At 44.8% G+C, this 72,089-nt stretch overlaps 1 protein-coding gene across 1 annotated transcript; it reads left to right on the forward strand.

Moving 5' to 3' along the window:
* Window positions 1–20,010: 20,010 nt before the first annotated feature.
* LOC309549077 (sodium-dependent glucose transporter 1-like) lies at window positions 20,011–50,552 on the forward strand. The gene is made up of 4 exons (XM_082249079.1): window positions 20,011–20,447; window positions 32,868–33,036; window positions 43,922–44,038; window positions 49,366–50,552. The coding sequence occupies exons 1-4, from the start codon at window positions 20,199–20,201 to the stop codon at window positions 50,538–50,540; spliced, it is 1,710 nt and encodes a 569-aa protein (XP_082105205.1). The 5' UTR covers window positions 20,011–20,198; the 3' UTR covers window positions 50,541–50,552.
* The last annotated feature ends 21,537 nt before the right edge of the window (window positions 50,553–72,089 follow it).

A 72,089-nucleotide genomic window follows, 5' to 3' on the forward strand; every position in this document is an offset into this window, starting at 1 on the left:
CAGAGCCGATCAGCCGCCGGGGACACAGAAGAATGTAATCAGGGCAATGATCACCAGTGCCCTGATTACAACAGATTTACAATTTTATTTTTGTTAAACCCCCTTTGTTGCTATTAAAATTTAATTATGATACCACATTGTATCAAATTTGTCTTGCTATATAACATGAATATCCGTTTTAAAACCAGGTGGGCATGGATGGTGAGTTGATTCGGTGGTTCAACGGGCCACTTGACTGGACTTGCCCCCCAGGCTTAAGGCTGCCAGCCCTCCCCTGCCCCCTTTCAATGTGGAGTGCCCAGAGCGTGCCCCCTTTCAATGCGGAGTGCCCAGAGCGTGCCCCCTTTCAATGCGGAGTGCCCAGAGCGTGCCCCCCTTTCAATGCGGAGTGACCACAGCGTGCCCCCTTTCAATGCGGAGTGCCCACAGCGCGCCCCCTTTCAATGCGGAGTGCCCAGAGCGTGCCCCCTTTCAATGCGGAGTGCCCAGAGCGTGCCCCCTTACAATGCGGAGTGCCCAGAGCGTGCCCCCTTTCAATGTAGACTGACCACAGCGTGCCCCCCTTTCAATGCGGAGTGACCACAGCGTGCCCCCTTTCAATGCGGAGTGTCCAGAGCGTGCCCCCTTTCAATGCGGAGTGCCCAGAGCGTGCCCCCCTTTCAATGCGGAGTGACCACAGCGTGCCCCCTTTCAATGCGGAGTGACCACAGCGTGCCCCCTTTCAATGCGGAGTGCCCAGAGCGCTCCCCCCTTTCAATGCGGAGTGCCCAGAGCGCGCCCCCCTTTCAATGCGGAGTGCCCAGAGCGTGCCCCCCCTTTCAATGCGCAGTGCCCAGAGCGTGCCCCCCTTTCAATGCGCAGTGCCCAGAGCGTGCCCCCCTTTCAATGCGCAGTGCCCAGAGCGTGCACGCTTTCAATGCGCAGTGCCCAGAGCGTGCCCCCCTTTCAATGCGCAGTGCCCAGAGCGTGCCCCCCTTTCAATGCGGAGTGCCCAGAGCGTGCCCCCCTTTCAATGCGGAGTGACTGAAAACAATGCAGAGTGAACAGCGTGCCAAGCCCCAGTGTACTTGACTTACCTGTTCTAGCGGCGGGCGGCTTCCTCTCTTCGAGTCCTCCCGCGTCCTGCCTCCCGCCTCGGCCAATGAAATTGGCCGAGGAGGAGGCGGATCTGTGAGACAGTAGCGAATTTTCATTCGCTATTGTCACACAAATGGGCGGGCTCGAGGCGCACTGCTCTGCGCTTCGGGTCCAGCCTTTTCGGAGAATTCAGTGTCAGAACGGAGCCACCGGCTCCTTCTGACACAGCGGCACGGCGGGCCGGACAGAAGGATCGTGCGGGCCGCATGAGGTTCCCACCCCTGAATTACAACATCATGGTTGCGTAGAAGAAGGATACAGGTACTGAAATGGCCAGCCTGCAGTCCAGATCTTTCACTCATAGAAAACATTTGGCGTATCATAAAGAGGAAGATGTGACAACGAAGACCTAAGACAGTTGAGCAACTAGAAGCCTGTATTAGACAAGAATGGGACAACATTCCTATTCCTAAACTTGAGCAACTTGTCTCCTCAGTCCCCAGACTGTTATAAAAAGAAGAGGGGATGCCACACAGTGGTAAACATGGCCTTGTCCCAAATTTTTGAGATATGTTGATGCCATGAAATTTAAAATCAACTTATTTTTCCCTTAAAATTATACATTTTCTCAGTTTAAACATTTGATATGTCATCTATGTTGTATTCTGAATAAAATATTGAGATTTGAAACTTCCACATCATTGCACACGTTTTTTATTCACAATTTGTACAGTGTCCAAACTTTTTTGGAATCAGGCTTGTAAATCTCTCCCAATGTAAGTATACCCTCTCTCTCCAAAAAGTGTGTATCAATAGGTTGATGAAGATGGGAGAACATTGGGCTATGCCAGAGTGGTAGGTCAGTATTAGTGTCCCCATAATCAGTAATCCTCTTAACCTCCCTCCAAACTGTACGGGCCAAGATCAATAGCAGTATAGGGCAACCCCTTAACCACTTGCCGACTTGCAAGTATATGTACTTGCGGCGGTCAGCCCCTCACAGGCAAAGTGACGTATGGGTACGTCATTAGCCTGTGAGGCCCTGGGGAGCAAGTGCGCCGCCGGAGGCACGCTCGCGCTCGGTCACGGACCCCCCCGCGCGTGTGCGGTCCGCCGGGCACTCACGATCGTCCGTTAGAGCGGGAGAAAGGCAGGCAGCTGATGTAAACTGTAAAGCCGCCTGTCGTTCTCCCCTGTTTAAGAACAGTGATCATACGGTTCTACTATGTAGGACCGTTGATCACTGTTCCTACACCTCAAGCCACAGCCAATCACAGTTAGAATCACGCCTCTAGGGACACACACAACCCCTCCCTCTCAAAAAAAAGTTAACCCCTTCACTGCCAGTGTCATTTTACAGTAACAGTGCATATGTATAGCACTGATTACTGTAGTAATGTCACTGGTAACCCCAAAAGTGTCAAAAATGTCAGTCAAGGGTCCGATCTGTCCGCCGCAATGTCGCAGTCCCGCAAAAAAATCGCAGATCGCCGCCATTACGTGTTAAAAAAAACAACATTTTTAAACATTTTTTAAAAAAAAAACATTTTTATACCAAAAATATATAGCATAAAACAAATTGGCCTAAAATGTTAAAAAATTTTGATTTTTACATTTTTTTTGGGGGGGGGGAATTTCATACAAAAAAAATTGAAAAATATTGTCATTTTTGCAAAATTTACGCTATTTTTTTGTTTATAGCGCATGATCAAAAATTCGCACAGGTGATTAAATACCACCAAAAGAAAGCTCTGTTTGTGGGAAAAAAAGGACGTCAAATTCGTTTAGGTACAGCGTCGCACGACCGCGCAATTGTCCGTTAAAGTCACGCAGTGCCGAATCGCAAAATAGGCCCTGGTCAGGAAGGGGGTAAAATCTTCCGGGGCTTAAGTGGTTAATACATTCGCAGGTGCTTCCAAAGCCACCAATAGATGCTTGAGTTTAAGTACATACGCAAGGTATGACTGGACCACTGCTGGGTGCACAGATGCCAGCCAATCAGTCAAATAACATAGTTGTTCAGCTAGGTAATAGTAATATAAATTAGGTAGTATATAAATAAAAGATGGTGTCGCGCTAATCAGGATACAAGACTGCAATAAACAACATATGTCCCATGTGCAAAAAAGAGAGTCCACAAATGTCCAAAAAAGGAAGGGTGCAAGTAGAAGAATCCACCACAGAATAGAGTCACTAAATGACCTTACCAGCTCCTTAGACCCCACAGGGTCATAAAGCGTCCAAAGCTCTGGTATATCTATGGCAGGCAAGATCCAATGGCATCCAAACCCCTCCTTCCATTACGAACCAGAATAGACTCCAAAAGACTCCTTATTGCACTCAAGAGACATAAAACATATACCTCTCATGGTGTAGTATATTCACTGGTTTATTAAGTAAATGAAAGAAAGCAGCTTACATTTGGTAATTCGATCAGCAGCATTCAGTGTAAATTGAAGCAGCGTGTTGGTTTCCCCACCAACAAGATGGCTGCCGCGTCCCTCGTCTGCGCTCCTAAGGAGCTGGTAAGGTCATTTAGTGACTCTATTCGGTGGTGGATTCTTCTACTTGCACCCTTCCTTTTTTGGACATTTGTGGACTCTCTTTTTTGCACATGGGACATATGTTGTTTATTGCAGTCTTGTATCCTGGTTAGCGCGACACCATCTTTTATATTTCCATTTGAAGATACCGTTTTCTTGTCTCTTTGTGTCAGCAGCTTTTCTTGTATGAGGTTTATACTCTTTTATTATAGTTTTTTATTTAAAAAACTTTTTCAGCTATTGTGATTTAAGCACAGCAATTTTACCTTATATATAAATTAGGTAGTGCCATACCTGCCTCAGCTTTCGTGGGGTTGTAGTGTGGAGAGTCTAAGTTTACGCCTGTTGTTAGCCCAGATAAAGAAGACCAATAGTGTTTTAAAGAATGACTTAGGCACTGTAACAGGCATGTGGGAAGTCACATAAATGCATTTGGGTACTAGAATAATTTTTAAAAGATTCATTCTGCCTGCAACTGACAAACGGACTTTGGCCCATATATTAAGTTTAAAGCCCCGTACACACATACTGATCGTTGGCCGAACGATCGGCCGTCTTTTGTCCAGGGCTGTCCTGTCCGCTGAAAAGTGCAAAAGACTGCACATGAATTTTGTCGGCCAACAACAGCCGACTGCAGAAGTGATGTCATGTGATGGTTAACTTTCCGTGTCTTTTTTCTTCTCTGAGCATGCCCAGTCTTGCAAATCTGCTGATTGTCGGCCGAATTCTGTACTGACTGGAGAACAATCGGCCGTTCTGGTGTTGGCCAACAAAAATTTTAATGCCTGCACGACAGATTCTGTTCGGCCGAAAATGCGCTGTCGGCTGTCGGAAGCATCATACTAACAAGCCTACAATCGGCCGATCGGTCGTCGGCCGAATATTTACGGCCGACGATCGGTACGTGTGTACGGGGCTTAAGTTTAATCGTCTGCAGAAGTGGGTCTAAGTTTGCTTTAATGGCCAGGGGAGACAATGTGATAATAACCCCTAAGTATTTGAATGAGGATACTATTCAAAGTGGACTTAGTGAGTTATCAAGGGGTTGAGGCTGTACTGGGAAAAGCATCAGTGCTGACTTTTGCCAATTAATTTTAAGGCCTAAGAAAGTGCCAAACCTATCTGTTATTTGCATTGCTGCCCGTAACGAAGCAGTGGTATCCCGAAAATATAAAATGAGATCGTTCGCATATAAGCCTATGGTGTCAGATCTGTCCCCCATAGAAATCCCCTATAGGAGAGGAGACTGACGAAATCTCAGTGCCAAAGTCTCAATAGCCACAGCGAACAACAAGGGGGACAGAGGACACCCCTGTCTGGTGCCCCTATGGAGTTGTATGGACGGGGAGAGAACGCCATTGACTAAAATATGAGAGGTGGGATCTTTATAAAGTATGGCTATTCAGGATTGAAATTTAGTCCCAAAACCAAATGAATGCAAGGCGGCCATAAGGAATGACCATTCTATTGAATCAAAGGCCTTGGCAGTGTCCAGCGACGACAATGCACATCAGTCAGGGAAAAAGTCCTTAAGTTGTGCTATCAATTGTGTTCTACATATATTAATGGATGTGGATTTCCCTGGCATGAAGCCAGTTTGGTCTGGATGAATAATAGTAAGAATTACCCCCTTAAGTCATTTAGCTAAAATTTTTGCAAGAATTTTATACTCTAAATTTAGTAAGGAGATTGGGCGGTGAGATGCTCAATCAGTTGGGTCATATCGGGCTTGGGCACGAGAATCACAGTGGCAGAGTACATGGATGGCAGCAATCTCCCCTCCCCGAAAGCCACAGTGTAAATTTGTGTTAAAAACAGGAGCTAGAATGTTCGGGTATCTACAGTAGATATCCAGTGGCAGACCATCTGGGCCAGGTACTTTCTCTTTGCTCAAAGATGTCACCGCCTCCCTGACCTCATCCTCAGTAATGTCTGCGTCTAATGCCTCCCTGTGTTCCTGGGACAATGTATCCCTGTGTTCCTGGGACAATGTAGGAAATACCAGATGTGAGAGGTACTGATCAATATCCTGGTCAGTGTATGCGAGAGTTGAGCTATACATATTTGTGTAAAAATCATGAAAGCAGGCAAGTATGTCTCCAGCCAGACAGGCCTTAGTGCCATCCTAACACACTATTTTAGTAACCACTGTACTATTCACCTGTTGTCTTGCTATATGGGCCATTAGCTGACTAGACTGGTTGCCGAATTCAAAGTATCTCTGCTGGGCATAAAAAGACTGCTTCTTAGCATTGGCAGACTCCTGGTTAGCATACATACGGGACATGAACTCCCAGTGTGCCCGGTTGGAGCCAGAGGGCGAGTCCAAGTACTGAGCTTCATCTGATGTTTCCTTTCCAGTTCCTCCTCATCTAAGCGGGAGGTGTGTTTAATATAAGAAATAGTTGATTTGAGAGCCTCCCTCAGGTATGCCTTCAGGGTGTCCCAAAACAGAAAATTCAGCATTACGGGCTTCCAGAAACACAGATAGCTTGTCTGGAATCCGGTCATTGAGGCCTATCTGGGAAAGCCAAAAGGGTTGTACTCTACGTATGCCCCTAGTGTCAGTATCAATTGAGAGAGATAGTGGTGAGTGATCAGACACCCTTCTAGGAAGATATGAAATAGAGATTAGTTTAGTAAGGATTCTGTCATTACCCAGCGCTAAGTTAATTCTAGACAGATAACCGCTACTGGGGATAGACCAGGAATATGCCCTGGTGCGTGGGTTGTTAACCTGCCACAGGTCATTCCAGCCAAACTCGGCAAGCAGGGAGCTAAATGTGGACGGGGCCTGAGGGCAGGGGGCCAAGGGGTCCCCATGCCTATCCATGCCTGGGTCACTGAGGAGATTAAAGTCTCTCAAACACAGAACATAGGCCTCAGGAAACATAGCTGCAAAACTCATTACCTCTTTAATTATGTGCAAATTAGCAGGTGGGGGATTATAGATACCTAATACAACAAATGGCAGCGCATGCAACTGGGCACAGACAAAGACAAATCTGCCCTGGGGATCCATTTTAATTTGCGCACACACTCCCAGGGAACCGACCGGTGCACCATAATGAGTACCCCCCTGGAATATGAGGAGTGGCCCTCTGTTTCTGTAGCTCGATCTAATAATCAGGGAAAATTGAGATCTGGGCATTTTCAAATTGAATCTTCCCTTTTTGGCGGGCTTTACGTAGAATTAAATCCTGATCCTTGCAATTCAACATTCTGGCAAGCATGGGTCTGGGGGCTGCTCCAGGAATAGGAGGTTTTGCTGGGACCCTGTGAGCCCTCTCAACCACAAAGGCAGTTAAAAACTTAGCATCAGGGAAGGTGGTTTTAATCCAGGTTTCAATAAAGTCACCAGGGTTCTGTCCCTCAGCTTTTTCAGGGAGGCCCACTATTCTGATGTTATTATGCCTAAGGCGATTTTCCAGGTCATCTGCTTTCTGAAACCAAAAGGAGACTTGCTTCTCTGCAGCAGTTATCCAGGCAAGGAAGGGGGAAAAATCATCTTATAGTGGATCAATTAGTCTCGGCCACCCTTTCCCTAACCCTCTGCATGTCATGTCTTATGAGGCCTATGTCGACCTTAACCTCTTCCATTTTGCCTGTAAGTGATGTACTGCAGGCTGTGATCGCCTCCAGGAGCTGGGCATTGACTTGTTCAAGGGTTAGCTTACCCGATTTCTCCCCTGCAGATGTGCCAGGTTTCGGATGGTCTCCAGCAGCCGCCAAGCTGCTTCTTGTCAGAGGAGGGCCGCAGCCGCCATCCTGCCTCTCCATGCGGGCAAAGTCTTTCAGGCGCTCCGCCAGAGTAGATGAACGATCTTCACTCATCAGGGCTTTAGGGTGTCTATACACAGCAGGGGGTCACTTCGGAGAGCGAGAACAGCTAGGTAGATGCAGGATTACAGCGGATTCTAGTGATGGCTCGCAGAGCCCTATTCAGACACATCCGGCCATGTTGACGGTAGCCACGCCCCCAGCTACCTTACATTGTTGACAGGTGAAGGATCCTGTCACTACTTCTTGTCCCAGAGATTTAGTAAAACTAGAGCACTTAGAATCTGGGGGAGGTTTACTAAAACTGGAGCACTCAGAATCTGGTGCAACTGTGCATGGTAGCCAATCAGCTTCTTCAATTAGGCTTTGAAAATAAAACTTGGAAGCTGATTGATCTCAATGCAGAGCTGCACCAAATTTCGCACGCCCCAGTTTAAGTAGATAAACCCACAGGTTCTTCTGGGTCTTGAGGTGTTCCTCTGCAGCTAGCCGAAGACTCCTGCTTATGGGCACCCAGTTCTAATAGAGTAATGTGGTGAGAGCTTAAAATGGGTCAGGCTATTATAACTGTCTCTGTAAATATTTACTGTATTTTTCCTAATGACCATTATATCTGGTATTGAAAGGGAATTCAACAATAAGAGTTGTTGCCAGAACAGATGAGGGGACATTTATTCCAGTGACTACTGTCTAAGAGGGGATTTTCAATAAGAGGACAGGAAATGAAAGGGAAATACCCCCAATGGGTAACAGATACCAAAAAAAACTAAGGAAAAGTGGCTTTCGTGGTTAGCACTTGTAACCTGCACCTTTTACATGTGTATAGTGCAAATTTACTCTATTGAAGTACAAGAGCCCCAGCAACAGAGGACGGCAGACAGCAATGGCCAACTGCATCTTAGCAATGGAAGATGCAAGGCAGCAATGGCCAGTTGCGTCTTAGCAACAGAAGATGCTAGGCACCAATGGCCAGCTACATCCTAGAAATGGAAGATGATGGGCAGTAATGGCCAGCTGCGTTAAAGCAACAGAAGATGCTAGGCAGCCATGGCCAGCTGCGTCCTAGCAATGGAGGATAGGCAGCAATTTCCAGCTACATCCCAGAAATAGAGGATGTTAGGCAGCAAAGGCAAGCTGCATCCTAGCAATGCAGGATGCTAGGGAGCAATGGCCAGCTACGTCTTAGCAACAGAGAATGCTAGGCAGCAATGGCCACCTGCGTGCTAGCAATGGAGGATGCTAGGCAGCAATGGCTAGCTGCATCCCAACAATAGAGGATGCTAGGCAGCAATGGCCAGCTACGACTTAGCAACAGGGGATGCTAGGCAGCAATGGCCACCTGCGTGCTATTAAAGTGGTTGTAAACTCTACTATAGTATTTTCTACGTTCAAAGCATACTGGATTAACCTACATACAGCTCTGTTTTCGTTTGCTACAGCGCCTTTCTGCTCCGATTCATGGCACACTCAGTGGGCTGTCAAACCCTGCACAAAGGAGCCGTGCCGACATCACCAGCACTTGGCAGCATCCGTTTTAATCCCACGAGAGCCCTGGCACTTGTAGGCCGTGCAAACACCGGGTCTGGCCAGCAAGATAAGAAGCACATGCGCTGGATTAGGGAAGGAAGAGTGGAAATATACTCCGCTCTGAAATAGAATACCAGGAGCTGACATGGCGCAGGCTGCTGCCGGGAGACAGAGTAAGGAAAATTTACAGTATATACTCAAGTATAAGCCGACTTTTTCAGCATGTTTTTTTATGCTGAAAAAGTCCCCCTCGGCTTATACTTGGGTCAGGGTCCCCACTTGCTTTTCTCCGGTGCAGTGCGCATGCGCCGCCGCCGCTCGCGAAAGCCCGTACACGTTCGGCTATTCCCGGGCAGACGGCACATGCGCGGTGACGTGTTGACGCCAGGCGGCACCATTTTTAAATGTAAGGCGCCTCACCGAAAGATAAGCAAGACTCCACCGCAGTCCCTCAGGAGATGCAGTGCTGCGGGCATGGTACAGGAGATTTTCCTGTACTATGCCCGCAGCACTGCATCTCCTGTACTATGCCCGCAACCCTGCATCTCCTGTACCATGCTTGTACCATCTCCTGTACCATACCTATACCATCTCCTGTACCATGCCCACAGCCCTGCATCCCCTGTATCATCTCCTGTACCATGCTCACAGCCCTACATCTCCTGTACCATGTCTGCAGCCCCTGCACCATGCCCGCAACCCCTGTTTTGGGTCTTGTGATTGTCCAGTTGTGTCCAGTAGCTGCTGAATTTCCCACCCTAGGCTTATACTCGAGTCAATAAGTTTTCCCAGTTTTTTTGTGGTAAAATTAGGTGCCTCGGCTTATATTCGGATCGGCTTATACTCGAGAATATGCGGTACATAAAAGCTGACATGAATGGGAGAATTGACATGACAATGTACTTTGTAATGTTTGCAAGCATTGATTCAATGTTAAATGTGGATTCTGTGAGTTGAGTTTACTTCCTCTTCAATGGTTGTGCAGAAGGCTGTACAACATCAGTTTCAGGCCTATTTCTATTCCCAGGAGACAAAGCTGCAGTGTATAGCTTTCTACAGTAATGAATATCTACACTTGTGTAACACGCCTTGCTTGTGTAAACAAGTTATGTCCAGCGACTTACATCTGCGTTTACACAAGTATGGCGCCTACCTGCGTACAGCAATCATTACTATTAGCTACTGCAGAAATACACCTACAATTTTTGTGGTATGGCCTCATGTGCCCCAGGCCTAAACCTTGCTCAAACGTTCTATGTGTACAGAGCACTTTTTATGCAGGATCTTACTGACAGCAAGATTTTCAGAATCAGCTGCAGCATTTTAATACAGTCATGTGCATGTACTGTAAATTGTCAGCGCTATATAAATGCTTGTAAGGGCTCGTTCATACGGGCAGTCTGAAAAGCAATTTCTGAGGCCCATTGACACATGACGACATGAGCTTTTTACAAGCGTTTTCTGCAGCTCTACACCTCTAATTTTCTCCCCCTAGTGCTTTCTATTGGCTAAACAAAAACACCTGAAGCTTTAAAACGCTTCTAAAAACGCTTTAAAAACTCTCAAATAAAAACACCTTAGGGTCACTCTGCTCAGATGTGAACGGAGCCCGATGAATTATTTATCAGAGAGCGAGTGGCAGGTGGCAATATATAATTTCCTTATGCCTGGTACACACGATGAGGTTATTGTGGGTTTTTTGCATGCTAATCTCATATCAAAAATAAAAAGTTTACTAGAGTTTCTGAAAATTCTGGTACGACAGAATAAAAATTTGGAAATTAAGTGATGTCATGTAGCATATTTGTATTGTATTTTCGAACGACAACTGTACTGATTAAACGAAAATCATCTGATCTGGTATAATACGAGAACAATTTTCAAAAGCTGTGTACGATCTATCAGATTATCGTACGATTGCGTCGAAAGCGGTATTTTTTGTACGATTTTCTGATCGTGTGTAAGAGCTATTGGTACCTGTTTTATCCCTGTTTTTATCCCTCTATCTTTAAAGTAGAAAACCACTCTAACACTAAAATCTGTAAATCTACAAGCATCCACGATCTAAGACTAACCTATCTAACCCTGTAAAGAAGAAATCGCTGTACATATCTTTTTTGAAGCTGCTCCGGTCTGGTCCCACACTGAGCTGTCAGCGGAGGCTTTACTATGGAGGTAGGTGCAAAAAAGGCAGCCGATAACAGAAGCCCCATAGTAACTCATACTGATCACTGCCCCACATTGCCCAAATGCATACTGCCCCACTGCATACTACATATTGCACACAGCCCAACTACATACTGTTCATTGCCCCACTGTATACTGCTCCCTGCCCCCATTACATACTGCTCACTGCCCTACTACATACTGCCCCACAACATATTGCTCACTGCCCCACTGCATACTTCTTATTGCCCCCACTACATACTGCTCACTGCCCCACTGCATACTCCTCACTGCCCTACTACATACTGCACCACTTTTTACTGCTCACTGCTCCACTGCATACTACTTCACTATATGCTGCTCACTGCCCCCTCTACATACTGCTCACTGCCCTACTACACACTGAAGGGGGCACACTGACTGCTATACTCCTGGAGGTTAATTATTATTCAGTGTTGGGGTTAATTATTGTGTAGTTCTGGAGGTTAAAATTGCGCAATCCTGGGGGTTTATTGCTGTGCTGGGAGTTACTGTGCCATGCTGGGGTTTATTATTGTGCCTTGCTGGGAGTTAATTGTTGTGCCATGCTAAGGAGTTAATTATTGTGCATTGTTGGAGGTAAAGTGGTAGTAAAGTCCGCTTTGTGATTTTTGGATACAGGTAAGCCTCTAATAAGGCTTACCTGTAGGTAAAATGAATATCTCCTAAATGGGCACTGTTTAGAAGATATTCACACTTGATGCAGCCGGTGACATCACCGGTGCTCTGAAGGTCCGGCATTTTGTGACGGACCTTCAGAGCACTGTGCCCGAACTGAGGGCTCCCGCACACATGTGCAGGAGTAACATTATCGTGGCTCCAGCCACTCACCAAGCCCAGAAGACCGGGGGTAGACAGAAGCCCTGTCGGCGTTGACAATGTGCCGCTGAAGGGCTTCACTCTAAGGTAAGTATTTCATAACATGCTAGTATGCGATGTATACAAGCAGTTTATGCAATTGTCTTACTGGGAAAGTTTTTTTAATTTTTGCTGGGGATATATTTTGCCTTGTTGATGGTTAAAGCGGTTGTAAACTTCTGTTTTTTTTATTTTTTACACCCTGCAAGGTAAAGGCATAATGTGCTAGTATGCATTGCATACTAGCACATTATGTTACACTTACCTTAAAATGAAGCCCTCCTGTGCCGAGATCTCAGGGCTACAGCGGGCTCCCATCTTCACCTGTCTTGCTTCCAGGTTCGTGGACTCCGGCTCTGTGACTGGTCAGAGCTGTGATGTGCTGGGGGTTAATTTTTGTTCTGTGCTTGGGGCTTATTATTGTGCCAGGCTGAGTGTTTATGTTTGCTCCATGCTGGGGTTAATTATCATGCTGTAGCGCTGCCCCCGTATGGGTCGCTGAGTATAGATCTATCTTGGGTCTCCCTCTGAATATCCTGTTGCCAGTTACGGGGCATTTTCACACACTGCCAGGTGCACACACACTCTTTAGCTCATTGTCTCCAATGACCAGTCTAGGGGATTAGAGGGATACTCCAAATTCAACTTTGTACAGGTGAGGACAACTCTCACTTGGCTTCACTTAGTGAAACTAAATTGCAGATCTTCTGCTGAACCATACAGCACTTGCATCGGAAGAATAAGTCCTTTGCTTGTGTTAGCATCAGAGTCAATGAACTCTGTATCTTCAGGTCACTATCAAGTATCCCCTTTAGCTTACACTGAGCATGCTGACTTTCTAGGACCAAGAGGATTTTAACAGCAACATTCTCTAGAATCCCTTGAGGGAAGTCTGTACTCACATGGCCCTGGTCGCAGGTCACCTTTCTCCGTGATACCAGATCTATGGACTTCCCCCCTTGGTCAGCTCTCAAAAAAATCTTTTGAGAGCTGACCAAGGGGGGATGTCCATGGATCTGATAACACAAAGGAATCCCTGGGTTTCAGCATCTGTTTCTGGCCCTCAGGTCGACCACCTGAGGTCGCATGGCTGCCTTTGCTGGGGAGAGGCAGCAGCCCCCTCCCAACCTGGATTCCACTCTACAGCTGAAGACAAGGAGCCCCATGATATAGGTACAGTCACCCAGCATCCACTGGGGCACCTCCCATGCCTATTGGTCAGGGCTGTACAGATATCCCCTTGCTCTCATCTGCATAGTTTTCTCCCACTATCCAATACACTTTATCACTATTAGATAAGTGGGAAACATCAACCCGGTATGAGCAGAATCAGAGCACACTGGGCAGGTCCTATCAAACAATTACTGCTCTCTGTTAAGTATACAGCTCCTAGATTTACCTGGCTTTCTCCCTGTTAAGCAGAGAAACCAAAAACGATATACACCTACACTAGCACCTCTTAAGCCTTTACATTTGCTGGGGTTATCGCTGACCCTGACACTTGCTGGAGGGGGTATCATTGCTGGTCCTATTTGGGCTTATTTCACTCCAACAATCTTTTCAGTGTGCCCAACACCCTATTTTGTTTATGCAATGGGATAAAAATCAAAATAACAACAGTGCTGCGCCAAATAGCAAAATGAACAAAGAATAAACTGATAGGATGATAAATAATGTGAACCGTGCTGTGACATCAAAAGGTCAAAAAATAGTAAATAATCAAAAAAGCATAAAACAGTGCCATGAAACTAATGAATGAACATTGAATAATAAAACTAAAAACAAAAATAGCATATGCTGATTAATGCAGGGTGCAAAGTGCAAATAAAGCAATTGTGCAAAAGTGCAATGTAAGAATTATAGTCCAATATAACAATAAATTTCATAAAATAAACTGTACAATGTTTCAAAAGTCCATATGTGCAAACTCAGCAAAGTGAAATTAGCTATTTGGCTGCCTTTGGTTCCCGGGATATTGGATTGCTGCCATCCCCCTTTAGGAATATGCTAGTTCTGACCCGCAGGTAAAACAGGGGTCGGAATGGAAGGCCATTTCTTTCGGTGGAGGATTTGCACAAGCACTTTTGGGCCAGCACTGATTAGCACTTTACTTTAGTACTCTTTGCACCATTTGTTTATCGCTGCACTTCATTGACCCCCTTTTTTTGGAGTTTCCATGTATGAATTTGTATAGCTAATTTCATTTTGCTGAGTTTGCACATATGGACTTTTGCAACATTGCACAGTTTATTTTATGAAATGTATTGTTATATTGGGCTTTAAGTTTTACATTGCACTTTTGCACAATTGCTTTATTTGCACTTTGCACCAATCAGCATATGCTATTTTTGTTTTTAGTTTTATTATTCAATGTTCATTCATTAGTTTTATGGCACTGTTTTATGCTTTTTTGATTATTTACTGTTTTTTGACCTTTTGATGTTACAGCATGGTTCACTTTATTTAGCATCCTAGCAGTTTATTTTGTTAATTTTGCTATTTGGCGCAGCACTGTTGTTATTTTAATTTTTATCCACTTTATGCAGTGTTAGTATAATTAGTGTTTGCAGCCTTTAGATAAATCAGATCCTATAACCAGTTTAGGCGTTAGTTGTGCTGATCTTTTTAGCCTTTATTCTTATACAATGGGATAGACCATGAAAAACACCCACTTTTTGGCCACATCCACAGGAGCATAGCAGGTGGTGTGCCGCATTAGCTCCCCCACTTATACTTTCAGCACCATCACAGCACCCCCCAAATAAATTGTCTGGAGCCGCCTCTAAAATGTTGGGTTTAGTTCCAAATTAAAGCTAAGGCCTCATGTACTGATAAACAAACGTTTAGGAGCAGTTGGGCTTTTTTTTCTCCTCTATGTTATCTTATTTGTCTATGTACACTGAGTCCTATAGTCATTAGAGGTAGTTAGGTTTAGTGTCATTTTTTTAAAGCAAACAATATGCGCTCAGACGGAAGTTTATTGGCATTTGAAATGCCAAATGCTTGTAACAGCGTGCAAACGCAAATAAGCGCTTCATTTATAGGTGTTTTTAATGGGGATACATTTCTGACCATTTTCCATTGTAAAAACGCTTCTAAACGCGGCATAACAAACATTTTTAACCATCGGTTACTAGCGATCAAGTTCCAGCATTCAGGAGAGGTTTTTCAAATATCTCGTGTCCATGAAGCCTTAAAAGGACACACCACACAGTGGTAGCATGGCCCCTTTCTCTTGAATGGGTCGCGTTCGGCAGCGGTACTGAATAAATAAAACAAAATCCCTACTCTTTCCGCTCAAAACAAAAACCACCAGCTGTAGATACTGCATAGCTCCCAACTGTCCCTGATTTCGAGGGACTGTCCCTGATTTGGAACAAAGTCCCTCTGTTCCTCTTTCCTCCTAATTTGTCCCTCATTTTGGTCTGATCTATATACTTGTACATAAAATGCACTTTTTATATAAAAGTGTTTCCTGGTGCTAAACCTTTCATCCAATTTCTAAATTGCTGCATTTGTAAATGTAAAAAGCCAATATAAAGGAATAGAAGTGGTAAAAAAAAAACAAAAGCACATAACCACTTGCCGACCGCCCCATGCAGATTTACTGAGGCAGGGCAGCTCGGCTGTGCATAATCACGTAGAGCTACGTGATTATGAGCATGCGGTCTTGGCGGCGCGCACGTGATTAAACATAACCGGAAACAGACTGTGGGAGGAGCGGGCTCGATCGCCGCCGGCCTCCCGCCATTTTTGGCAATACTGACAGGAGAGCCGTCTGGTATGTAAACAATGTAAGACGGCTCTCCTGTCAGAGAGGCAGGCAAAGATCATGTGATTCAGCTAAGCTGAATCACAGATCTCTCTCTCTGCCTCCGTTCAATCCATCCCCCCCCCACAGTTAGTAAGCACATCTAGGGAACACATTTAACCCCTGGATAACCCCCAGTGTTAACCCTTTCCCTGCCAGTGTCATTTATACAGTAGCAGTGCATATTATTTAGCACTGATCACTGTATTAATGTCACTAGTCCCCAAAAATTGTCACAAGTGTCAGATTTGTCCGCCGCAAAGTCGCAGTCCCGATAAAAATTGCTGATCGCCGCCATTACTATTAAAAAAAAAAAAGTCCATAAATCTATCCCGTAGTTTGTAAACGCTATAATTTTTGCACAAATCAATTATTATACGCTTTTTTTGATTTTTTTTTTTTTTAACCAAAAATATGTAGCAGAATACAAATTGGCCTAAAATGATAAAAATAAATTCGATTTAAATTTTTTTTATTGGGAATGTTTTATAGCAGAAAGTAGAAAATATTGGTGTTTTTTTTTTTTCAAAATTGATGCTCTTTTTTTGTTTATAGAGCAAAAATGAAAAACCACAGAGGTGATCAAATACCACCAAAAGAAAGCTCTATTTGTGAGAAAAAAAGGACATCAATTGTATTTGGGTACGGCATTGCACGACCGTGCAATTGTCAGTTAAAGCAATGCAGTGCCGAATCGCAAAAAATGGCCTGGTCATTAAGGGGGTAAAACCTTCTGGGGCTGAAGTAGTTATTGGGGATACATTTCTGACTATTTTACAATGTAAAAACGCTTCTAAACGCGGTATAACGGATGTTTTTAACCATCGGTTACTAGCGATTAAGTTCCAGCATTCAGGCGAGGTTTTCAAACATCCCTTGTGTATAAAGCTTTAAAAGGACACACCATGCAGTGGCAGCATGGTCCCTTTCACTTGAATGGGTCAAGTTCGGCATAAAACTAAATCTCTACTCTTTCCTCTCAAAACATGCTGTAGATACTGCATAGCTCCCAACTGTCCTTGATTTCGAGGGACTGTCCCTGATTTAGAACAAAGTCCTTCTGTCCCTCATTTTGGTCTGATTTATATAGTTGTATATACAATTTTTATCTTAAAAGTGTTTCACAGACATCCCTTGTCTCCCGCGACTTGTGGGAGTAACCCGCCTTTGGCCAGCGTCTCACAGACACCCGCAAGTGTCGTGTGATCTCCCGGGTGCTACGAGAGACTTCGGATGTCTGCAGTCAGGGACAAGTAGTGCTTTCTGTATAGTTCCGGCTCTGTCACAGGTGGAGTGATATGAAATGCACTCCGCCTGTGACAGGAGCCATACAGGAAGCACGGCTCTGCTCTCTACTGCAGCCGCTTCTTCCACACATCACTCACCTGACAGGCAATTATAAGGATTCTTCTGTCACAGGGTGCACTTCCTTTAGTTTATTTTAAAGGTGACAAGGTTATTTTAAAATGTGTTTATGTTTCAGTGAAGAATTGATTTGCCAGCTACAATGTTTATCACATTTCTGCTCTTATATTTTTATTTTTCAACCCTGTCCCCTCACCCACATAAATTAACATCTTCTGACAAGTTCCTTGTGCCAAGGGTGATACGTAACACCTTTTTAAATTTGCAGCTAAGTAATCCTCAGACATCCAAAGTCTCCCGCGACTTGCAGGTGTCTCCCGCTTTTGGACACCCGCAAGTGCCGTGCGATCTCCTGACTGCCGCGAGAGACTAAAGGCCCGTACACACGATAAGAAAATCTGTAGGGAAAATTCGTCCAACAACCGATCTGCCGATTTTCGGATTGTTAGTATGGTGCTTTCGACAGCCAACTCCGACTTTTCGGTTGACAAAATCCTGATGTGCAGGCTATATAATTTTTGTCGTCCGGAATACAACGTCTGATTTTCGTCTCAGTACAGATTTAGACGGAAAAAAATCTAAGAGCAAGACTAGGCATGCTCAGAGACGAAAGAAAACATACAAAGCAATCCAACACATGACTATACAGGAAGCAGCGGCTCTGTCACAGGTGGAGTGATATGAAATTAAGATCGACCGATTATCGGCAAAGCCGATATATCGAGGGCCGATATGCACTTTCCCCGATATATCAGAATTGGCCACGGAGGTTACCGATATTGCGGGAAAGTGCTTGTACCGGAGTGATGACTGCAGCTAGAGGCATCACCCCGGTACCGGCGTCCATAGCCGATGGTTGGCTGTCTTGTAATGACAACCGGTGCATCTGAGAAGCCGCCTGGCTGTCACTACAAGGAGCGGGAGAGGACGTCCCCCACTCCTGCTGCCTTCCGCGGCTCGCCTGGGTCTCCCCTCCCACCGGGAGACCCAGGCAACCAGCCTGCACGGCCTCCGAAGACCCGATCAAAGCCACATTTGGCTCCGATTGAGTCTCCATGCAAAAACCCATGAGTGACATCACTTCCGGGTACTGTCTGGCGCCAGATTAAAAAAAATGACAGCATTCAAAACAGCCAAACTTGTCGTTTTGAATGCTTTTAAGTGCAGAAGAGGGTTTGGGGTCTTTTAGACCCCCAGATCCCTCCACAAGAGTACCTGTAGAGTAAAAAAAAAAAAAGAAAAACGTACAAAAATATCAGCCCATATCAGCCGATACCAATATGCATTGGCCATAATGCATAACGGTATAACGGTGTGAGCACGCATTTAAATAAGCTGGCGCCCGGAAGTGACACAACAGGAAGTGTTGTGTCACTTCCGGGCGCCAGCTTATTTAAATGCGTGCTCACACCGTTATACCACGCCTCTGAAGATGTCATAGATGTTTGACGATACGCGGAAGGCGGACGTATCGGAGCTGAGCACGCTACATACCGCGGTTTTATCCATTGATGCTGTTATATGATGTCTACTATGTAAGTGCATTACTTTTTAATAAATTTATGTGCCTCAATGTACTTCACGATTGGTTGCCCCTCTGTCTTTTTTCTGAGCCTGCATGTGAAAGACACTTCTGTGGGGTCCTGTGAAGACATTGTACATCTTTGAATTGTGAAGTTCTCTCTCCCTGCTAAGGAATGTGACTAGGAACCATCATTTACATCGAGCGCTGTTTGCTCTTATGCCTGTTTGACCACTCTGTGACAGGAGGGTCAAAAGTTCCCGTAAGAGGCTACGGGTGTCAGCACAGGGTGTAACTCATCTCTCTCACTATTCACTGGTGATTGGCTGATTGGATCAGGTCCTTTCTTTCTACCTGCAGTTCTACTCCATTAGATTGTTCATGGACTGTATTACTGTGATAGATTGTTTAATATATGTCTGGCGCAGCTCCTAATAAACATCTACTACTTTATATGGACTGTGCTCTTCCCAGAGGCGTAACTAGAACCTTCAGGGCCCTGATGCAAGAAACCATGAAGGGCCCCCCAGACCCCTGGCCGGGGCCCTTACCTTCAAGCCCAGGGCTCTTCCCACTAATCCTGGGGCTCTTTACACTCGTTGCATGGCCTTTTATTACGGTCCCGCAGCAGGATTCTTTCACAGGTTCTGCAGTGGGCCCCCTTCCTGCAATCTTGTGGGCCCCCTTCCTGCAATCTTGGGCCCTCCCCAGAGTGGTGCAATGCCAGGGTCCGGTCGCAAGTGTGACCTTTGCGATCCTGGAAGTTCACCCACTGGTTTGCTACCGGGCCCCCTGGAGCATGGGGCCCGGTAGCGATTGCAACCCCTGTAGTTACGCCCCTGGCTCTTCCTATTGAGCTAGCAGCCTTGTGTACATATATTTTATATTGTCTTAGTATTTTTATGTCTTAGGTGCAAATATCATTCCCTTTTTTATTTGTACCTCCCTGAAATACATTTTTGCAGGTTGGGATACCTGGTTTCACAGTGCTAAACCTTTCATCCAATTTCTAAAATTGCTGCATTTGTAAATGTAAAAAGCCGATATAAAGGACTATTAGTAGTAGCAAAAAAAAAAAGGACTTGTGGGCCTAACTATTTTTTTTTGTATAATTCAATAGGGCGTGACAGGGTGTGTCCTATGCCTATACTTTCATAGGTGTCCCTCATTCCCATCACAAAAAGTTGGGTGGTATGGATACTGTAGTGTATAGAATTTTCCGTGTCACACAAAAGTGGCGGCAACTCTGTGAGAGAAGGGTCAGTGCCTTGCTATAGCTGTGTGAGGAACCGCCAGGTGTACAGGCAGAGGCCGCCAGCCGAGGACAGACGAAAACCGGGAAGAAGAAGAAGATAGGGCCGCCTCTCCCCGCTCCTCCTCCCTCCCTCCCAGGTGCACCCGGCCTGTCACTGCTCGGCTGCTACATCCGGGTTGTTCCCGGAGAAAGAAGGCCGGAGCCGGATCCTGGGCTAGACATGAGGCCGCAGCAGTGATCTGCACGATAGGGGACATGACGGGGAACGGCAAGAAGAAGAAACAGGTGCGCTTTGCACGGGCGGGTGGTGACGAGGCCGTGGACGAGGAGGAAGAGGACACGCTGTTCGAGAAGCGTCCGTCCAGGCTGAGAACCGAGGAGCTGGAGGATGAGGGGGGACGGAGCAGAGCCGAGGATGAAGTGCGCCTGGTGTCCGGAGGGCAGCAATGCCGGGGAATGCGCTGCTGTATCACCACCGTCATGTGCGCAGCCTTCCTGGGGCTGGTAAGAGGAAGTCTGTCATGTGCTGCACTCTCTCCTTCATTCTAGGGGCGGCTGGCAGGATTTCTATACCTGTTGGCTCTCTCCTCCAGCCTATTCACGAGTGCCATGTCTAACAACCTGCCAGTGAACCCAGTCACACCTAGCAGAAGCAGGATCATTCCTGTTTGGCCCTGTGGACTTTTAGGCTGTGTTCACACCTGAGCGACTTGGAAACGCTGCGCTTGCGGCACTGTTATTTCTTAATCGCGGTCAAGCAACAAACTTGCCAGGTGCGGTCAGCTCAGTGCCGAAAAAATGGAACTTGAGCTTCCTTGGTGGAACTTGAGCTTCCTTGGCATGCAACAGGCAGCCCATTCGAGTCAATGGCCTGTCCTGCGAAAAAAGAAATACCACAAAGCACATGAGAAAAAAACGCATCATTGGGGCCAAAAACACCAAATTCTGCCTGGAGGAAAAAATCGAATGTACTTTTTATGGGTGTCACACAACAGGCAACAAGTGACGCAACGCTCAGATGGGAACTTGGAGAATATGATTCTTCAGCATTGTGTGAATTGGGGGTTAAATAGTATAAAAAAAGAAAACTCAACATGCATCGATGCTCCAAAAATACCTTTCTTTGTGTTTTATCAGATTTGTTTACCCCCCCCCCCCCCTTGCCAACTGCACGTACATTTACTGCGGGCTCCTCTGCGCAGAGTCCCGTAATGGTACGTTGTTCTATACTTCCAGGGCTGGGGGCGCGCACGTGCGCTGCTGGCGACCCGCTCCCACTGTGATTGGACACAGCGATAGACAATTAGCGGTTCCGGGGGACATTGGGTTCACACCGATTGTTCCTAAGCGAGGTAGAACGGCGGTCTGTCTATGTAAGCGAGGCAGAACGGCGGTCTGTCTATGTAAGCGAGGCAGAACGGCGGTCTGTCTATGTAAGCGAGGCAGAACGGCGGTCTGTCTATGTAAGCGAGGCAGAACGGCGGTCTGCCTATGCAAGCGAGGCAGAACGGCGGTCTGCCTATGCAAGCGGGGCAGAACGGCGGTCTGCCTATGCAAGCGGGGCAGAACGGCGGTCTGCCTATGCAAGCGGGGCAGAACGGCGGTCTGCCTATGCAAGCGGGGCAGAACGGCGGTCTGCCTATGCAAGCGGGGCAGAACAGCATTCTGTGACAAGGGAAGATGGAGAGCTTGTGTTTCTGCTAAGCAGGAACTCGGATCTCTATCTCCCCACAGTTAAAGCACCCTCCACACAGTTAGAAAGCACTCCCTAGGAACACGTTTAACAGTTGATCGCCCTTGATGTTAACCCCTTCTTTGCCAGTGTCATTAGTACAGTTAGGGCCCTTTCACACTTGGAGTCCGTCAGGCAGACTCCGTTTTTCTCAGCGGGAGATTGATCCCCTGCTGAGCAGGAGTATGACAGCTGTGTGCGCAGACAGAGCTGTCAGGGCCCCATGCATCTCTATGGGGGAATCAGATGGGAACGGACCGTCTGTCCGTTCTCATCCAATCCGCTGGATGGATGGAAAATAGGGTTTCCATCCGTCCAGATTTATCGGATCGGATGTCAGCGGACATGTCTCCACTGACATCCGATGCCCCATAGAGATGCATGGGGTGACCATTCAGATCCGCCAAAAAAACTGACAGGCGGATCTGAACGGTCCGCCTGTGTGAAAGGGGCCTAACGGTGCATATTTTATTTATTTTTTTTTTTAAGCACTGATCACTATTGAGGTCACTGATCCCCAAAAAAGTGTCACTTAGTGTCCGATTTCCCCACCGCAATGTCGCAGTCCCGATATAGGTCGCTGATCGCCGCCATTACTAGTAAAATTTAAAAAAAAAAAAATCCATAAAAATATCCCATAGTTTGTAGACGCTATAATTTTTGTGCAAACCAATCAATATACGCATATTGGGATTTTTTTAAAATAAAATATGTAGCAGAATACATTTTGGCCTAAATTGATGTAGAAATTTAAAGTTTAATTGTGTTTTTTTTTTTTTTTTTTATAATTGGTTCTGTTTTATAGCAGAAAGTAAAATATATTGTGCTTTTATTTTTCTTTGTTTTTTTTTTTTTTTTTACGCAAAAAATAAAAACGGCAGAGGTGAACAAGTACCACCAAAAGAGAGCTCTATTTGTGAGGGGAAAAAAAGAACAATTATTTTGGTACATGGTTGCACGACCGCGCAATTGTCAGTTTAAAAAAAAAAAAAATGCAGTGCTGTATCGCAAAAAATGGCCTGGTCATGAAGTAAAGCTTCCATAGCTGAAGTGGTTAAAGAAGAAGCCTGGGCAAAAATGTTTTTTTCTCCCATGCATGTGCCCGCACTGCATGGGTTAACTGCTCATTTTTGTCTAGGATTTCAGAATGGAGATATACTTTCCTGATCCACCAATCTCCCGAGTGCAAGTTCCTGCACGCTAGCAGTCTTGTGAAGCAGACTGTTCCCGACTAGGGCTGAAGATAGGGTTATCCGCGGTTTGCCGATACAACAAAAAGGTGGCGGTAATGGTGGATGAAAAACACGCATGATTTTCCAGTGCATTTTTCATAGGTTATGTGACTCAAAAACCGCATAAAAAAAGCAACACGGTTGCATTTTTTGCACGTTTTCAATGCATTTCAATCGGAAGGGAGGTGCATTTTTTAACTGACCAAATGTGCACCAAAAATGCGGCAAGCAGGATTTTTAATACAGCAACAGGCCAGTGTGAAGACCTAAATAGAATTTAAAGGGATGCATTTTTCTTGCGCTTTTCCTCTACTTTTTCTTTTAACACAAAAGCGCTTTAAAAACTGCTTGGTGTGAAAGCAGCCTGTTGATTGAAAAGGTGGCTATAATGGCCCGAAAAAAAAATTCATATTCATTTAAATTCATGATAATTAAAAAGTCAAATATAATACCAATATAAATAAAAAATATATACTGTATATTTAAAAATACAAAGCAGTCCGTTTTGATTTCAGTTTCTGTTTTCAGCAAAGTGCATCCTGGACGTGGGGGAGTACAGTTTTCCAGAGGATTGGGTAACTATAGCCTCTCAGTGTGCCCCTAGTCAAAACGAACATTTAACCCATGCAGTGCAGACACAGCCCCACTACATGGGAGCAATCATTTTTTTTCATGGAGTTATTTTTTAACCGCTTGAAAATCGGCATTTAAACCCGCTACTTGTCCAGGCCATTTTTCAGCACTATGGTACTTTGAATGACAATGACTCAATTGTGCAACACTCTGCTCAAATGAGTTTTTTTTAAGGCTACGTTCACATGTAAACGTAGCGATCGCGGGCAGAATCGCCACGATTCTGCCCGCGATCCGGAAATCATTGCAAATCGCGGGACGCATGTGCGTTGCCCGTGACTTGCAATAGCACCCCAAACGCTGTGCGATTTTGCCGCGATTTCCACCTGCCGAATCGCGGTAACATCACGCAAACAACGCATGACGCCCCAAAGAAGCTCTTGTACCTTTTTTGGGCGTCATGTGTTTGCGCGATGTTACCGCGATTCGGCAGGCGGAAATCGCGGCAACATCGCACAGCTATTGGGGTGCCATTGCAAATCACGGGCAACGCACAGGCGTCCCGTGATTTGCAATGATTTACGGATTTCCGGATCGATTTTTCACAGGTGCAGGCAACCCAAAAATGCATCAGGAACGCACAGGAAATGCCTCTGAAATTGCAGGAAACAAGCATATGCAAGGGCTCTAAATATTTGTATTTTTTTTTTTTTTTTTTTTTTTTCAGACAAATAGTTTCTTTTGGTGGTATTCAATCATTACAGGGGGTTTTTTTTTTTTTTTTTTATATAATAAACTAAAGATTGAAAATTAAGAAAAAAACAATTATAATCTCTGTTATAAAACATACCTAATAAAAAGATCAAAAAATCATGTTTCTTCATGAATTTGGCCCAAAATGTATTCTGTTACGTCTTTGGAAAAAAAAAAATCCCAATAAGTGTATATTATTTGATTTGTGTGAAAGTTGTAGGGTTTACAACCTATGGTATATACAGTATATTGAAACGTACACAGCTATTGATGCTATACTGTAATGGCGGTGATCAGTAACTGGGCGGGTGGGTGTGATATGGTGGTGGGAAATCTGGTGCTAACAGAAACTATCTGGGAGAGTCACTGACAATGATGTCACTAGTGACACTAATAAAGTGATGATACTGTACTAATGACACTGGCTGGGAAGGGATTAACATCTAGGGACAATAAATGAGTTAAATGTGTGCCTAACAATGTGTAATGCATCCTACTTTTACTTTATGATCTGGCTATTTTTTTTTTTTTTTCTCTCTACTTTAGGGGCCTTTCACATGAGCGGTGCGCTTGGCGGACTCCGTTTTTTTTCTCGGCGGGGATCGATCCGCCGATCCCCGCTGGGCAGGCGGATGACAGCTCCGTCTCCGCTTACTTTGCAGAGTTGGAGCTGTCAGAGCCCCGCTCTCCTCTATGGGAGATCGGATGAAAATGGACCACCTGTTTGATTGGGTGTCAGCGGACATGTTAACGCTGACATCCGCTGCTCCATAGAGGTGCATGTAGCATCCGATCAGGTCCGCTTGAAAAAACTGACAGGCGGACCTGTTTGGAAAGCCTGTGTGAAAGGGGTCTTACAGGGAGAATAAACAGCCTGATCGCAGTTCCCTGTACACATTTATGTGTTTTTTGTAAACCCAGAACTCTGTGTGTGATTAGACACAGCCGATCATAACTGCCAAACTTGTGCTGTGTCCAATCACAGGATGGGACATGCACATGTATGTCGCCAAGCCCGAAAGAAGCTGCTAACGTTCGGGTACCTGATTGTGCTTGTACCTGCTGGCTGCTTGCAGTATATTTACTGTGAGCAGTCGGCATGTGGTTAAAAATTTTTTTTTTTTGTTCCTGGTTTCCAGGCCTAGGCAAAATGATGTCCTACATCCCAGGAGTCTTCAGGAGTGACTTTCCCAGCTAAGCACATCCTCCTGCCAAAATGCCTGGCCTAAAGATGGATTCCAGGCAAACTGATTTATTTATTTAAAAACATTTTTTTACTATATAAAAGGAAAAAAGACTGAAAAGTTTTACAAAACCTGTTTCCCTTAGTCTCTGTAAAAACAAAAAAAATCTTCCTTCATACATTTTAGGTCAAAATGTATTCTGATACATTTCTTTGGTAAAAATTGCACCGCACCAAATTGTACAATGCAGTATCATGTGTTTTGAAACAAATGAAAGATGCACGGGGGACATAAAAAGTTAATTGCACCGCTGCGTGTTTAGAAGAGATCAGTGTGTTTTTTGTGCACTGCCATAAAGTGCACAATTTTGTATGTGTGAACGAAGCCTTAGTTAGCCTTAGCCTTAGTTAAAGTTAGAGAACCTACAAATTATGGGATATATAGTTGAAATGTATAAACCCTGATGTTAAGGCTACCTGCCTCATTCCCTGAGGCGTTAAAATGCCAAGACAGTAAAAACATCCCCAAAATGACCCATTTTCTCCTTTCATCCTTCCAGGACGGCCTACATATGAGAGATTGTGGCTCCGCCTCACAGGAAACACAACTAATTTTCAGCTGTTAAAAGGGTCCCACCCATCCTTGAGCTTCAGTTCAGTTGTGTTTCCAACCTCACATCGGAACGTTTGTTTTTTTTACTGACCTGAAGGCAAAAGACTGTCTGAGAGGTACCCCTGGAAGGCAGCTTCGGTCGGCCTAATGGCAGGTTCCTCCCTAGCTGCATCCTGGAAACAGGAGCTTTCAGGTCGCCAACATGCCAGGTAGTGCGGTTTACCTTACAGTGAAGGTCCCTCGATACCTGAAGTCCTGTTGTCTCTGCAGGAAAAGTCTCCTCCATTTGCTCCTCTAAAGCGGTAAGGATTTCGCCGGGTAAGTGAAAAATTTCCCGCCAAGGAGCGCGCCGCAAGCCTCGCTGTATAGACCGGACAGCGATACCCGGAAGGGAGCGCAGCATGGAGGAGACGCCGGGTCCATGTGATGTTCATGGCAGAATCTCCGGCTACGAAGGGGCTGTAAATTGCCCAAAAAGAGACCAAAGCACAACGCATCCCTTAGGGGTATAAGTCGATACACAGGTGGCTGCAGGGACATGAGACCGGGTAAGTGAAATTTACCGGATAATGGGGCCTACTGCTGCATACGGTCTAGGATCAGCAAGCCTTTAATTGTTCCCTTACTGACAGCCCTGTTAACGATCTGTGTCTGGGAGTAGCACATATGTTAAATAAGAGTTAATCACTTTTTTTCTCTCTTTTATTGTTGCAGGTCGTTCCTCGGCCCAGAAGGCCTCTGTCAGACCCTCCTCTACTTTAATAGCACAAACATGCTGGAAGTGCGGTACTGTGGAGTAGTCTGTTTAAGCCTTGCAACACAAACCCTTTGAGCCATACATGTGTGGTAAATTGGCTGAGAGTATCTGTTTTAATAAAGTTTTTCTTAAATCAGTGCAGGAGGGTTGCCTAATCCAGTCCTTGTGGACTACAGCTGCTACTCATCAGAGCTTAACACTTGTGAGCACAGATTAAGATAGTCTGTCTGCTCTGGAATGTATGTTCTCTAGAGCAGGACTCTTTCCTTTTTTCAGAATCTCAAGACATTTCCTCGGCAAACAAGGAATAAACGAGATCCAAGGAAAGACACTAGCCAGCCCAGGTCCTTAACTAAGTAAGGAGGGCTTGGGCGGTAACGGATTTAAAGAGAAAAAAGTTCCAAAAAACGGACAAAAATCTTTTTCCTGGAAACTGTGGTGTAGTGGGCTATGCTCGTAAATAAAGATTGCGGGATCATGAGCCAAGACCCAATCAGGCTAAACACAGTAGGTGTGTGATTAGTTACTATGGAAAGGATTCCTTAAAGCAGTGTACACCACTCAAAGGATCCCTACACCAGCCTAGAAGGTACAAGGACTTGGGGACACCCAGTCCAGAGTTATTTCTATTCACAATCACTGAAATATATCATTTTTCATGAATAGATTCGCTGGTAAAATTCTCTACCTACTAATTGGCCTACACACTATAAGATTTTCGGAAGACTCGCCAAACCATATGATATGAGAGCAGATCTAAACACTTTCAATTTGTATGCAATGGCAGGCCCTTGCACTGCATTGAAAAGGGTAAATCTGAAGGAAATCTACCAACAAAAGTTGGATGGTGTGTTTTCAGCTTTAGACTGACTGGGGTGTGGTGATATCTTGCACAGGTCCTCTGATTCATTATCTTGATCAGCTGTAGCTGCAAGTTAACCATCCCCACCTAAAGTGGAAGTAATCTCCCCTAAACAACTTCCCACGTACGAAGTATTTAGGAATTGAGATCTTTTGAGTGCTGGTCACAATAAGGGCAGGGCCATGTTAAAAGGAGACATGAATGGCTAATTCTTATAATGTGGTTACAGCTATAGCAGACACCTGCTTACTATCTGGCCAAAAAAATTTGGAATTCAGGAGCTTACTAAATTTATCTCGGTAATTAAAAGCTCACAAGACATCTTAAAGTTCCCTGTCCATAGTTGGGGGGTATGTTGTCGTACTTAACAAGACTCAGCTGTTCAGTCAGTTATAGCCTCTGCAAGAACAGCGACTCTCATAAATACTGCTAGGAGAGCAGTGTGTGCAAAGCTTATGAAGGAGATGTCTCGTCCAAATTAAGACTTTGTGCCTGACCTGGCAAAGGATCCTTTTTGTATGATCAAGGCCTGAAGGATGTTTATCTAGATCCTCAGGGAACAGGTTATCCCAATTTTTTTTCCCGCAATGGAAAAACATCTCAACCAGCCCTTATGTCTTCCAGATCATTCAGAGAGGATACAGACTGAAGGGTTTTCTTCTCAGCCAGTGGCAGAGAGAACCGTTTCATACCCCTCAAAGAAAAACCCAGTTAAAGGGGATTCAAGAGTGGATGGAGCAGAGGGTAAATACCCCTATACCGTGAAATCAGGTCTTCAAAGATTTTTGACTCTCACGCATTGTGGTACGAACCCGCAAATGGATGCCGTCGTGTTGTATATCCCAGAAAGCTAAACAAGTACATGGTATACAAAAGATTCTCAATGGAGAATATTCAGGTAGTCAAAAAAATCGGGTAAGAGATGGTTTTGTATGACTACTCTGGATTGAAGAGACGCTTACATGCAGGTTCCAATTCATCTGGAACTCTAAGCATTCCTAAGATTCGCAGTGGAGACTGCAAATGGGACAACGTCATCTGCAGGGCCCAATATGGATCCCTTATTTGGGCTATAAGTTGACCCTTTCAAGAGCAGCAAAACAGGCAGACACACAAAAAGTGATGTCAGTCCTACAGCCGGCAGGGTGGCTGATAAATGAGGAGAAATCCTCAATAGAACCGGCTCAGGTTCAAGTCTGCCTGGGGTATAAGATAGATTTCAAAGAAACTGTTTTTCCCAGAGGAAAAGAAAAAGTGGTCTCGGCGGTGGAAAATGTCTGTTTTCATCCTCTGTGTTTTCAGGGGACAGAGCATGAGGATGTTTGGTCTGATAACAGCTTGTATCCCAGCTGTAGAGTGGCCCAACTACACTCACGAGACCTTCAATATTTCCACCTGCTCTCTTGGAACAAGAGACAGAAGTCCCTAGACAAAATAAATCACGCTCTCCCCTCAAATAATATCATCATTAAAATGGTGGACAGTTCCCCAAAACCTAGGGGAAGGCCGACTTGGGGGTCAAGAACAACCCTTAAAAAGTCACCATGGACGTAAGTTCCAAAAGGGGAACTCACCTGAAGGTTAGACCGACTGGGGTGTGGTCATATCTTGCACAGGTCCTCTGATTCCTTATCTTGATCAGCTGTAGCTGCAAGTTAACCATCCCCACCTAAAGTGGAAGTAATCTCCCCTAAACAACTTCCCACGTACGAAGTATTTAGGAATTGAGATCTTTTGAGTGTTGGTCACAATAAGGCTCATACCCAGAGTACCTGGGATATCAGGCCTCACCCAGCTACAGAGAGCTAAAAGTGGTGGAAAAGGCCATAGAAGCTTTTCGGAAAGGACATTTTAAGGAAAAAAGTCCAAATCTATTCAAACAATGCTACAACAGTAGCTTACCTGAATCATCAGTGGGTGCCAGCTCAAGGACCCTATTAAAATTAGCTCAGGAGACACTGAGCTGCGCAGAGAAGAGAATAATTTCTCTATTGGCAGCGCACATAAAAGAGAAGGACAACTGGGAAGAGGAGCTCCTCAGTCGTCATTCCATCAAACGGACAGAATGGGAACTGAATCCCAGAATATTTCAACTTCTAGTCCAAATGTTTGGTCAACCGGAAGTGGATATGTTTGCCACTTGACAGAGCAAAAAAGTAAACCAGGTCTTCGCCTGGACATAACAAAATGATATGGTAGGCTTGGATACCCTAGCACAGCCATGGCACGCTAGGCGAGCATATGCCTTTCCTCCTCAAAATCTGATTCAAAGAATCATACAGAGACTCAGTGGATGGCTGCAACTGTGTCTCATAGTGATTGCCCCTTGGGGGCCAAAGAGAACGTGGTTCGCGACTGATATCCCCATCAGTGACAGCTCCCTGGAAACTAACAGAGGTTCCAGATCTGTTAATACAAAGGCCTCTTATTTCACCCCAGGCCACAGGTTTTTCAGTTAACAGCCTGAGTAGTGAGCGCCAAATCCTGAAGGCAAAAGGTTGTTCAGAGTCATTAATACCCTCCTTCCAAGTAGAAAGCCAGTATCTAGGAAAATTTATTCCAAAATCTGGAAAACATTCTGTACTTGGCAGAGTCAGAAGAAAAAATTCCTCTGCCTCAATCCCCGTTATCCTGGAAATTTTACAGGATGGGGTAGATAAGGGGGTGCCAGTTAATACCCTTAGAGTACAGGTAACGGCACTTCTGTGTTCTTAGATAAAAATCTGGACAAACAGCCTTTTCTAATTAAAAAGATTGGTTAGTTCAGGGATGAACGACCCCGATCAATAGAGCTAATGTTTCAGCTCGGAACTTAACGCAAGTACTAGAGACATTAGCTAGTGAACCCTCGGTACCTTCAGAGAAGGTTACTCTAAATATTTTGGCAAATAAGCTAACTTGCTGTCGGCAATTACCACAGCCAGAAGAGTGGGAGATTTACAAAAATTCGTCCATAAAGGAACCCTTTATGCTAATTCTCTAAGACAGAGTGATTCTTAGACCAGACCCACTGTACCTACCCAATGTAGTTTCTTCTGTTCACAGAAATCAAGAGATGGTCTTGTCACCTTTTTGTGTGAAAAACCTAGCTGTGCAAAAGAACGGAAATTCCATTGTCTGGATGTAAGAAGTGTCTTCTCACAAGATCTGGAAAGAACCAAGGGGTTTAGAAGGTCTAGCCACCTGTTGGTTCTACATTCTGGACCAAGAAAGGGATTGCAAGCATCAAAACCCTCGATCTCGAGGTGGATTAAGCAAGCCATTAGCATGTCATATAAGGTGTCGGGTAAACCCACACCCGCAAAGCTAAAGGCACATTCCACAAAGGGCATGGCAACTTCCTGGGCCGAAAAAGCCGGAGCATCCTGGGAGCAGTCCGCCATGTACCCATCTGGTCCAGCCAAGATACATTCCTAAAACACTATTGTGTGGAAGTACTGTCGCAACAAGACCTTGCCTTTGGCAGAAAGGTTTTACAGGCAATGGTCCCGCCCTAACGTAGGCCAGTATGGATTCCTTTATTATCCTCTCATATGTAGGCCGTCCTGGAAGAATGAAAGGAGAAAACTTACCGTTAGTATACTGGTAACGGCCTTTCTCTTAATCCTTCCAGGACGGCCGGCCTACTTCCCGCCCAAGATGGTGGTGAGCTAAAAATGTGTGTGTGTGTGTATATATATATATATATATATATATATATATATATATATATATATATATATATATATATATATATATATATATATATATATATATATATATATATATATATATATATATAATGTGTGTATATATGTGTAGCTGTATGTTATTGAATAACTATATTCCTTGAAAGTTCGGTTGGAAAGCTACTTTTCTATTACTGAAGCTCAAGGATGGGTGGGACCCTTTTAACAGCTGCAAATTAGTTGTGTTTCCTGTGAGGCGGAGCCACAATCTCTGATATGTAGGCCGTCCTGGAAGGATTAAGAGAAAGGCCGTTACCAGTATACTAACGGTAAGTTTTTGGAAAGTTTTATGCCACAAAGCTGTAATTTTAACAAGTTATAGTTCTACTTATTAAACCCCCAAACACTTTTTTCTACTCATCCCCAGTATAGGGATACTACGTTCACATTTATGAGACTTTTTGTTGTCTAGACCAGCAGTCCCCAACCTTTTTGGCGCTGGGAACCAGCTTCACGGCAGCCAATTTTCCCAGGGACTGACTGGGGGGGTCATATTCATGGAGTCTGTCCTAGCCCTCTTTACATTTCAGTTCCCCTTTACAGTGCAGCCCACTTTACATTATTGTAACAGGGACTGCTCTGTAAAGGGGACACTGTAATGTAAAGGGTACTGTAATGACTACAGTGCCCCTTTATATTACAGTGCCCCTTGCAATCACAGCCTCCTCCATCACAGTGCTCCTGCAGTCTGCCCCCCCCCTTCTTTTCCTCTCTAACATCACACTTCCCTGTTGTTGTAATCTCTGCCTCCCCTGCACAGGACTCCTACCTTTGGCAGGGCAAAGGCTACGATCAGTCTGTGTGTCCTCTCCCAGCTCCTCTGCCTGCCCGAGGATGTCATCCTGTCAGCAGGGCGGGGGGCAGTAGGAGCTCTCCATTCCGATCTGCAGTTCCTCCCACCTCCTGCTCTGCTGATTGGATGACATTGTCTGCCAGGTAGGCGAAGGAGTAGGAAAACGACACACAGGCATGGCCATGCAGCAGGAGGTTAGCGTCTGTGATAGCCCAGTGCAGACCGTGGGCTCATTACCTGCTGTGCGGCCCTGTCATCAGTCTGTGACCCAGAAGTTGGGGAACCTTGGTCTAGACACTGAAAGACACAAAAATAAAGGGGCATACATTTTGCATCCGATTTTTCTGGCTACCTATCACATGTTGATGCCTTTTAAATGTCAGGACAGGAGAAATACCCACAAAATGACCACTTTTTTCAAATAGACCCCCCCAAAGTATTTAATTTGAGGCATGGTAAATCTTTGAAGATAATGTTTTTCGCCGCTTAGACATGCAAGTGTCCTAATATTAAAAGTCAGCAGGCTACAGTATTTGGAGCTGGAGCTCCACTTTAAATGAAAAGTTTTTGTGCCCAGACTTAAGCTTTAGGGATATTTCAGTGTTAACCTAGCTGTATATAATTATAAAAAGAGTCAGGACCAATGGTAATGGTTGCACAGATTGCATACAATTGACATAATATATTTATCCTTCTAGGGAATGGCCATTTCTGTTTTGGGGCCGACTTTCCCTGATCTGGCTGATAATGTAGAAAGCACTGTAGGAAACCTTTCCTATATTTTTGTGGGACGCTCCATGGGATATCTTGGAGGCTCCATCTTGGGAGGTGTCCTCTTTGACCGTATGAATCAACACCTGCTGTTGGGTATGTATAAAATGTGTTCCACCAATATGTATTTTATTTTTTTCTTTATTTAGGAAGAAAAGGCTAAGTATATACAGTAAATGCTTATTCTGGAGTGCCGGTTCACACTCTTGCGGCTGCGGCGATCGCATGTAATATCGGAGCGCACTGCTCCTTCATTACATGCGATCGGCTGTGCGGTGCGAATTCAGCCATACACTTTGTATGGCTAAATTCGCACTGCACCTGCACAAAAGTCGCACAGGACCTTTTTTTTCAGCCGCATCAGGATCGGATCGCACAGTGGTTCACACTTGTGCGATCCGATCCTGTGCGAACTGTAAAGATCACACTGCGATATGCGATCAAACTGGGGGTGTCGTTAACATTTCATTGACACCCCCAGTGTATCGTATATGGCAGTGTGAACTGCCAAGGGTGCGTTTGCGATGCGGGAACAGGCTGTGAATTCGCAGCGTTCCCGCATCGCATAAGTGTGACCCGACACTAATAGAGTTGACTTTTTTTCATATTTATATTGTCGAGCTTACTTGATCTTTGAAATGTATACGTTTTCCAGGTTTTATCTGTATTTCTAAGATGATAGCTGGTGATCCAATATACCATGACATCATTTACATGCCACAGAGTAAAAGCTGAACACAGATATTGCAGAGTTGTCAGCTGTGTATCCTCTTCATGACGCCCCCCCTAGCAGCCCTTTAAGTGAGCCTAAATGGTGGGAGGTGTAGAGGCTTCCCATTCACTTTTCCACTTGGATAGCATTCACAGCAGTCACATGATCAGGAGTCTGTCCTGCTGGCTACCAGTTTAGAAGCCATGGCCAAGAGCTGTTGGAGACAACTCTGTCAGTGTGCTGGAAGCATGCAGTGAGCGTGCTTTCAGCACACAGCCTCAAACCACTTTGGACACATGTGCGATGGCTATGTTTAAAGGCCCCTTTTTTCTACAGCTGTATGTGTGCGGTCAGGAAGAGTATTTACATTTGGACTGCTTATCTTTTTCTTGTCTGCAGAGAAAAGCATCTGCTTTACTTTACATATGGCTCCAACAGCAGCTCATATTTACCTCTCCTATGTTCCCCTGCAACTTCATTCACTTCCTGGTAATGAAGAATACCTGGTATCTCTGCCTTTAAGGAGCATGTTACTCTTTTTCTTCAATGGGACAGTGCTGCTGGTTAATGAGGATTGTCCATTCAGGCACCTGACACCCTCACATGAGGCAGACAGAGAGCCCTGAGCCCTGTGTAACCTCCTGGTTGCATCGTTCAGCTTACATAGGGCTAATCTGTTCGCTTAGAGTGGCAGGAGAGCAACAGGTTCCTTTAATGCCCAACTCCCCAGCAGCATATAATTACCTTAATTTCACTGACCCACCTCTCAATTTACCTTCTGAGAATGAAAGATGCCACAATATGCTAAAAGTTGCTGAAGTCCTAGCTTACACAGGACTGTGGATTCCCTTGTGATATCACCCTTGCCCAGTGCTGTCACGTCTGTGTCACATGCTTCTCCATACATGGTAGCACTGGGTATTTTCTTTGGTTCCTGGCTTTAAACAGAGCAGTGCTGGAGTAAATCAAGGGTTGGTATAGCTGTTGGGGATTTGGGGGGGGGGGGGTAAAGCAACTCTGTTGCATTGCCCTGAATATGGCAAAACAGTTTTTTTTTTTTTTTTTTTTTTAAAGCAAATACTGTAGGTCTGTTGAAAGACAAATAATTATACTGATAAACTTGCCCCTCTCTTCCAGGATCATTGGCCAAGGAAGTCCACTGAGCTTTCAAGGAATCTTTAGCTATGCCGAAATTGGCATTTTTGAATACTGTCAGTTATTTTATTTATTTTTTTTTAAATCAACGCCGTTGGCAGCAGAGTAAACCGGGAGGGACGTTATGTCGCTGCCGGGTTACTTGATTGGAGACCTGATTGAAGCCGAATCTTGCTTTGTTAACCAGCCGGCAGATGTGATGGCTGGTTGCTCGGGTCTCCTGGTAGGACGGGAGACCCAGGCAGAGCGGTAGCGGGAGGAGGGGCTGACGTCCCTTTCCCTCTCGCTGGGATAACGGCCGAGCAGCTGCTAAGCAGCATCGTTTATCACCAGAAAGCCGACCACCGGCCCAAAAAACGGGTACTGGTTTGATGCCTGAAGCTGCAGGCATCACTCTTGTACAACCACTTCTTCAAGCCGGCATACAGGTACGTCGGTTTACTGGAAGTGGTTAAAGGCTAAGTGTAGTAAATTGGAACAACACTGTAGGTATCCTAGTGTTTCTCATACCTGGTTGATTCAATGACAGAAGTCATGCTTCTGGCATTGAATCCGTGTAACGTCACCTCTGGTGCTGTGTCGGCCCTACGGGACACGGAGAGAAGTCCCGCGGCATACAAGTAGAGATTTTAACTGTGAGTTGCTACATTTTTTCTTTAAAATAAATACTTGATACTACTACACTATGTTGGCCTTATTTGTTTGAAATACGAGGAGGTATTGGAGTATAAGGAAGCGATACCCTGGAAAGGAGGAATTATACTGACATCCCCCATGCTTGACTGAGCAAAGATATAAGAGGAGAGGATAGATGTTCTGGCTTTTCAATATACTAAAAAGCGCATTCCCTACAACATTAAGGTGAGCAGGTAGCTGTAAGTAATGAGCACTGTTTTTTTCACAAGGTGAAAAGGTGGAAGAAAGTTTATTTTGACCCGCAGAAGAGGATGCTTGAATATTGTTTTTGGACACTTAAGCACAATTACGAATTATTTATTTGTGATTGATCCCACAGAATTATTGTATGGCAGTAGGAGTTGGACATTTTATTAGTTGGCACGTTGCACTTTATTGATCACTCTTGTCACCTTTTATTAATTGTTTATAGTACACACTTACCACAAGCACTTTATATTTATTTAAGGAATATATGTACATACGTATTGATTTATTATTTTGTATGACATCCCATTATTGAATATCCACATGACTTGGATTGAGTTTCATAATAATGAGTTTAATGAGTTTATTGATTTAAGAATCTATTAACATATATTTATATATATATGTTTTATATAATTGAATATCTAAGAGCCGGTTCACACTGGGGCGACCTGGTCGCCTGACAGGTCGCCGTAGGTCGTCTGCCATAGAGAAGCTGTGGACCCGTTCTAATAGGAGCGACACAAGTCGCTCCGACTTAGAAAAAGGGTCCGGAGCTTCTTTGGGGCAACCTGGAGCGACCTGCATTGACTTCAATTATATGAAGTCCGTGCCGGCCGCTCCGAGGTCGCGGTGCGAGCTGCGCACCGCGACTTCACAGGTCGCCCGGCAAAGTCGGCTCGCCCCAGTGTGAACGGGGTCTAAAAGACACATTTATTTTACACTATTTTAATTAATCAATTTTAGATACATTGATTGAAGTTATTTGCACTTTTTTTTTTATATTTATACATATATTTACACGATTAGACACTACATTACAATAATAACCCCTGAAGCGCTTTACTCCCCCTCCCCCCCAGTGACCAGTAACAGTACAAACGGCATTAAGGGTAGGATTACATAGAAATCTCCCAAGACAGCGCAAGAATCACACCCATACAAATAGAACCAGTCATTTGATGCTTTGATAGTTTGGTTGGAAGCAAAAGCGGCTGTGACACAGTATCATTCACAGCATGCCTTGAATGTAACTGCTTTGGTATATAGTTAAAACTGAACGGAAGTTCCGCTGTAAGAAACGGCAAGTAAGCAGGCTTTTATTTCAGAAGAGACAAGCACCATCTCTTCTGCAATAAAATACCCCTACCTGCATCTTGCTGTCTTCTCAGGTGCTGTTAACTGAGCTGCACATGCGAAGCTGAGCTTACAGTGCCAGGCCGGTCTGATGGGGGCTAGGATGACTAGCTCCTGTGCAGGAGTGACCTCACCCCCTGCCTGCCAATAAAGAGGCCAAAAGACTGGCACTCGGGAGAAGATGCCTGCATTAGCAAGGGACCATTGGACAGGTAAGTATTGACCCTTTAGTTTTGCTTTAACCACTTTAAGACCGGAAGGATTTGCCCCCTTCCTTACCAGGCCCTATTTAGAGATTAGGCACTGTTACTTTAACGGACAATTGCGCGGTTGTGCGACGCTGTACCCAAACTAAATTTCTCTTACGTCCTCTGACAGTCGCCGCCTCTTCATATTCGTCACTATGTGGTTATGACCTTTGCTCCGTAGGAGTAGCTAGGCAACAGAATATGTCAATATTAAAGGCTTTTAACATATCCCACCCCCAGGGGGTGGTCCCCTCAGTCAATAACCTCCTACTTCCTGTATCCATACCTCAGTTTCAATGTCTAGCTTGTCAGGAGTAGCTGGATGTCTCTATGCTGGGGCATTTTGTCTCAGCCTTTCTCTTCTTTTTTGATTTTATTTGAGTTTCTTTCTCTCTTTCCTTACTTAGCTGTTATTTTGTCAGCATTAGTTAGTTCTTCTGATGAAGAGGATCATGCAGGCTGGGTCTCGGGCTGATCCCCCTGGTCGCAGGCTGTGGGCCAGTGGCTTCTCAGCCTGCCATCGAGCGTTCGGTCAGGTACTTCTCCTGGCATTCTGAACGACCCATCCCTGTTCGGTGCAGGGATGCTATGGTGAGGTGGCTACCTCACTGGACGCCATGCGGTTTCGCACCGCAGTTTTCCTGCGTCCTGACTGCGACTCTCCCTGTCCCATGTGCAGTGGCTTGTTCGCCTGTGCGGGTTCCCCACGCCATCTAGGAGGTAAGTGTATCTATGTGGGGACCTGTCTGTTTGGGGGGTGTCAGTCTGGGACTGTGTAACCCTGCCTCTTGTCACACTGCTTGGACTCCCTGTCTGCTGGCTGCATTCTGTGGGCTGCAGGGGGGGGGGGGGGGCATGCTGCACTGTGCTGTGTCAGTTTTATGTGCTGTGTCTTGCTGTGTGACAGGCTGTGTGCTGGGGGCATGATTGTATCGTGTTTTGCACATTGCGGCGACCTCTGCGGCGGTCAGTCATTATTTTATTTTACTGCATGTGTTTTTTTGGCGGTCTCACTGTTGTGGAGGAGCAGCGTTTCGGCGCCAAATGCCGCCATTTTGGCGGCGCTCGCTCCGGCCGCATGATAGCACTGCAGGCGGCCATTTTCTTGTAGCCTTCCATAGGCTTTAATAGAGCACCCCGCGTGACATCACTTCCTTTTCCCTGCGCGCACCGATCGAGGCAGCAGCGGTCTCTCCAGGTTTTTACCTCTCTATACCTGTATCCTTGCCTGAGTTGTACTTTCTCCCTGTGGGGGTCGGCTTGTATTGGTGTATGTGTTCGGGGGGCTGCGCTCGCCGCGCTTTTTAAAGGGGCAGTTAACCCTTTATTCTTCCACATACTTTGGGGCATGAATTCTCAGGAAAGCAAATTTCCTCTCACTTTGGTGGGAGGCCAAGGGGCTGCTGTTTCCCCCCCAGGGGGTGATTTGGCTACTGTGGTGGCTAACCTTGCTGCTCAGGTGCAAATGCTGGTGGCTGCTCAATCCACAAAACGGCCCAGACTCTCAATATCCTCTGATTCAGAGGGCGAAGGTGATGGGGCTGCTATGGCTGGGGTCCCCTTATCGGGGTCCCGTTCGTCCCTGGACTTTGCAGGGTCGGAGGGTGATGCAGAGGTTGAGGGGGTGGATGATTCTCCCCCTGGCTCGTCTGAAGAGCTTGCACTCGTGGATGAGTTGATTGCTTCTATCAAACAAACGCTGCATTTACAGGATGAACCGTGTCCTCCTGCCGTTCTGGCTTCTTATGGGACACAGCGGAGACGCAAAACTTCTCAGGTTTTTCCTTGTACTGAGGATTTTCAGTGCGCTGTTGGTGAACAATGGCGCACTCTAAAGAAGCCTTTTGCTGTGCCAAGTAGGTTCAAGCTGCGTTATCCTTTCACGCCTGCTACTGATGAACGTTGGTGTGTGCCTCCTCCGGTGGATCACGCGGTGGCGGTTTTAAATAAGTCTACTGCGGTTCCTGCTGAGGATACGCCGGTGTTCCGGGATGCCACGGACAGGAGACTGGAGTCTCTTACCCGTCATACTTATTCGGTTACCGGTTCTATGCTCAAGGCTATTTTTGCCTTGCTTATGGCAGCTCAGGCTGTCGCAAATTGGACGCAGGTGCTTAGACGCGTCCTGGTGGCTGACTCGGCCCCTCCAGAGACTTTGGCTATGGTGGATCAGATCCATCAGGGTGTCATGTATTTGTGTGATGCGGACTTGGACATAGTTCTGTTGGCTGCACGCGTGCACAGTGTGGCGGTGTTGTCTCGCCGCCTGATTTGGCTGAAGTCTTTGCGCAAGACCTTAGCTAATCTGCCCTATAACGGATCTCGCCTTTTTGGCGATTCCTTGGATACACTGATTAAAGGGATCACGGGTGGTAAGAGCACGCTCTTGCCCCAATTCCACAAGGCTAAGGCGGCTCACGGTAAGAACAACGCTTCTTTTCGGCCCTCTCGGGGCTCCTTTCGTGCCTTTCGGTCGCACTATAAGGGCAAGCCGTTCAAAGGCCAAGGCTCCCAGAAGAAACCGTGGACAGGTAAGCAGAAGTCCGGCCAGTCCGGATCCGCTGCCCACAACAGTGCGGCCTGAAGGGGCGCCCTCACCCGGTTCTGGGGTGGGGGGACGCTTGCTCGGTTTTCTTCAACCCTGGCTGGCCCGTGTTCGGGACAGGTGGGTTCAGGAAATCGTTCGATCCGGCTACAAGATCGAGTTTCTCTCTCGGCTGGAGAGCAGATTTTTTCCCTCAAATCTTCAGCTGTCTCCGGAGCGTTTGCAGGCTCTGCACCTGGCGGTGCAGGATCTGCGGGCTCAGGGAGTGGTGGTTCCGGTGCCTCATCGGGACAGATTTCGGGGGTTCTATTCCAATCTGTTCACCGTGCCCAGAAAGGAGGGCAAGGTGTTTCCGATTCTGGACTTAAAGGCTCTGAACCGCTTTGTGCGGGTTCGCAAGTTCCGCATGGAATCCCTGCGGTCGGTGGTGGCTGCCCTGGTTCCGGGGGAATTCATGGCCTCCATCGACTTGAAGGATGCGTACCTTCACATCCCCATTTTCGAGGGTCACCAGAGGTACCTTCGATTCGCCATTGCGGAGGATCATTACCAATTCGTGGCGCTGCCTTTTGGGCTCGCTTCGGCTCCGCGGGTGTTCTGGCTTTATTGAGAGCTCAGGGCATCTCTGTCCTGGGGTATCTGGACGACATCCTGGTTCGGTCAGCGACCGACCAGGGTCTGGTGTCGGACCCGCCCAGGGGACTTGGTCGGAGGGGGAATCCTCCCTTCCGATCAACATTCTGGAATTGCGAGCGATAAATCTCTGCCTTCGACGTTGGACGGACAGGCTGCAGGGCCGTCCGGTTCGGGTGCAGACGGACAGTGCCACAGCGGTGGCCTACATCAACCACCAAGGGGGCACCAGGAGTGCCCGAGCGGCTCAGGAAGTGGCCGACATTCTGTCTTGGGCCGAGACGCACGTCCCGGCGATTTCAGCGGTTCACATTCCGGGGGTGGAGAACTGGCAGGCGGATTATCTGAGTCGCCAGTCCCTGGACCAGGTGGAATGGTCCCTCCACCCGGATGTCTTCCAGATGTTGTGCGCGAAGTGGGGTCTTCCGGATGTGGACCTGTTCGCGTCTCGTCTGAACAACAAGGTGGAAAGGTTCGTGGCAAGGACGCGCGATCCTCAGGCAGACGCGTCAGACGCGTTGGTGGCTCCATGGCATCAGTATCGTCTGATGTATGCCTTTCCACCGATTCAGCTGCTGTCCAGGTTCCTTCGCAGGTTGACTTCGGAACCACACACGGTGGTTCTTGTGGCACCGGACTGGCCTCGCCGGTCCTGGTACGCAGACCTCGTGAACCTGGCGGTCGACGACCCGTGGCGTTTGCCTCTTCGGGAAGATCTTCTGTCTCAAGGACCGATATTCCATCCTGCTTTACAGTCGCTGGCTTTGACGGCCTGGCTGTTGAGACCGAGGTCCTGAAGGATAGGGGTCTCTCTCCGGAGGTCATTCATACTTTGATCAATGCTAGAAAGGCCTCTTCGGGAAAAATATACTACCGTACGTGGAAGGCCTACTTTGACTGGTGTGAGTCCAGGGGGTATTCCCCTCGCTCTTATTTGGTTTCGAGGGTGTTGGCCTTCCTTCAAACGGGCGTGGACCAGCGTTTAGCGTTGGCCACGATTTAAGGGTCAGATTTCTGCTCTGGCCGTTCTTTTTAACGCCCCGTGGCGTCTAATTCTCTAGTTAGCACCTTTGTTCAAGGGGTGCGACATCTGGTCCCTCCTCGGAGGGAGCCTTTGCTTCCATGGGACTTGAACCTTGTTCTGTCCGTGTTACAACATGCTCCCTTTGAAAAGATCAGGGAGATCTCGTTGCCTCTGTTGTCCAAAAAAATCGCCTTTTTGGTGGCGATCACTTCGGCTCGCAGAGTTTCGGAGTTGGCAGCTTTGTCCTGCAGGTCTCCGTATCTGGTACTTCACTTGGATAAGGCGGTCTTGCGACCTAATCCTTTTCTTCCGAAAAGGGTTTCCGAATTTCACCTCAACGAGGACATTGTCTTGCCTTCGCTTTGCGCGAAGCCTAAGCATCCGAAGGAGGTGGCTCTACATTCCTTGGATGTTGTCAGGGCAGTCAGGGTTTACCTGAATTTGACGAAGTCTTTTCGCAAGACGGATTCTCTCTTTGTCCTTCCTGAGGGACCTCGGAAGGGCATGGCGGCATTGGCTTCTACCATCGCCAAATGGATCAGACAGACCATTGAGCAGGCATATGCTTTGAAGGGTAAAGTCCCTCCTATGCCTGTGAAGGCGCACTCTACCAGATCCCAGAGTACGTCTTGGGCCTGTCGTCATGGGGCTTCTGTGGCCCAGGTGTGTAAGGCGGCGACTTGGTCGACCGTTCACACTTTCACAAAATTTTACAAGGTGGATGTTCAGGCATCGGCAAATGCTTCCTTTGGCCGCAAGGTTCTTAGTGCGGCGGTTCCTTAGGGTCCTTTGTTTTGGACCCTTGGCTGTTGGGATATTTTTTCTCCCTGGGTTATTTGTTTTTTCCTGGGTTGTTGCTCCTGTTGAGCAAGTTTTTTTCATGCTTCCCAGCTGGTTTCCTTCCTTTGGTAAGGTTACTTTCTCTGATGTGGAGACTGCGTTGCCTTGGGCGCGGCTGCGTTTCCCACCCCTCATGTTTGCACTGCTTTGGGACGTCCCCATAGTGACGAATATGAAGAGTCCTCCGACAGTCGCCGCCCCCGCCCCTCTTTTGGGGTTTGGTTGTATACTCTACTGCTATTCCACTGAAACTGAGGTATGGATACAGGAAGTAGGAGGTTATTGACTGAGGGGACCACCCCCTGGGGGTGGGATATGTTAAAAGCCTTTAATATTGACATATTCTGTTGCCTAGCTACTCCTACGGAGCAAAGGTCAAAACCCCATAGTGACGAATATGAAGAGGCGGCGACTGTCGGACTCAGAGAAAGGAATTTTACAGGTAAGATTTTACAAAAATTCCGTTTTGTCCTTTTTTCCCCACAAATAGAGCTTTCTTTTGGTGGTATTTGAGCACCTGTGCGTTTTTTTTTTTTTTTTTTTGTTTTTTTTATAAATGCTTTCAAGTCTTTTTGTCTTTTGTTTACCCCGCTGACAGCAGAGTCATGGTTGTTAAAGTGGTGGTTAAGCCACTGAGTCTTGCTACAATCTCCTCTGTTCGAATAAATGGTGTGCCCCAGTGTACGTTTTAAAAAAAAAAATAAGCCGCTGTATACCTTTTTGTCTGTGACCACCCACCTCTCTCGATCTGACAGCTACAACGGGAGGGGTTGAGAATCTTCAGCTGACGTCAGCCAGAAGGCAGAGAGAGAGAGAGGCAGGCTGTCATGTGAGCGGCGCTATAAGACAAGGTATACAGAGGCTTATTTTTTAAATACACATACACTGAGGCACATCATTTAATATATTGTAGATTGTAGCAAGAAGACTCCGTTATGATAGCAGCAGGAGGGAGGGCCGGGGAGTAGATTGGAGCTGACCGGCAGGGAGAGGAGGACAGAGGAGAGACAGCGGATGACAGAGGCACATAAACTGATAATGGTGTCAGGGCTCCACTCATGATAAACCGTGGCCAGTTTAGAGGGCAGGATCAGCCAGGTAATTAATATAACACAAGGGGCCAACTGACACAGCACAAGCACTGTGCTGTTGTTAATGCTTTAAAGAAACCGGATCCTCTTCCTTTTTTTTTTTTTTTTTTTTTTATCGATAACGACCACTTTAAGGATGCAGCGGCTGCTCGCTTCTATGAACTATGATATGTACAATGTTGTTTACTGTTTAAGGATGCCGACTTATGTCGGCATTAAAATACCACTAGCTTTCACTACTCAAATACCGCATCACTTCTTCTTAAAATGGCTCATACGGTATTTTAGTAGCGTGTTTTTTATTTTTTTTGTGAATTGCAAAATAATTTGTGTAAAACGCTAAGAGGTATTTTACCACCGTTCTTAAAGCTGTAGATACTGCTTTGTGAATTGAGCCCCGTAAGTGCGAGTAAAATGATAAAGAATCATATTTGCATACATCTTTGATTATTTTGATATATTGAAGGAGCCAAAATATTTTAAAAGTCCACTTATTCCTAAACTCCTTACAGTCACATTACATGCAATGCTCATTAACATTGTAATGGTTTGCAGACTGACTGAAAGTGCAATGTGTGAACAAGACCCAGCATTGAAGCTTAGAGCCGAAGAAACATACATACTTGTTACTCCATTATTTTTATGTGATTGTGTCATTTGTGAAAATGTTGAAATGTGTTACTGGTAAAGCTCATTTTTTTTTTTCTTTAACAGGATTATCCATGCTAGCGACCTGTACAGGCCTTTTAATGTTGCCTTGGTGTAAGAAGGCCATTCTTTTGACTGGAGTGATGTCTGTTGTGGGCACCTCAATGGGATTCTTAGATACAGGTAACTTTGTTCTCCTTTAACATTCCACAGGAATAGGAAAAACCATTATCAAGATGTTCGTTGATAAATATTTTTATTGTGTTATTTAGAACAGTCCTTTACAATAATAGCGTATAACAAATGGCTGCAAGTTGTTACAGGTTATTGCTTTTGAAATAAATGCAGGAAAAATATATCTTAAAGCGGAGTTCCACCCTAAAATTAAACTTACCTCCGTCTTCATGCCCGGGGTCACCTGAAAAACAAATTGTTAAACTTTTTTTTTTTTTTTTCTTACCTGGTTTAGAAGAAAATATACTTGCCTTACTTCCTCTTCCTCCCCTCGGCGGCCACAGCGATTCGTCACTTCCTGGCTTGCAATGATTCCTGGGAGCTGAACATCATCACTGCCAGGAATCAATGTGCCTGCACCGGCCCTGACGTCATTTCTGGTGCAGGCGCCGTCATACCTTGCTAAACAGCTTCTGGGCATGCCCAGAAGCTGTGCAGGGATGACGCTGCGGCCCCGGAAGTGACGGCGGGGCCGGTGCAGTGCATCGTGGGACCGAAGAAGACAGAAGTGGACACAGAAGAGGATCGCGCTGGCTTCAAGCCGCCCACACCTGAGATGGCAGCGCTGGACAATACATTTTCAAGGTAAGTATTTCTTCTAAAAGGTAAGTGCAACCCGGGACAGATCGGAGGCTAGCCATTGTGGAATGTACTAGCCCTGACTGTCCCGGGGGTATTTTTATTAAAAAAAAGCTTTCCCAGGGTGGAACTCCGCTTTAACACAGCCTTTCTTAACCTATTTACCCCTAAAATGTTGATGTCTCTGGGAACCCTTACTAAAATCGGGGTTTATTGGGATCAGTGGGAAGAAATGCCCCTTACATTGGTGTAGGGTGAATACAATCTTCACAGTTAGTGGTCAGCCTTACACCCACTGAAGAGATCATTGGTATCATGCTACCTGATCAGATGGGAAGTCAATCAGCCACACTGCAAGGAACCCCTAGCAACCCCTGGAGGAACCTTAGGGTTCCATGTAATCCAGGTAGAAGTTAGATGTCTTAAGGAGGGCAATCAATGTAAATTTTTAAAGGATTTTTAACAAACTTTGTTGCAGTTTCATACTGTTTGATATTCTGTAGAAATAGCTGTTTGATAATTATAGAGTCACTCTCATTCATTCTACACATAGACACAGACAATCAGCTGCTGCACTTGCAGGACTCTGAGGAAAGTGGCAGGGTCTGCATCCTATTAGATGTGATTTTTCTTTGGAAGTATCTCACCAAAAATTAAATTTTTGCTGCAGGGGATGCCCAAAATTTGACATGTGTTGATGGGATTTTTAACTTTCATTGCCATGATCACCAGCGTGTGTGTTTTTAACTATCTCTGGCATGACCACCAATGCAGAGGGCAAGTGGGGCTTAAAGTGGTAATAAGCCCAGGACCCTTCATTCTCTATATCTGGTCTCCCACAGTACATAGAAATGCAAATGTTTTAGTAAATATAAACTGCTAAATACCATTTCTAATCAGCAGTTAGAGCAGCCTTGTGATTTCTCAGTGTCCAGCAGCACACTGGTTAAAGCTTGTAGTACGAGTCATTCATTCTCCGCTGGTTGTCCTCTGAGGCTGCAGGACACCTGACTCTGTCTTAACAGTGCTGATTGGCCCTGTGCTGATCACATCTTCCCAGGAAAAAAAAAAAAAGCTCTGTTCTATCAGGAGATGGTTTGGGGACTGTGGAAGACTGGGGAGAATTAAGCCCCGTACACACGTACCGATGGTCGGCATACAAATGTTCGTCTTTTCTCCCCGGGATGTCGGTGTCTGTTGAAAAGTGCAAAGACAGCACAAGGACAGCACAAGAATTTTGTCTGCAGACTTCAGCTGACTGCAGAAGTGATGTCATGTAATGGTTAACTTTCCCTGTGTTTTTAATTTTCTGAGCATGCCCAGTCTTGCAAATCTGCGGTCTGTCGGCCGAATTCTGTACTGACAGGCGAACAATCGTCCGTTCTGGTGTCCGCAGACAAAAATTTTCATGTTTGCAAGAAAGACTTTTGTCCGCGGATTGTGCGCAGACATCTGTCGGAGGCACCATACTAACACGCGTACAATCGGCAGATCTTTCGTCCGCCGACGTTTGTATGCCGACGATCGGTACGTGTGTACGGGCCTTTAGGAAAACAGGATCAAACCGCCTTTTTACACAATGCAGAGGATTAGCCCCTTAGGTTCCACAGTGAGTAGAACGAGCATGCTTTACTGCAGATACAGACTGATTTTACTGTTGTGGGTTTAGTAAAACATTTGTTTCACTGGTACTGACCACTAATACACAAGGGAGGGGCAGTTCAATTTTGCTGCCACTGACCACCAATAGAGGCCCTCTATAATTTTCAAGTTGACTACCTCTGACCTAGACATTTTTCTCATTAGATATACAGTGCCTTGCGAAAGTATTCGGCCCCCTTGAACTTTGCGACCTTTTGCCACATTTCAGGCTTCAAACCTAAAGATATAAAACTAATTTTTTGTGAAAAATCAACAAGTGGGACACAATCATGAAGTGGAACGAAATTTATTGGATATTTCAAACTTTTTTAACAAATAAAAAACTGAAAAATTGGGCATGCAAAATTATTCAGCCCCCTTAAGTTAATACTTTGTAGCGCCACATTTTGCTGCGATTACAGCTCTAAGTCGCTTGGGGTATGTCTCTATCAGTTTTGCACATCGAGAGACTGAAATTTTTGCCCATTCCTCCTTGCAAAACAGCTCGAGCTCAGTGAGGTTGGATGGAGAGCGTTTGCGAACAGCAGTTTTCAGTTCTTTCCACAGATTCTCGATTGGATTCAGGTCTGGACTTTGACTTGGCCATTCTAACACCTGGATATGTTTATTTGTAAACCATTCCATTGTAGATTTTGCTTTGTTTTGGATCATTGTCTTGTTGGAAGACAAATCTCTGTCCCAGTCTCAGGTCTTTTGCAGACTCCGTCAGGTTTTCTTCTAGAATGGTCCTGTATTTGGCTCCATCCATCTTCCCATCAATTCTAACCATCTTCCCTGTCCCTGCTGAAGAAAAGTAGGCCCAAACCATGATGCTGCCACCACCATGTTTGACAGTGGGGATGGTGTGTTCAGGGTGATGAGCTGTGTTGCTTTTACGCCAAACATAACGTTTTGCATTGTTGCCAAAAGTTTGATTTTGGTTTCATCTGACCAGAGCACCTTCTTCCACATGTTTGGTATGTCTCCTAGGTGGCTTGTGGCAAACTTTAAACGACCCTTTTTATGGATATCTTTAAGAAATGGCTTTCTTCTTGCCACTCTTCCATAAAGGCCAGATTTGTGCAGTATATGACTGATTGTTGTCCTATGGACAGAGTCTCCCACCTCAGCTGTAGATCTCTGCAGTTCATCCAGAGTGATCATGGGCCTCTTGGCTGCATCTCTGATCAGTCTTCTCCTTGTATGAGCTGAAAGTTTAGAGGGACGGCCAGGTCTTCGTAGATTTGCAGTGGTCTGATACTCCTTCCATTTCAATATTATCGCTTGCACAGTGCTCCTTGGGATGTTTAAAGCTTGGGAAATCTTTTTGTATCCAAATCCGGCTTTAAACTTCTCCACAACAGTATCTCGGATCTGCCCGGTGTGTTCCTTGTTCTTCATGATGCTCTCTGCGCTTTAAACAGACCTCTGAGACTATCACAGTGCAGGTGCATTTATACGGAGACTTGATTACACACAGGTGGATTCTTTTTATCATCATTAGTCATTTAGGTCCACATTGGATCATTCAGAGATCCTCACTGAACTTCTGGAGAGAGTTTGCTGCACTGAAAGTAAAGGGGCTGAATAATTTTGCACGCCCAATTTTTCAGTTTTTTATTTGTTAACAAAGTTTGAAATATCCAATAAATTTTGTTCCACTTGATGATTGTGTCCCACTTGTTGTTGATTCTTCACAAAAAATTACAGTTTTATATCTTTGTTTGAAGCCTGAAATGTGGCAAAAGGTCGCAAAGTTCAAGGGGGCCGAATACTTTCGCAAGGCACTGTATCACTATATATATATATATATATATATATATATATATATATATATATATAGAACAAGTATTACTTTGAGATTATTACATATGCAAAATCAAACTTTTCTGGAGTTAGAAGGACAAAAGGACAACTTTTACAAAATGGTGAAGTGCTTAATATTCTGAAGAGAGTATTTACAGTGGGTAAAATAAGTATTGAACACGTCGCCATTTTTCTAGGTAAATTATATTTCTAAAGGTGTTATGACATGAAATCTTCACCACATGTCGGTAACAACCAAATCAATCCATACATACAAAGAACAACAAAACAAATAAGTTTAAAAATTAAGTTATGTGTAATAAAATGGAATGACACAGGAAAAAAATATTGAACATGCTAACTGAAACTTATTTTTATTACTTTGTACAAAATTCTTTGTAATGACCGCTTCAAGACGCCTCCTGTATAGAGGAACTAGTTGCATGCATTGCTCAGGTGTGATTTTGGCCCATTCTTCCACACAAATCTTGAAGGTTTCGTGGGCCTCTTCTATGAACTCTGATCTTTTAGTTCTTTCCATAGATTTTCTATTGGATTCAAGTCAGGCAATTGGCTGGCTGGGCCATTCCAACAGCTTTATTTTCTTTCTTTGAATTCAACTGAGAGTTTCCTTGGCTTTGTGTTTGGTATCATTGTCTTGCTGAAATGTCCACCCTTGTTTCATCTCCATCCTCCTGGCGGCAGATTTTTATGAAGAATGTCTGGGTAAATTTTTCCATCCATCCTCACTTCAATGACATGGTTTGCTGCCAGTAATGTATGCTGAAAAACAGCCCCAAACCATGTTCCCGAATTTAAACTTCACTGTTGGTATGGGTTCTTCGAAATGTTTTGCAGCAAACTTTAAACGAGCTTCATCATGATTTTTCTTCAGCAATGGAGTCTTGCGTGGTGAGCGTGCATATACAGGCCATGGCAGTTTATTGCGTTATTTATTTAACGACATGGTGAAAATTTCATGTCAGTAGCACCTGTAGAAATATATTTACCTAGAAAAATGATGTGTTTATTATTTCACCTGCTGTGTGTGTATGTGTATATAAGTGTTTTTTTTTTAACCATATTAACATAGTTTGTAACTATATTAACATAATTTGTGTGCATTTCTGTAAAAGGAACGTGCTATAGTGCATTATGTTGAATTAACTTTTTTTTTTTGTTTTGTTTTGTTACTGAGATTGTGTTTTTTTTATGTATTAATTAGTAATCATTTTCTTCTCCCATGTCAGGTGGAAATGTTGTCATTCTGAACACTTGGGGAGATGAAGCTGGACCCCATGTTCAGGCACTACACTTCAGTTTTGCTCTGGGGGCTCTTCTGGCACCAATTTTGGCAAAATTAATTCCAGAAATTCTGCCCTTTGATAAGATCCCATCACAAGAAGTACCTAATATTCTTGAAATTAAGAAGTCAATGCTATCCTATATTGTTATTGCCACATACATATTGCTGGTCTCTATATTTTTATTTATCTTGTACTGTAAAAGTCCGCCTAATCGATCAGCCACTAAGGGTTCAGAAGAAAAAGGAAGGACAGCCAAGCATCACAACGCTCTCATCTTTCTACTTTGCTTATTTTTCTTTTTCTATGTTGGTGCAGAAGTTGCCTATGGTTCATACATATTTACTTACGCTATCAATATGGCAGACATGGATCATGATAAGGCTGCGGGGGTGAACTCTATATTTTGGGGAGTGTTTGCTGCAGTTCGAGGTTTGGCTATCTGCTTTGCGACATGTTTGTATCCTGGCACCATGCTGCTTCTTAGTGTGATTGGCTGCACGGTTGCATCTGTATCTTTAATGATCTTTTATAAAAGACACATAGTCCTTTGGATTGGAAGTGCACTGTATGGGGCATCTATGGCTACCACCTTTCCCAGTGGTTTCTCTTGGGCACAGCAGTACACGACTATAGGAAGCAAGACGGCTTCCTTATTTGTGATTGGAGCAGCACTTGGAGAAATGGCAATTCCTGCCTCTGTAGGATACCTTCAGGAAATGTTGCCCGCTTTTCCAGTACTTATGTACACAATCTTGGCATCTTCTGCTGTGACCACTGTATTGTTTCCAGTCATGTACAAACTGGCCACTTCTTCGCAGGACAAGGTACGGTGGGATGGAGTTGAAAGTGAAGACCGAAGGGCCTTACTTTCGAATTCTGGCCTAGAGGAAGAAGAGGAGGAGGATGTTCAGCAATGGAATGATGCAGATTTTGAAGCTATTGAAATGAATGACCGAAGTAAGGATTCTATCACTGTGATACCAGAGGACACCCCCCCAGATGTGACTTCTACTTCCAACAGCCAGACTTTCTCCAAGAATGGGACACTTGGCGATCAGGTGGTTGACGGATCACCTTTGAAAAAACTGTTGAATGTGGACAGAGAAAAAAATGATTAAATTTGTATTGCAAATTCGTTTTATTATTTGTACCTGCTTGTCCGAAAGGAACGCAAGTTGCCTAAGATGATCTGGAAATTTTATATAATTGAAGGATACAGGAAATCCAGAGGGAAAGGAAAAGCCTTTTTTAATTTTGTTGCCCGCCTTTAAATTGTGTGTGTGCTACTGTACCTGGTCTCACCCAGCTATATAGATATTTTACCCTAAATATTTAAGTTCATCTAATTTTAAATCTAATGTGCTTTAAAAGTTTACAGCTGGCTGCTAACTTCAAGCTTTTCAGTTGTGGTCAAAGAAAGCACATGTTCTGACTTCACAAAGGCCAACTCCAGCTGAAATTCGTTTTATTTTGGATATAGTGTCAGCGTTAGAGCCTCGGTCAGGACTATTCCTGTCTGTCGAGAAGATTTCAACTTGTTTCTTCAAAGACAGAAAGTGATGGGTAATTTTCCAGTGGGGACACAAACAAAATCAAAAGGCCTTTTTGTAGTAGAGTGGGGATGGGTTAAGCTTTTCCAAAACTTTTGTACCTTCCTGTTCCAATGACAGCTGCTTCCCCATGTCTTGTCCTAGTTGCACAAAGACATAAATTGAGAAAAGATCCCCTCAAGTTGGTCATGGATAGAAAAAAAATTGTAGCCAAACACCCACTCATTAAAAAAAAAAAAAATAATAATAAAAAAAAAATAGTGTGCCTAAACTGTTTTTCAAATTCCACAATAATTTCAGTACACCTGACATGTCTGTGGAACCTCAACTAGGTGTCCTGAGTTCTGCCTAAGCTGCCTCCTATCCCTCATGACTTGAAGCCTAATGCTGGCACGCAGGGGAGAAGAGGCTGCAAGGACTGGTTGAGCACTACAGTGGATCAGGTAAGTAATACTGTTTACTCTGTCCCCTAAACCTAAATTAGTAGATACCCCTTGCAGTGCAGGTGCAGCGCCACTGCAAGAGAGGTCTTCTATTTTTCCCATTGTTCTGCTTTAGGATCCTACTGGAACTGCAGATAGAAAACACTGTTAGCTTGCTCATTTCCTTGTCATTCACTGTTCAGAGAAGTTGACTTTGGCAGTTGCACAGAGTGTTTAATCTGCACTAATTATAGGCTTTTACATGTGGCTAGAGTTTTTTAGACTATCTTCAGCAGCCATCACTTCTATGAATTCTTGTAAGGTAGATCAAAGTGATTCTAAACATAATTTTTTTCCCCTTTTTAAAATAAACCTGTATACTTGCCTGCTCTGTGCAATGCTTTGGGCCATGATCCTCCTCTTCTCGGGTCCCTTGCTAGTTGCTCCTAGCTCCTTCCCCCTTTTGAGTGCTCCCGTAGCAAGCTGCTTGCTATGGGGGCACTCAAGCGGGCTCATTCCTTGACACAGACAGCGGGACTCGGCCCCGCTTTTTGCCCCCTCATCACTGGCTGCGATTGACAGAAGCCAGAGCCAAGGGCTTCCTTTGCTGTGTGTGAGCCAATGAGGGAGAGAGCCTTGAGAACTTGAGGGGGAACTAAATGCAGAAGGCTTTTTACCCTAAGCCTTGAGAACTTGAGGGGGGAACTACAAACCTGATTCCAAAAAAGTTGGGACACTGTACAAATTGTGAATAAAAACAGAATGCAATGATGTGGAAGGTTCAAATTTCAATATTTTATTCAGAATACAACATAGATGACATATCAAATGTTTAAACTGCGAAAATGTATCATTTTTAAGGGAAAAATAAGTTGATTTTAAATTTCAGGGCATCAAAACATCTCAAAAAAGTTGGGACAAGGCCGTGTTTACCACTGTGTGGCATCCCCTCTTCTTTTTATAACAGTCTGCAAACGTCTGGGGACTGAGGAGACAAGTTGCTCAAGTTTAGGAATAGGAATTGTCCCATTCTTGTCTAATACAGGCTTCTAGTTGCTCAACTGTCTTAGGTCTTCTTTGTCGCATCTTCCTCTTTATGATGCGCCAAATGTTTTCTATGGGTGAAAGATCTGGACTGCAGGCTGGCCATTTAAGTACCCGGATCCTTCTTCTACGCAGCCATGATGTTGTAATTGATGCAGTATGTGGTCTGGCATTGTCATGTGGGAAAATGCAAGGTCTTCCCTGAAAGAGACGACGTCTGGATGGGAGCATATGTTGTTCTAGAACTTGGATATACCTTTCAGCATTGATGGTGCCTTTCCAGATGTGTAAGCTGCCCATGCCACACACACTCATGCAACCCCATACCATCAGAGATGCAGGTTTCTGAATTGAGCGCTGATAACAGCTTGGGTTGTCCTTGTCCTCTTTAGTCCGGATGACATGACGGCCCAGTTTTCCACAAAGAACTTCAAATTTTGATTCGTCTGACCACAACAGTTTTCCACTTTGCCACAGTCCAATTTAAATGAGCCTTGGCCCAGAGAAAACGCCTGCGCTTCTGGATCATGTTTAGATATGGCTTCTTTTTTGGCCTATCAAGTTTTAGACGGCAACGGCGAATGGCACGGTGGATTGTGTTCAGACAATGTTTTCTGGAAGCCCATGTTGTGATTTCCATTACAGTGGCATTCCTGTATGTGATGCAGTGCCGTCTAAGGGCCTGAAGATCACAGGCATCCAGTATGGTTTTTTCAGAGATTGTTCCAGATTCTCTGAATCTTTGGATGATGATATGTACTGTAGATGATGATAACTTCAAACTCTCTTTCAAATTTTTCTCTGAGAAACTCCTTCCTGATATTGCTCCACTATTTTTTGCCGCAGCATTGGGGGAATTGGTGATCCTCTGCCCATCTTGACTTCTGAGACACTGCCACTCTGAGAGGCTCTTTTTATACACAATCATGTTGCCAGTTGACCTAATGAGTTGCAAATTGGTCCCCCAGCTGTTCCTTATATGTACATTTAACTTTTCCGGCCTCTTATTGCTACCTGTCCCAACTTTTTTGGAATGTGTAGCTCTCATGAAATCCAAAATGAGCCAATATTTGGCATGACCTTTCAAAATGTCTCACTTTCAACATTTTTTGATATGTTATCTATATTATATTGTGAATAAAATATAAGATTATGAGATTTGTAAATTAATCCATTCCTTTTTTACTCACAATTTGTACAGTGTCCAAACTTTTTTGGGTTTGTACATGCAGAAGGCTTTTTACCCTAATGCATAGAACGCATTAGGTCAATGGACGTTAAACCAATCTTTTTACACTATAGTGCATAGAGAAAGTTTTTTGGACGTGTTCATAAGTACAGTTTTTGTACTGCAAGCAAAGCAGTGTAGAGTTTTTCTGAGCCCAGAATAATGTATACCCATGTGTGAAATCCCCAGTGTTTTTTTTTTTTACCAAAGTTTGCTCTAAAGCTAGTGTAGCTAAAGATTATGGATACGTTTTTTCTAAATTGAACATCTGCAGACAGTAATATGGGAGTTGTCATTTACTGACTTGGTTTTTGCAGGTACATGATCTGGGACTGTTATCCTCATGTTTGCTTACTTTTTAGTGTGTCACTGGTCTGGAGCAAGTATGCAGGGCAGGATTTCAGACTTTTCAGCCTTCACTACCTACATGCTTACTAGATAGTAGTGAAGCGTGAATCAGTATGACAGCCCTAGATCCTTTTGGCTTTAAAAAAAAATAAGCAGCTACCTTGTATATTTTATTTCTATATCTTTTAATTGTTTTCATGTGAAAACAAGGATTGTTTACTTTTGTCAGCAAATGCAGTATTCCATGTATGTGGAAATGAGAACTGGCCATAATTCATGAAGGAGAAGTGCACTTTTTATGCAATGCCTTTTAGCTGATAAGTTTGTAAAAAAAAAAAAAAAAAAAAAAACAAAGTAGGTAGGAATCAGTAGTTTTATCATAAACCATGAGGGGAAAAATACTGTTTGCCTGGCTGTCATGCTGAGCCTGTTGCTTCAATACTTTGAGTCACTGGCCTGAGACAAGTATGCCGATATGGTCTTCTATCTTTTCTGATATTCCTGATGTTTCTAAATGTAATGAGACTAAGAAAGTACTGGATCCAGTGGGTCAGCATAACTGCTAGTCAAATGGCACTTTTAGACTATGATCAGTAATTCTATCCTGATTTTGTCTTTTATGGCAAGCTTAATTTTAAGAAATGTTCACTCTGTGGAATTTAGGGACGAAAGAAGATGGTCTGTACATTTAGTCTGCTATAGAGTTCATCTGCTGTAGTGCCCAGAGCTCCCTCTAGTGGTTCCTATACCTTCTTCATAGAACCTGTAGGCTATAGTCAAGAGTACTTTTATCTCTTCAAAAAAAAAGCTACATACACATTTATTTTTACAGTCTTCAGTACGACAATAGTAAAGAATCTACCTTGAAAGTGCCAGTATCCTTTAAACATTATGTAACAGTTGTTTGACAGCATCTTTTCTGCAGCCGCTCAGTCCTTACAGTGCAATCAGAGGCTGACGGTGACTACAGCGGTTTGTGACTGTTTGCACAGTCGGCAATTACCTGCATTGATCGTGGCTGGACATAAAAACTACATTCAGCCAAGATCTGTCCCTAAAGGCCCTTTCACAGGAGCTTTCCGATCAGGTTTACCTGTCAGTTTTTCAGGCAGACCGGGTCAGACCCTTCATTCACCCTCATGGAGCGGTGGATTTCAGTGGAGACATGTCAACTGACACCCACCACTATCTGATTTGATCCTGCCCTCCAAATACAGACAGATAGTGACCCTATTTTCTATCTGTCCTGGAGGATCAGAGGAAAAAAGAGGCGGTCCGTTTTCATCCGATCTCCTCGTAAAGGAGGTCGAGACTCTGATGGGTCCATCTCTGCACAGTGAGCAGAGACAGACCTGTTATCTCCCTGCTCAGGGGGGGATCAGTGGATCGATCCCCCACTAAGCAAAGCGGAATCTGCCGAGCGGAAGGGGCCAAACTGCAGGTAATCTGTGGCTGCAGTCAGCCTGTCATGGTTCTGGGCTGAGTGGCCACAGCTCTCCTCACACCTATCATTTCAGCCCCAGGAATTTGCAGATTTTTGATCTGGAATTTGCTTGATCGATCGCCCATGTGAATGTAGCCTAAGATAGAATTAATTATGTAATACCAGTATTTTAATTTTTAGACTCCTTTGAAAAACATGGGATCCTATCCTGCACTGATCAAATGTTAAATTGGCTAAACCATTAAGTAATATGAATTTTTTTTTTTTTTTTTTTGAAGATTAATCACATATAATGATAAATTGCAATTTAGAAGTCACAAATATTTGTAATGCTTATCACTGATGTTTTATTGTAACTGTACCAGTTACAATGCACTGCTTTGTCTTCCCCATTTGAGACATACCAGAAAGAATATGACATCCAGTCTTTCTTGCAATCTTGAAATGTATTGACTTTTTTACTGAAATAATTTTCAAGGAATAGGCAAAGCCTTCACGTTCCAGTTTTAATTAGGATTACTTCGTAAGGAGGTGCAGAGGGCTGTAATAATGTGCAGGGTGTAATTCGGATACAAAATAAAAAAAGAGTTGTGCTAGTATATAAACTGATGGAAGTCCATATATATTGAAATGCTTGGAAATGCAGGCATGCACAATCCGCAGTATTTAAACTGATTGAAGTCCACATCTATTGAAATGCTTGGCAGTGCAGGCATGCACATGCACAATCAGCAGATTATCCACCCAGGTGTTTCATCAGTTTATGCAAGTGAGAGTTCCCAGCCACCACACACTGACTCTTGGATCTTGATGAAGGGGACATACCCCGAAAGCTTGTCCTGAAATATTGTATGTTAGTGCAAATAAAAAAATTATCACGGACAGATACTGGTGAAATTATAGCAGTAAGTGTATATAGGACCACTACAACCTTTCTCCTGAGTCATACAGCTCCAGTAAATCTTCCAATATCCACCACTTCCAAACTCCAATGATTAGGAACAGATATATGCCATAAGAGCCAAACTCCCCTCAAAATCCTGATGGCACCGCAATCTGATACAAAATGGGAGACATCTTGCCCTCCTGTTGGCAGCCATCGTAATGTAATTCGGATGTCGCCATCCATTCATAGCTGCCAGAATAATGAAAAATGATTACTGCTTGGTTACACTATATTACTGTTTGCAGAAAGCCTTTCTCCTGAAAAACATAAAGAGCTGTTGCTGTGCTTTTAAATCGGTCTTCTACAACTATGTAGCCTGTAGGTGTTAATTTCATATCCAGACAGCTGAGAATGATCACTCATGGATGTTGTTTTTATTTGTGGGAGATCTGGATATGACCAATTTGTTTGTAAAAACACCCTACCAGGGCCAACAACCAGCTGCAGTAGTTGCATACTATCCCCTCCTGGCAACTCTAGCTTAATTCCTTTTAAGAGTTTCTCTACTAAATGCCATTAGCAACAGTCCACTGATTACAATCACTGGTTGATTGTTGTGCAATGGATGTCACTGTGATCCTTTTTAGTAGTGTCCCCTGTAGATGTCTTACCAGTTTTATATTTTCTCAATAAATCTAACATGCTGTAGCACAGAATATGGTGATTATCCTGGTAGAACTGGACAGAATATAGCCAATATATAACCCAAAATTTTTGGGAGAATGCTTTTTCCTTTATTGTCCATTAAAGAACAGAATATACAATTTTTTTTAGATGTGTGGGTTATATGCAGCTACCTACAGAAGGTGGAGGCTGGCATGCAGAAAATTGAAGGCCAGCCCAATATAACTCCGCCTATAACCTCCAGGTCTCAGTTTTTTTGCTACTGTCTTAGCAGGTTGGATTCTTTTTCCTCTTTCCTAGATGTATTTTTATACTTATTTTGTTTTTTTTCTCTTTTAATCAAGATGTTTACTGTGCTGCTTAAGCTGTTCTGTATACAGCAGCTATCCAGATCGCTAGTAGTCAGCAAAGCCTTCAAGGAGGCTGTACCTAGACCTGAATGGACTGAACATTTCAGGACCTGCCTGGAATGTGACCTTCGGGCACTGGGCTCTGATTGTGGGTCTTTCTGGACCTTGTGTCCCATAGCCGCTGAAGAATGCTCTCCAAGTCCAGAGAATCTGGACACACTCGGTGAGTAAGTCCATGGTTTGGGCAAAAATGTACTGGAATGGGACCTTTGGGCACTGAGCTCTGCATTATGGCGCTTTCCAGGTGTGCAGGTTCTATGTCTAGTAGCTGCAGAACGCTCTCCAGCTCTAGAGCAGAGGTAAAACATCCAAGGTGCACCCAGTCGCTATTGTCTCCTGATGCAGATATCTTGGCAAGCGGTATCTGCATTAGAGGTTCTGCATTGAAAGCTTTCCAGACCTTTGTGTACTGCTTTGTTGCAGGGCAATACCCAAAATTTAGAGCAGTGATACAATTTTTGGTGTATATCATTTTTGTGAAAATCTACCTCAGGAAATCCTACTATGTTAACTTTGGATGTTGCACTCTGCATTGTGGTGCCTTCCAGTTCTGTGTCTATTGGCCACAAAGCACTGTCATTATTTTAAACTGAGGTACTACCTTCAGTATATTCAACCTATTATACGAACTTGCAAGCTCTGATGTCCTTTTTAACATGTCTCCTTTGGACATTTATATCAGTCATAGAGTGTCTCTAAGTATTTGTACTGAGCCTATTGGTGGCAGAGCGCTGTTTCCATGCCCGGAGTCGTACACAAGTCCTGTGTTTTCCAATCTCTGAACACTCCATCTCCTAGATTGTTTTCTTTGGCAACAGATTTTGACGTGACCATATCCACTGGATACTGCTGAATTGGTTCACTATATGCTTTACTCTACCTTGATCTGCTAAGTTTGTGACTATGTGAGGCCTTGCCTCTATTTGGGTCTAGTTCAGTGATGGCAAACCTTTGCACCCCAGATGTTTTAGAACGACATTTCCCATGATGCTCATCTACACTGCAGAGTGCATGAGCATCATGGAAAACATAGTTTCAAAACATCTGGGATGCTAGGGTTTGCCATCACTGGTCTAGTTGCTTACTGCATTACCCTAGAGGGACATTGTCTTTTAAGTGGACAGTCCTGTTACATCAGGTAACCCTGTCCCATTTTTCTCCTGGTAGTTCTGGGGTGAATCACCAGTCTCCCCTGTAGAAGATGAGGGATGTAGTCAAATTCCTTAGTCCCCTATTTATATAGGTTTATCCTCGTGACCAACTTTACTACCTGAGCCCTGCTATCTGTGTTAGATCTACCAGAAATCTTGTCTCTACATCTGACGATAACTGAATCAGTCTTCTTGCAGATATCCAGAACTTTTCACTGCTGCTTCTTTGGCAGCACATACTTCTGACCATGTTTTGCACTAAAAGCGATTGTAAAGTAATTTATTTAAATAACAAACTTGTCATACCTACCTGCTATGTGCAGTGGTTTTGCACAGAGCAACTCTGATCCTTTTCTTTTCGGGTCCCTTGCTGACACTTTGTTTTTTTAATTCTCCCCCCCAGTGGTACCATAGAAAGCCACTTCCTGTGGTGGCACATGCGTAACACACGATCCCAAGCCACGCTCTGTCCATTCCTCCACTCTCTTGTCATTGGATTTGAGTTCCAACACCAGGAGCATATGACTCCTGCTGCTCGGAGTCCAGTGAGGGGGAAGAGTGAGAGCAGTGCCGCTGCTCTCAGGCATAGGTAAAGCTGGATACACATGGGCCAAAAATGGTCAGATTTTACTTCTGATTAGGAACCTTCACAGCATATTTCCTGTGGGATCGGTGTTTAACCAGGTCATTGAGGAATCTGACTTACACCATGTTATAGCTAATCTGGTTGACACTGTATGCAAGGCCATGCTTAATGGACTTCAGGCTGCTGATCCAGACTCTTTGGCTATACTGCTGCAAAGACCTTCCCTGTCCCTTCCTTTCTGGAAAATGTCCTGTGTAAAAACTGGTAACTTCCTATGCTATCACAGCTTCACCCTGGTTAAGTAAGGCAGTATTTTTCCCTTGGCTAGGGATTTCCTGGACAAGTGGTCCTCTACTTTTTTTATATGGTCTCTCCTCCAGTCCACCCAAATAGAGCTCACCTTAAGCTCAGTTTAGTCTTTAAATCCCAGTTTCAGTTAACTTGAATACCTCTCTGCCCTCTTATGGTGACGACTTTATTTGTAAAACCAGGTTTTAATTGTTCACACCACTGACTTATGCGACACCTAGGGGGAAATTCCCTTAAACTGGAGTGCACAAAATCTGGCACAGCTGTGCTTAGTAACCATTCAGTTTCTAAATTCAGATTTTTCAATTAAAGTGATTGTAAAGTCCTGTTTTAAAAAACAAATGTCATATTTACCTGCTAGTGGGCCAGATCCTTCTCTTGGGTCCCTCTTCTGTGTTTCTGGCCCCTTCCTCTTGTTGAGTGCCCTCACAGCAAGCAGCTTGCTATGGGAGCACCTGAGCCAAGTCACAGCTCCCTGTGTCCATTCAGACATGGAGCTGCAACCTGGCCCGCCCCTCCATCTGCTGATTGGCTCCTGCTGCGGTTGAAGTCAGTAAAGCCCGTACACACGTACCGATCGTCGGCCGAACGATCGGCCGTCTTTTGTCCATGGCTGTCGGTGTCTGTTGAAAAGTGCAAAAGACTGCACAAGAATTTTGTCCACCGACTACAGCCGACTGCAGAAGTGATGTCATGTGATGGTTAACTTTCCCTGTGTTTTGTCTTTTCTGAGCATGCCCAGTCTTGCAAATCTGCTGTCTGTCGGCCGAATTCTGTACTGACTGGCGAACAATCGGCCGTTCTGGTGTCGGCATACAAAAATTTTAATGCTTGCAAGACAGATTCTGTTCGGCCGAAAGTGCGCTGTCAGCTGTCGGCAGCATCATACTAACAAGCCGAAAATCGGCCGATCGGTCGTCGTCCGAAGCTTTTCGGCCGACAATCGGTACGTGTGTACGGGGCTTTAGCCAGCCAATCGTGCCGCACTGCTGTCTAAGCCAATGAGGAGGGTAGTCCCAAGCAGCTGAGAAACCCCTGCAACATCGCTGGGCTCAGGTAAGTATTAGAGGGGCTAAACACAGAAGGTTGTTTTTTTTTTTTTTTTAATGCATAGAATGCATTCAGATAAAAAAAAAAAAATAATACAATCACTTTAAGCTTGGACAAAAAACAAACCTGGAAACTGGTTGGTTGCTATGCAGAGCTGTACCAGATCTGTGTGCACCAGTTTTAGTAAATCTACCCCATAAAGTTGTATGACAAGTCAAAACACATTCATTTCAATGGGTGCAGTCTTAACATTTGGAATACTGCACTGATTATCGCGCTGGTAGATTATAAAACAAAATCTGCTGGCACAAAACAATCGAGTATGATTGCATATGTCAGGCGTAATAAGAAATTGGGCACGCTATCAAGAAAGGATGATGAGAAAAAAAAATGTACACATCAAATTGAATCCTAAACACCCAAGTAATCTCAGTCCAATAACAAATCCATTAGTGTTATTTTTCACCCCTTTGAACTTTTACCAATTTCCTTGCTCAAATTTAAATCCAGTTTGTGTGGTAAACGTGGATGTAATTATTACTGCGGTGATTCACCTGTTGCTGTGCTTCTCCACCATATACTCTAAATGGTTGCTTACCATAGAGAGTGGACTCTTAAATTATAAGAGTCACAAGCGCAGTGTAACCAGGTATCCCTCAGGGTAAACATCCTTGGTTCATAGCTTCCTTTTGGGTGGAAAACACTCATGTGGACTAGTGATCACTCAATCCAGCAAAACATGGGTAGAAAATAGAAAGAAAGATTCACATAGTGTGAATACTGTATATAAAATGTATTGTAGATAAAAACACCAACTACTCACAGGATAATTGAAACAGGAATATATGCAATAAAAATCAATCCTGGGAATCGATCTGACAGCCTCGTGGGGTTGGGGGGGGGGGGGGGGCATGTGAACCTCACGAGCGTGGACTTCACTCTACTCGTTTTCGTCAGAATTGACGTTGTGCATCCCAAATATATATAGAATGTTTTTTGTTTTTTTTCCTTAAGCAACTTCAAGTATATATTATTCTAGTAGGACTCCATATCCTTTGGATCTCTCAGTGGCTGCAGCCCACTTCTCAGTTAAATTCCTCTTGTCTAAGAATATATTCATGTGTCCCTCAATGGATGATAAAGAAAATAGAATATTTGTACTTGAAATAAAACCTTTTTCTTGAAATATATTGAGGGGGAAAAAAGTCCCACACCTCTATGTTTAATGGTCCTATACACTGTTTGCTCACAAAACTGAGGCATGGTGGTTAGGGGAGTGGTTGTAGTAGGCTGGCCTTAAACTTTTTCTGTTTGCCAGTGTCCACTGCCAGCAGGCAGCCACAGAGCAAGAATTGCAGTTTATATTCATGTGTCCCTTAATGCACTTCAGGAAAAAGACTTTACAGTAAGTAAAAAAAAAAAATATTTTCTTTATTCCCTTTTTCAACTTTTTGTGGGGTTTTTCTGTCGTAAGATGTTGTGAATATAATAAATTTGAATACGTTTTGCAATTTGTATGTCAAAGCATATATGTATTCTTTATGTGGGAGGGTCGCATGTCTGATCAACCTCCAATCTGAACCTGATGTACATCTTTTATTTTTAGCCTATGCATTTTGTGCTTCTGCTTTTAACCTCCATCGTTCTTTTAAACAGTATTAAACCTAAAACCAAAAATGTTATATATTGCAGCTAACCAGCCATTTAGATGTGGTGGCTACGTTTGTTTAATTTTTAAGCTTTCTTCCCTCCATTTTTCACCTGGTGATGTGACCAGAAACACACCTCCTGTGTTAGAATGCCTACACTGTGGATGAAGGATAAACAGACATCTTTTGGACAGCAACATTGTAAATATGGGAGAGGGCAGTGTTTGATGCACTAGCAAATTTAAATATGCTAAAAAAAAATTTAGGCCAAACTCCAGTTAACACTTTAAGCAGTCACTGCAACTTTTTTCATTTATTTTTTTTTTCCCTTTTAGATAATGGTTTTACATAAATTAAAGTGTCACTAAACCCACATCATAAAAAAACTATCAAATGCTGCATTATGAACTGATCATACTCAGCCACAAATAGATTTTGTTTTCTGTATTCTGCAATAAACCTGGTTGATCCTGCTGCTCTCTAGCGCCACCTTCTGTCCATGTCCCCAGTTCAGCCAGGGATTTTGAGCATTTCCTCCCGATCACATCTGAGCAGCCCATATGACTATAGAGTCACACATATGGGAGTATACACAGTGGTAAATGAGAGCCTACTCCCCTGCTTGAGTCACCACACTCCCGGAGTTCCTTCGTCTTAGACATGGTGGCAGAATTTCTCCCTTACCGAGTCTTTGGGGAGAATTGCAGCCATGTTAGCTGGCTCTGAGTGCAGGAGCCACAAGTATGATCTTATGCCCTCTTCTCCAGAGTCCCCTGATTTCCAAGGGGCTGCAGCTGCTTCTGCAACTGGGGATGAAGAGGAATGTAAAGGAAAGTAAAAAGCCACGCTTGGTCACGAGCACTAATAGATGGAAAGCCAAAAGCTGGTTAACATCAGCTTGATTAAACAGGGCTGCCAGCACAAAATGACATTGAAAAATCACTAGAAACACATAGATAAATAAAGTGCAGCGCCAAACAATGAGCAAATCTTAAGAAACATACAATTTCCTATGAACTTAGGAGATAATGTGTCTTAACAGATATGAACAAATAAGACATTAGCCATTATACATCCTTAGGAGCCACAAAAATAGGGACAGTCAATCCAAAGTTGAAAAGAATTATAACCAGATAAATGATAAGTCCCTTAGTGAAATAGATGGTAAATTGAAGACAAAGGAAAGATCCTAGCTGCCAAGGATAAGACCTTATTCCACCGCTGTGCCATACACGGATGTACTCTTACTCATCTGCCAAACTTTGGGTGTGTTAACTAACATTTCAGTCCTCCTAACAACTAGAGCTCGTGCCTGTGCCCTTATTCTACTGTATGGTTGGTTTAACAGATGTTTATATGCCTAATTTCCAAAATTGATCTAGCAGTGTACCTGTGGAGGACCTTTTGGCTCAGATGATAGTCTGCGAAGTATCATTCCAAGAAACGGTTATCACATATGCATTTTAATGGGCAATTCCTGGAAAAGTTTATCAAGGACAGGTGAGGGGGAGCGCACTCTTTTTTTGCCCCAAAATAGAAAGGCTATATCTGGAAAACCATCTACTTTGGGGGTTAAGAAAAGTTCCTTCATTTTTCTCTCAAGCCCCCAAGGCCAAGATTAAGTTCCACAACAAGTCTTGGCCATCCAAATCCTCCAAACCCATGAACAGGTCCTCCTCACATTGAGAGTAAAGCCCCGTACACACGTACCGAATGTTGGCCGAACGATCGGCCGTCTTGTCCGGTGCTGTCCTTTCGGCTGAAAAGTGCTAAAGACTGCACACAAATTTTGTCGGCCAACAACAGCTGACAGCAGAAGTGATGTCATGTGATGGTTAACTTTCCGTGTCTTTTTTTTTTTTCTCAGAGCATGCCCAGTCTTGCTAATCTGCTGTTTGTCGGCCGAATTCTGTACTGACTGAGGAACAATCGGCCGTTCTAGTGACGGCCAACAAAAATTTTAAAGGCTGCATACCCGATTCTGTTCGGCCGAAAAGTCGCAGTCGGTTGTCGGAAGAATCATACTAACAAGCCGACAATCGGACGGCGGCCGAATATTTACGCCCGACAATCGATATGTTTGTACGGGCCTTTAGTCCTTACTTATTAGTGTGTGGTGAAGTCTGTTGGCCACCTAATCCCAGGACATTTCAGATGCTTGTGTCCCGAATTTGGAAGCCAGGGGCTACAAGCTAGATTATCAAATTCTACCTTCATCCACTTCATGTGAAACCTAGAAACATCCCCACAAAGACTGGTGCAGTCTCTCTTAAGGGGTCCTAGTTCTGGAAAATGAAAGTTTCCAGGGTTTCTACTTAAACCTGTTCACCATTCACAAATTGAAATAGGGCATTTGCTTCATACTGAATCTACATATTCTCTAAAACCTTCCTATTAATAAAAAAAATCTGCATGTCACAAGGTCAGTCCTCTCTGGGAGGCCTTGTGTACATGAGGGATACCTGCTTGCATGTCCCCAAGGGGCGGATCTGTATATTTCACACACAATATTGCTGTTTGGGTGGTGACATTCTGGCTATTGCACTTCTGCCAGTAATTTCCACCAGGAATGCAGGAAGCATGTCTGCCCTTCACTACTTGCTTCTCCAGAGACACAGGACATCAGTCAGCCCCTGGATTATAGTGGCTCCCTTCATAGACAGGCAAATAACTTCTCATTCTGCATCTACAATGTCTTGAAAAAGTATTCATACCCCTTGAAACTTTCCTCTGTCATTTACGTTTTTGGTTGTAACATATTTTATGTGATAGACCAACACAAAGTGGCACATAATTGTAAAGTGAAAGGAAAATAATTACTTTTAAAATGTTTTACAAATAAATATCTGGAAAGTGTGGCATGCATTTGTATTCAGCCCCCTGAGTCAATGTAGAATCACCTTTCGCTGTAATTACAGCTGCAAGTCTTTTTGGGTATGTCTCTACCAGCTTTGCACATCTAGAGTGAAATTGTTGCCCATTCTTCTGTGCAAAATAGTTCAAGTTCTGTCAGATTGGATAGAGAGCGTCTGTGAACAGCAATTTTCAAGTCTTGACACAAATTCTCAATTGGATTTAGGTCTGGACTTTGACTGGGCCATGTTAACAAATGAATACGCTTTGATCTAAACCATTCTATTGTAGCTCTGCCTGTATGTTTAGGGTCGGTGTCCTGCTGGAAGGTTAACCTCTACCCCAGTCTCAAGTCTTTTGCAGACTCCAACAGGTTTTCTTCTAAGATTGCCCTGTATTTGGCTCAATCCAGGGGCGTAACTACAGGGGTTGCAATTGCAACCGGACCCCATGCTCCAGGGGGCCTGTGAGGCTCCCTTGTACACCTAGATAGGAGGGCCGGTGGGGGCAGCATGTCGAGAAATCACTGTCCGCCTTTTTCCTCCTGCAGCTGCAGGAGGAAAATGGAGGAGATTGGTTCCTCTGTATGCTGCCCCCGCCACTCCTCCTATTCAGTTCACTTGTGTTCTGCTGTCTCTGGGCCCCTGTGTGCTCCCCTGGTCCCCCCCCCCTCACTGTGCTCCCTCCCCTCTCCTGCCGACTGCTGCAGGGTATGTGTCACAATAGAGAACCAGGAAGGGGTCGGTAAATATGTAATTTACCAGCTCCTTCCTTTTCTGAATGGACAGAGTCATAGTCAGTGACATTGTAAAAAAAAATAGAATAAATTATAAAAAATAATACAATTTAAAATACCAAAAATAAAAACTACTGACACCAGTGGGTGAACTTCCAGGATTGCAAAGGTCACACTTGCAACCAGGCCCTGGCATTCCACCACCCTGGGGAGGCCTCAAGATGGCAGGAAGGGGGCCCACTGCAGAACTTGTGAAAGGGTCCCGCTGCGGGACCATAATAAAGGGCCCCGCAACGAGAGTAAAGGGCCCCAGGATTAGTGGGAAGAGCCCCAGTCTTGAAGGGAAGGGCCCTGGCCAGGGGTCTGGGGGGGCCCTTCATGGTTTCTTGCACCGGGGCCCTGAAGGTTCTAGTTACGCCTCTGGCTCAATCCATCTTCCTATAAACTCTGACCAGCTTCCCTGTCCCTGGTGAAGAAAAGCATCCCCACAACATGCTGTCCCCACCATGTTTTACGGTGGGGATGATGTGTTCAGGGTGATGTGCAGTGTTAGTTTTCTGTCACACATAGCGTTTAGGCCAAAAAGTAAAATGTTGGTCTCTGTCCACAGCACCTTCTTCCGCATGTTTGCAAGAAGGCATGTGGGGGCGGGGCACAGCAAACTGCAAAAAATACTTCTTATGGCTTTCTTTCAACAATGGCTTTCTTCTTGCCACTCTTCCATAAAGACCAGATTTGTGGAGTGCACGACTAATAGTTGTCCTGTGGACAATCTCCCACCTGAACTGTGGATCTCTGCAGCTCCTCCAGAGTTACCATGTGCCTCTTGGCTGCTTCTCTGATTAATGCGCGTCATGCCCGGTCTGTCAGTTTAGGTGGACAGCCATGTCTTGGCAGGTTTGCAGTTGTGCCATATTCTTTCCATTTTCAGATGATGGATTGAACAGTGCTCTGTGAGATGTTCAAAACTTGGGATATTTTTTTTTTTTTTTTTATAACCTAACCCTGCTTTAAATTTCTCCACAACTTTATCCCTGACCTATCAAGTGTGTTCCTTGGCCTTCATAAAGCTGTTTGTTCATTGAAGTTCTCTAACAAACTTTAGGGCTTCACAGAACAGCTGTATTTATACTCAGATTAAATTACACACGGGTGGACTCTATTTACTAATTAGGTGACTCCAGAAGGCAATTGATACTTCTAGCTAAAATCGAGTGGAACCAGAGTAACGGGGACTAAATACAAATGCACGCCACACTTTCCAGATATTTATTTGTAAAAAATGTGAAAACCATTTATCATCTTCATTCCACTTCACAATTATGTGCCACTTTGTGTTGGTCTATTACCTAAAATCACAATAATATACATTTATGTTTTTGTTTGTAACATGAAAAAACAGTGTTGAAATTTGCAAGTGGTATGAATACTTTTTCAGGGCACAGTATTTTGTGAGTACCCTACGGGGAATCTCAGCAAGGTGTAGAGACGAGGCGCTAAGGAAAAAGGGCCTAGTAGCAACCTGGCTTTAGATAGTAAAAGAAAACCAGCAATATGCTCAAAGACTTATTTCCCTGCAGCAGAGCAAGGTCCCAAATTGGCTCCCTTTCATGCATCCAACAAGCAGCCTATCTAAATAAGACTGTTTGCTTTTATATGAACTAAAAAAAATAAATAAATTACATTGAGCCCCATTCACATTAGGTCGTTCTGACTTCGGGGGCGACCTGTGAAGTCACGTGCAGCGCGACTTGCACGGACTTCACATAATGGAAGTCAATGCAAGTCGCCTCCCCGAAGTAGTACAGGACCCTTTTTCTAAGTTGGAGCGACTTGTGTCGCTCCTATTAGAAGGGCTCCTGTACTATACAGTGGGAGCGACGGTGCACGACTTGTCAGGCTGACCAAGTCGCCTGACAAGTCGTGCCAGTTGAATGGACTCTGAACAGTACGTGTGTGTTTGTATGTGTTCCAGGCAGGTCCTCTGTGCAGCTCAAAATGGAAAGAAGAGGAAACCCCAATAGTGTAGTCATTTTACTGTGCAAAAGTTTTTGGCAGGGGTGAAGAAAAATTGATTTTTTAATACAGACTTACCTGTAAAACCAATTTCTTTTCATACATCACGGGACACAGAGCCATAAATCATAACATATGGGTTATATAGCCACCTTTAGGTGAAGGACACTGGCATCCTATCAGAAAGGATACCCCCCTATATAACCCCCTCCCACACAGTCAGTACCTCCAGTTTTGTAGCAAGCAATAAAGACCCCATAGAAGAGGGGAGGGACCTCTGTGTCTCGTGATGTACTTCAAGAAATGGATTTTACAGGCAAGTCTAATTAAAAAATCTATTTTTCTTTTCATACATCACGGGACACAGAGCCATAAATCATAACATGTGGGATGTCCCAAAGCAATGCATCTGAGGGGAGGGGGACACCAAAAAATACTGCCATTTGACCCCAAAAAGGATTACATCGCTGCCTGCAGAACACTGTGGCCAAATGCAGATTCCTCTTGGGTACCAACATTCACTCAATAGAAACGAGTGAACGTATGCACCGATGACCAGGTCGTGGCCTTGCAAATGTGAGCCATAGAAGCTTGATGGGGATGTGCCCAAGAGGCGTCTTGTCAGGGAACTACCAATATCCTGGCGAATCAGCGAATTGGCGCGAATGCGCATGCGCGCCCAAACACGGGCAAACGCAGTCAGGAATGTGCGTGCGCCATGCGTAATGGCGCTTGGCGCCAAACGGCCTATTTAAAGCCAGCAGCCACAACATCTAGTTGCTGGATGATCAACAGCCTCCCGTGTTCCCTGTGCCTTGTTAACCTGCTGATCTTGACTTCTCGTTGCCGACCCGGACTGTCTGACTTTGCTTCTCCTGGCTCCTGACCCCTTGGCTTGCTCTCGGATTCCTGTTGTCTTCTCCACTACTTGACCTCGGCTTGGCTCCTGACTTCGCTCCAGTATTCTCCCAGTCTGTTCCTGTTTGCACCTTGTAACTGCCTGGCTTGCCAACGTGTTCCAGACCTGCTTGGGGCTTCTCAACAAGTTGGTTCCTGCTTTCATCGGGTCATCCCAACCGGCAACCCGTGCTACTTCAGGCACAGCACTCCCTGTCCCACTTCCAGGGGTACTCTGCACCTAGCCGCAAGGGGAGCCCACTCTACACTCCGGCTTCGGATCAGGTACGTGACAGTATCATCCAGCCATGACAGAAGCCGAGAGAGGTGCCTCCCCGCTGGAAGCCCTGTGACAGCATTAACCCAGGCGGTGAAGAATCTTCAAGATTGGTACTTCCAGCTGGAAGGTCGTCTACAGTACCTGACTACACCATCTCTGGCAGCGACTCCAAATCCACCCGCTGCAGTCTCCACCTCCGCTCCTTCAACTTCAGGACAGTCAGCTCCAACTCCTACTATGATGGCTCCACCTCCCGAACCAAGAGTACCTATACCTGAACGCTTCTCGGGGAATCGCCGAAAGTTTGTCATTCAAGAATGCCTGCCTGCTATACCTGGCCCTGCAACCCAGAACTTTTTCTTTAGAGACCGTTAAAGTGGGGTTTATTATTTCCCTGTTGTCTGATGAAACCCAGTCCTGGGCCCATCAGTTACTGGAACAGAAGGATCCTGCTGTCAGTTCCGTTGAGGTTTTCTTCGAGGTTATGGCACAGCTGTACGATGACCCACAACGTACGGCCACTGCCGAGGCTACGCTCCATAAACTACAGCAAGGCCGACGCCCTGTAGAGGATTACACAGTGGTCTTTCGTAGGTGGGCCGCAGACACAGGGTGGAATGAGGCCGCCCTCAAATACCAATATCGGTTAGGTCTGTCTGAAACCCTGAAAGATGAGTTGGCACGAGTAGAGACCCCCACCTCATTAGAGGGGCTCATTCAACTCGCCATCCAATTGAACAGACGTTTGCGGGAACGCAGGTCTGAACGAGCTCAGTCTTAGCCTACTTGGATGTTACCCAAGGTGCCACCATCTCCTGCTCCTCTACCCACTGCTACCAACCCAATGTCTCCTGTAGAGCCTATGCAGATCGGAGTGGTCCGCACAGCCTTAACCCCTGCTGAAAAACGTTGTCGCAGACAATTGAACTTATGTCTTTACTGTGGGGAAGATGGACACTTTCTCCGTAACTGCCCAGTGAGACCAAGTAAGCCCGCCGCTTCCAACCATCTGCATCTCCAAATTCCGGGACCCTCTCCCGCTCACCTAGTCCTTCTTGTCTCATTACAGGTGGCGGAAGGAGAGATCAAGCTGCCAGCAATCATTGATTCCGGAGCCTGTAGCTGTTTCCTGGATATCTCTGTGGCAAGAAACCTTCATATTCCACTCCAGACCAAGCGCCATAAACTGGAAATCCACCTTGCAGATGGCACCACTCCCAGGTCTGGGCCCATCATTCAGGAAACCTTACCCATACTTGCCACTACTGGCCCTGGCCATAAGGAACTTCTTCACTTTGACGTCCTTCCTTCACCCATGTTTCCTGTAATTCTGGGAATTCCATGGCTACGGGCCCATAACCCGTTGATAGACTGGTCCAAAGGGGAAGTATCCTTCAAATCAGTGTACTGCCTCCAACATTGTATGACTCCTGAGATACCTCCTCCTGCCAGCTGTCTTTCCATTCAGCCTGTTTCCAATGCCAGCCAAGACGTTCCTTCCGTCTATCATAATTTTCTGGACGTGTTTGATAAGAAGAAGGCGGACTCTCTACCGCCTCACCGTCCCTATGACTGCCCAATAGAATTATTGCCTGGTGCTGAGATCCCTTTTGGCCGTATTTTCCCACTTTCAGAGACGGAACTTGAAGCCCTACGGCAATACATCGATGAAAACCTCAGCAAGGGTTTAATTCGTCCTTCTTCTCCGGCCGGAGCCTGAATCTTTTTCGTGGAGAAAAAGGACCACACCCTTAGGCCATGTGTGGACTACAGGGACTTGAATAAAATAACTATAAAAAACCGGTACCCACTCCCTCTCGTTCCTGAGCTCTTCCAGAGGTTTCGTTCTGCTCAAGTCTTTACTAAATTAGACTTACGAGGTGCCTATAATTTGGTGCGGATCCGCGAGGGCGATGAGTGGAAAACTGCCTTTCGAACCTGTTTTGGGCATTTCGAATACTTGGTTATGCCCTTCGGACTGTGTAATGCCCCCGCCACTTTCCAGCATCTAGTAAACAATATTTTCAGAGAATTCCTGGACAATTTCCTCATCATTTACTTAGACGACATTCTTATTTTTTCCACTACCCTGGAGCTGCACAGAATACATGTACAAAAAGTATTGGCCACTCTCAGAAAACACGGGCTTTATGCTAAAGCAGAAAAATGTGAATTCGAGAAGTCATCCATACAATTTCTGGGTCTGATTATCTCCACAGATGGCATAGCAATGGACCCTCAGAAAGTGTCTGCCATCCTGGAGTGGCCTGCCCCCTCGGACAAAAAGGGCATCCAAAGGTTTGTGGGTTTCGCAAACTTTTACCGAAGGTTTATTAGGGCTTTTCCCCGCATCATTGCCCCCATTACGCAAATGACTCGGCAAAACACTCGGTGCATTCGACAAGCTTAAGGTTGTATTCACCTGTGCTACAACACCCAGACCCAGCCTTACCTTACGTCCTTGAAGTTGATGCTTCAGAAGTGGCCACGGGAGCAGTCCTATCGCAACGCCAGGGACCCAAGGCATTGCATCACCCTGTAGCGTTTTTTTCTAGAAAACTCAGTCAGCCCGAGAAGAACTACGATGTAGGGGACCGAGAACTGTTGGCCATCAAGGCCGCATTAGAAGAATGGTGATATTTGCTGGAGGGCGCAGCCCACCCAATAATGATATTCACGGACCACAAGAACCTCGAATATCTCAGATCAGCCAAACGCCTGAAACCTCGGCAGGCCAGATGGGCGCTATTCTTTTCGAGGTTTAACTTCCACCTCACATACCGGCCAGGCTCTAAGAATGGGAAGGCAGATGCCCTCTCGCAGATGTTCCCTGAAACTCCTGTGGATGTCACCCCCAGTACAATTCTGTCCTCTCAAAACTTTCTTTTACTCCAGCCTGATCTTAGGACCACCCTTGAACTGGCCTCTGCCCGCTGCACAGCTCCTGAGACTGCTACTCTCAAAAAACAGGGAAAAATTTTTTTGCATGAAGACAAGTTCTTTGTACCCCAGGAAGCCAGACTCACGGTCCTTAAAGCTCTTCATGACCATCAACTTGCTGGTCACTTTGGGGTCCGAAAGACCTTGGAACTAAGTCAGCCATCCTATTGGTGGCCAAACCTAA

The sequence above is a fragment of the Pelophylax lessonae genome (genome assembly GCF_965119305.1).
Source record: "Pelophylax lessonae genome assembly, chromosome: 3".
Taxonomy (NCBI): Eukaryota; Metazoa; Chordata; class Amphibia; order Anura; family Ranidae; genus Pelophylax; species Pelophylax lessonae.

Coding starts and splice junctions, on each gene's coding strand:
- LOC309549077 (XM_082249079.1), top strand. CDS start 20,199: ATGACGGGGAACGGCAAGAAGAAGAAACAGGTGCGCTTTGCACGGGCG. Junction 33,037..43,921: donor GAATCAACACCTGCTGTTGG/GTATGTATAAAA, acceptor TTTCTTTAACAG/GATTATCCATGCTAGCGACC. Junction 44,039..49,365: donor AATGGGATTCTTAGATACAG/GTAACTTTGTTC, acceptor CTCCCATGTCAG/GTGGAAATGTTGTCATTCTG.